We start from the raw sequence: 72089 nt of genomic DNA, 5'->3' as shown, positions 1-72089 counted from the left end.
TTAATAGCAATATTCACAAATGATATTAAATGCACTGTCACTTGTTTACATGAAAAATAGTAACAAACTCATACCTCAGAATATTGAATCATGTCCTCAAGAACCTTAGGCCTACCCAATTTCTACACTTTCATTTATTACAAGCTTTGCCACCATCTAGTCATTGTCATTGTATAGCAGAACAGATATGCTCAAAAGATATCATCTTTGGTGAAAGATCACAGTACCCACAAATTTCATTTTTAAAAACTGGAAGGAGGAAAAGGAGCCCCAAGGTTGGCCCAGTAAGAATCACTATTTTGTGTGTGTGAACAATCTTCAATTTGTTGGTTCTCTATGATTAGTCCAAAGACTAATCGAAAACTTTTGGGAAAATGTGATCAAGATTCTTAAAGATATGAATGGTGGATAGTTCACAACTTGCATTGTTAGAAGGATTTTCCAAATCACTGAGATCAAAGATCCATTTGAGAATATGGTAATATGTCAGACTGGTAGCATGTGGGGGATCATGGTCTATATAACCAGAAATATTGTAATCATTAGGTGGGAAGGTTAGAAGTTTTTGTATCTTTTTTCAGTGTTAGGATTCTATGGTTATAATCAATTGGGTACATGGGGTACCTAGAGAAAATATAGTTGATAATACTTGAACAAATATAGTCAAGATGGAGTTACTTAAGACTCAACTAACCTAAACATTTAGTTATTTACTATTTTTCCTGCCTGCCACACTTTTGCATTCTAGTGTTAGGGTCAGAAGTCTATAAAAGAAGCAGGCATCAGGGATTTTACACACACACACACACACACACACACAGTACTTGAAAAAATCTTTAAAAAATCACTATTGGAGAAAAGCAGATTAAAGCAGCTCTGATCTTTCAGTCTTCTAGTGGGCATAATTGGCCAGTAGTTAGAGATGGTGGACACAAAAAAGGTTAAGAACATTTGCTACATAACATACTGCCACCCGCTAGTTTTCAGTCTCTTTGTTATGAAATAGAGAGGCCCATCTAGAAGGGAGTGTGTGAGTGGCAGATGTAGGGACAATGGCTATGTAGAAAGTATGTAACTAGCATGTGATGGTTACTGGACTGAGCTGCTGTAGGTGAGTTAGGTTATATGTAAAAATGTCAAGCTGTATCAGTTAATTGATTTATATTCAATAAATTTCTAGCAAGAAGCACATACTGATGGAGTATACAGATTATGTTTCATGGATACTTTTTTCAAGTGGTTACTTCAATTTTGTATTTCTTCTTTTGATAATTGCATGTTTTTATTTAATCACTTATCTTTTGGAGAAGAATTTTTAATCTTATGAATTTGCATCACTCTATTCTAGATTTTGGACATTAAATTTTGCTTCAATTTTGCCAGAGGCATCAGACCAATATATGTCTCTCAAAAACAAACAAACAAACAAACAAAGATAACCAGAACAAAACAAAACAACAACCCTACAATTCTATTGACCCTGTTGGCTAGAGCACTGGGATGGCATTTACCTGACATGACCTTCATTCCCATCTTGTTTTGCCATTAATTTCCTGGGAGAGATTTGCCATATCTTAGTCTTCTGGGCTTTGAAAAGGAAAAAAAAAATGGTGATAGTTCCAGATCTCTAATCTTACTGTGAGAAAGTACACAACAAGTTCCTCAAAATTCTTGACACTAATGTACTTTTTCTTCAGGGAAAAAGTATGATAAAGATCTTTAAAAAAATACCTGGTATTTGTTATTATTCATTATTTGTTTAGTGTAGACCTTGGCAAAACAATGGTATGTTTGACTTATACCACAGGATAGTATATAATCTTAATACATGCCTTAACATCATTACAATAAATCTATTTTAAAAACTCCTCCAGGAAGTGGTTATAAGCCCAGAGACTATCTATGGAAAAAGGAATCATTGTTGCCAGAGTGACCCTTATACTTTTAATGCATAATTTGTAGTGACATTGATCACTGTTTCATTATTTGCTTGGACATGCATTCTTCACTCTCCTACTTCTGGGCCTTTGGTCAAATCATCCCAATGCTCTGGAAATCATTCCTGTCAAATTCCTATCTACTCTTTAAAGCCCAACTCAAATACCACCTTGTCTGTGAAGCCTCTCTGCAGCCCCCTCACCCTCTGTGTCATGGTATTTTTTTCACTTTTTTGGAGCACTTATAATCTGTTAGGTCTCTTTTGGTTTGACTGCTAGCTGCCAGGAAACCCCAAGATTATAAGGATTATGTCTGATTTAAACTTTATATGTGCTCTTGTTTTTATTATACATTTATAGGTTGCACTGAATTAGCTGACATTACTGGCTCACAGTCTATGTTGCTTTAAGTATTGCATAGCAATTTCCTCACTGAAATCATGTGATGTTTATAGTGTAAAATTATTCCCATTTTATAGTGAGAAAGTGAAAATTATGTTAAATTGCCAGTAAGTGTTGGACCCAGGAGTCATGTTCAAGCACTTTCACTCTCAGCCCAACATTCTTTCCCTAAGACCACACTTCCTTGAACTAAACTATCTTTGTATATCACAAACTTTATTGACAGTGAGCAATGTTTTCTTAATTGTCAACTCCAATAATCCTTTTTCATTCCTCATACTTCTTGACTTCTCTTCAGCTTTCAACATTGTTGATGGCTGTTCTCCTTGATTGTCACTCCTCTCTAGTTTGTTATGACACTGATCTCTCCTGGTTCTAGTTCAACCTATCTTACCATTCCTTTTCAGTCTTCTTTGCTGAATCTTTATCCAGATCATGCCCTCTAACCTTGGGGCATCCCCCAAGGCTCTTCCCCCCCCTTTTAAAAATACTTCTTCAATTGGTGATCTCATCTTCTGAGGACTCAATTATCGTTTCCATGCAGATGATTCTCAGATCTATTTATACTGCTCCAACCTTTCTCCTGACCTCCAGTTCTATATTTGAAACTCCCTATTGGATATCTCAAAATGCATGTTCCATAAGCATCTGAAAACACATGTCCAAAACTGAACTCATTATTTTTTCTTTCTTTTTAAAAATTAATTTATTTTAAATTTAAATACTAAAACTTAAATATACAATAAGAAAAGAAAAAGAAACATAAACTTAAATAGTAATATGTAAATAAAAATAAGAATTTTTTTAAAAAAAAAAGTGCCATGTACACAGCACAATGTAAGAGAGGATTCAAAATATGCAACAATAAATGTTCATTTCAAGAAAGCCTATATAATAAATACTACACATTGTGTTCAGAGCTTTCCATCTTTCCTTTGCTTCCTTATTAGTTTTCTTTTGTTCTCTGCTGTGTACTTTTTATTTCTTTATTTCCCCTTCTTCCCCCAGTCCTCCAAGAAGGCTCTTTTTTTTTAATCATGACTTTCAGGTAGTGCAATAATTCTTAAATTATCTCTCCTGGATTTTTTTCCAGGCTTTTATCCCATTCTCATTAATCTAAACAACCTTCTCTATCCCACCTTATCCTATTCCTTCCTCTTCTCCCTCCATCCCCTCAGCCTTTTATTTATTTCTGAATTTAGAAGACTTTTATATCCTTCTAGATATATATGTATTGTTATCTTAACCCATTCTTGATGAGAGTAGGGTTCCAGAACTATCAGCCTTCCTCCTCCATCTAATTCCTCAGTGCTAGTTCTTCCTCTCACACTTTATTTGTATAAGATAATTACTCTTTTTTTTTTTTACCTTTTCCTAAGTGGTTATACTTTTTAGAATCATGTTATACTCAGGTCTACCCCAATCTTTCTTTCCAACTACCCAATTACTAATAACAATCTTAGACAGATTTTTCATTCCCTCATATAAAAAGTAAACACTGTCTTTATTGAGTCCCTTGTAATTAATTAGTCTTTGATTTGTACCTTATATTTCTCTTGGGGTCTTATATGTCAAATCTTCTATTAAGTTCAGGTTTTTTTTTAAACAAAAGCCTAAAAGTCTGACAACTCTATGAATGTCCTTTTTTCTCCATTCAGGATTATGTTTAACTTTGCTGGGTATGATATCTTCTGCTGCAAACCCAATCCTTTTGCTTTTTGATATATAGTGTTCCAAGGCCTGTGGTCTTTTAGTGTCATCCACTGCTAGGTCTTATATGATTCTAATTGTGACACTGTCATATTTAAATTGTTTTTTTTTTCTTTTTGCTTGTAATATTTTCTCCTTGAGCTAGAGGTTTCAGAATTTGACATTGATATTTCTGTAGATTTTCCTCATAGGATATCTTTCAGGTGGTGATTGGTGGATACTTTCTCTTTCTACTTTCCCCTCTTGTTCTAATGCTTCAGGGCATTTTTCTTTAATTATGTCTTGTATCTTTGTATGAATATTCTTTTTTTATCATAGCTTTCAGGTAGTCTGATTATTCTTATCTTCTTGATCAGTTCTCCAGATCAGTTATTTTTCTTATGAGATGTTTCACATTCTCTATTTTTTTTCATTCTTTACATTTTGTTTTATTATTTCTTGGCCCCTTACAACTTCATTGGCTTCCCCTTGACCAATTCTTATTTCCAAGGAGTCAGTTTCTTCAAGATTTTCAATCACTTTTTTTAATTGGTCGGCTTTATTTTTGTAATCTTGTTTTCTTAGATTGTTCTTATTTTAAAAATTTTCCTCAATCTCTCTCATTTGATTTTGAAAGTCTTTTTAAAGTTCTTTTATGAATTCATTTTGGGCAGGTGATTATGTGACATTACTTGTTGAAGAGGGAGAGCCTTTTTTTTTTTTTTTGCTTCAGTATCCTCCTCTGAAGACAAACCCTGTTCTTCTCTATTGCCATAGTAACTTTCTATAACTGTATTCTTTCTCCTTTGCCTGTGCATTTATTTTCATTTGTCACAGCTTACTTTTTGTAAGCACCTCTAGTCTGGGGGAATGAGATGGTGCCTCTCACCTCAGATCCTCCTTCAGTTCTCCCCTCTAGCCTGGAACTGGGATCAAGCCAGCCTCCTGTAAGTGCCCACAGCCAGTGATGTCCTGCCCCACTTCTGGAAGTGTTTACTCCTCATGGGGACCAAACCTTGTACTGGAATTTTTCTTTAGATATTTTCCCTATTGTTCCAAGAGAACCACTATTCTGCCGCAACTCTTGTTTATTTTTATCATTTTATGTTGGCACTACTTTATTTTGTTTGTGGAGAAATTCTTGGAACAGAATGCTTGGAATTTTCTGACCTACTCTACCATCTTCCCTGAAACCTCTCACTCATTATCTTTCCTTCTAAATTTTCCCCTCTTTTGCATTACCATATTACTATTTAGGGCACCACCATCCTCCCAGCCACTAAGGCTCAAAACCAAAGTGTCATCCTAAACTCTTCACTTTCTGTCACTCCCATTATTCAACTGTTACCAAGTCCTGTTGATTCTACCTGGGCAGCATCTATTGTATCTACCCCCTTCTCTCCTGGGACACTGCCACTGCCCTTGTATGGCCTTAATGACCTTGTACATGGATTATTAATAACCTCCCTGGCTAAAAATGTGTTTTGCATCATAATTATAATATTTATGATTAAATTGTTGTTGCAGGTCTTCAATATGAACTTTAAATAATTTATCAATAAGCATTTATTACAATTTACTATATTCCAGTCACTAGAAGATAATCCTCAATTTTCTTGTTTACAAAATCTCTGAAATGAAGTATTGAGATAAATGAAGTCCTAACAGTACTGTTTTCACCAAACTATTGGTTCTTTTTTTGAAATCTTAACATGTCTGTATTGTTTTGTTTTGCTGAACTACTTCTTTTCCTTCTTTTTAATTCTTTGTTATAAAGGGTGATTCTTTGGGAGAGAAAATGGAATGATGGAGTACTGGGAAATGGATGATATAAAAAATAAGCAATAAATGTTTCAAAAGAAATGTCAAACTCTGAAGAATTACTGATACAGTAACTGTTGACTCCAACTATGGGCTTTCAGAAATCTCTCTGGCTCATTTTGAATGAAGTTGAAATGGAGAGGAATCTTATTATAGAATAATGTGGGTACAGAATATGTAGACATATTCCCTGCAATTTCTGGTCAGGGATATGTATGACTTAGAATTGGGTCCCATCAAAGGATGAATTCCCTAACTGTTTCTGGCCACATGGGGAGCCAGGGTTGAAAGGACTTGGCATTTTAGTATGATGTGGCAAACCCTAAGTAGTCCCCTGGTCCTTTCCCATTACTGGAACAGTGGCAATAGGGTGAGGTGTTATGCCAGTGAAAAGAGGAGACACCTTCTGATGTGCTCTCTTTGCTTCTACTCTCTGGTGTAGCAAGTTATACACTGACTCTAGACTCCTAGTGAGAGGTATGAAGAGAGAGACTATGCTCCTCCCACTCTGCCATCAATCCCATGTGTCAATCCCACAGCATAGACCCACCTAAGTGAGTTTGTGCCCGGGCCTCTGGCTGGTTTTTCTGCTTTTTGTTTCCTTTCCTGAGAAAGTGATGGAACATTATCTCTGAGGGAGCCATGCCAGGGATTGGAGGTAATCCCGTAAGTTCAAAGGTCCAGAGGTTCTGAGTACAATGATTCAAGCTGGTATTTGTCTCAGAAAGCTTCTTCCCCAAAGAGGATTGCTACTGATAAAAGGTTTGTCCCAAGGCTGCCTGTTTTACCAGTCAATGATCTTGGAGTTATTGGAGAGTGTAAAGCCAAATTGAAATGCAAAAAGCCTAAGAATGTATCCTTTATTCCTGCTAGCATATTTTAATAGACATTGTAAATTAAGATACTAAATCTCATTTTAAGTTGTTCTGTTAATGCTGACTGTGAATGTTTTATGTTCAGCATTTTTCTTTTGTATAGGAATAAGAGAATTGATTCTATGCCTATGAGTAAACATAATGTATTTGGTTAAGCCTGTTTGTCTGCCTGTCTGGCAGAAGATACTATGGAATGGTCATATGATAAGAGATTGGCAAAATACAACAGATTTAGGGAAGAGCCAGGGGTTTCTATTAGGTTGAAAGCTAGAAGTGACTTAATTAGGTAAAGTTATACTACTCATATAACTTAGACTTCAACATGGCCATCTAGAGAGGAGTCAAGTTGATGATGGAGCATCTCTCACTCTCTGAGAATTATTGAGAACTTCCTTGTAGGGAGCTCTCTCTTTCTGGTATTGGGTAGAATGCATAATTGCCAGAGTTTATGTGGGACTTAATAGTGACAAGGTCCTTCTAGTGACTAGGCTCACATCAATGGCATTCAGTTTCACTTGGTGGTTAATCAAAGTTATGATATGCACATTAGGAAGGAAATAGAACCATGTTTCATGACATCAAGGAGAAATGATTCTGAAATGATGCTAGGGATGCCTCAGTCTGGTCCTTAAGGCTAGTCCTGCACAGACAAAATTAGGAAGGATTGGAAAAGAGTGGGTAACAGGGTCTCATTTCTGCTTCCCTGGAATGTAAAAAGAGAATTAGGCATATGGATTAGTTCTCTATAGGTAGTTAATCATCCACCACACACACACACACACACACACACCCACACACACACACACACACACACACACAGAGTATTATTCACAGAACTACTTCAGACACAGTTCAAGACTCTTCTTTATAACTATGTCTAAGTAACGTTTGCTTCCTTTGCCTTAGGGATTACCTTAAGATCCACTATAGTAACCAAAGAAAAAGAGTAACAGAAGACAAATAGCTATTATGTAAACCACCTTGCAGATACATAGTCTCATCACTTTATGAGTAAAATGGATTTCTGTCTAGTACTGAAACACCAGAATTCACAGAGGTAAAAAGAGACTGTTAAGGATTCAAAGAGGAGATATTGTAGTCGTGCTAGTTGGGCTCCATCTGGGGTTGGGAGGGGGATATAACCCAAAGGAATTTAAAGACATTCAAAGGAAAACATGAAGTCCCCCTCTACCCACCAAGAAAAAGATTCAAGTCAAAATGAAAGGCTATATGAAGTTGCATCTATGTAATCAATTTTGGCCCCTTTTTATGTCTCCCACTGGCACCCCAGTGTAGGCCATTTTCCACTGGCATAGACTATTATAAATAATATCTTAACAGGCCATAACATAAGGTCACGTTAATTACCAGTAAGTATTGGAGCCAGGAATCATGTTTTCACTCTCAGCCCAAAATTCTTTCCACAAAATCACACTTTCTTGAACTCAACTATCTATCTATATCACATTTTCCATAAGCAAGCAGTGTTTTCTGAATTGCCAACTTCAATAGCCTTTTCCCATTCTTCATCCTTCTTGACCTCTCTTCACCCTTCAACAGTCATCCTGTGTTTCAATGTTCTATTATATCTTCATATTTTTCCCGGACACCCTCATTATGAACTATATTATCATATCCTTCAGCACCCTTTCCTGGCCTTTATTGCTCTGCAAAGTAAAATTCCAAGAGCTGAATCTGACATTCAAGGTCCTCCACATCCTAGTACCTCTTTTTTCTAACCTTTCCGTTCTTATGTTAGTATCCTTCACGTACCCATATTCTAGAGAAGCTGATCTGCTTTCTGCTTCTACCCCTGTGGAAGACCGTGTTGCTATCACCAGACCTAGACTGCCTTTTCCCTTTCTTATCTCCCACACCCAATTCTGCCAATTTAAATTTGATTTAAAAAAAATCATCCTAGAAACATAGGCTTAAGAAATGTTATACCCCTTGAACTTACATAAGTTAAATTGCTTATACATACAAGTATTAAGAATACAAATGTATTTATTTGGCATGCCCAACAACCCCTCCTTTCACTACCATCTTCTGTGGACAAGGTGCAGATGTTCCTTGTCCTCAATCCTCATTGCCCCAGGCCTTTGTTCCTTTATTGATACAAGTTCACAACTTCCTAATTGCATGAAAACATGAGCTGGCTGTTGGGCTATAAGAGGAGATGGGCTGACTCATAGACATGGCTAACTCACATGAAATGATATTTATTGACAGCAAAGGCATGAGTGACAGGCCACATACAGACCTAAGGAATAGCTTGCTCATTGAAGAAATACCAACAGGAAACCAAACATACAGAAGGGCTAGCACTAAATAGAGATGTAGAAAGAGAGACAATATATATATATATATCAAACAAAAAGAGAAAATATATTTGGAACCTCTACAAGAGGAAGTGGAAGAGAAAATATAGAGAACCCAACTATCTTGAACTGGACAAGAAACCTGTGGGCCTCATCAGTGGCTCATCACCAAAAAGGAAGGAAGATCAGTATAAAAAGGGACCACATGCACTAAGGAATGACTTAGACCTAGCCATTCACTGGTATCATGTTTCATATGAACTTTGTAGTTTCAGAGAAAAAGGTGGGAACCACTTGAAGAGATCATTACTTGATGCCCTCCAAAAAGCAGAATTTTCTTGTTTATAAGGGAGGTCAAGTATGAAATGATTCTGCATTTCTTTTATTGATTTAAATAAAACTTGTTCTATTTCAAATTACTTGTCGGTCACATTGATTTCATGGGATGTGAGGCCACACAGGTTGAGATAAAACAAATTATCACTCTTTTCAATCAATCCTCCCCAGAGCCACTAACATTCATTCTTCTGCTCAAAAAGCTTCACTGACTAGGTGATAGTAATTTCCTGGTGGTACAGCTGATAGCACTGTACGTGAAGTTAGGAAGAACTGATCAAGTCCAGCCTCCCACACTTACTAGGTGTGTGACTAGGCAAGTCACTTAACCTCTGTCTCAATTTTTCATCTGTAAAATAGGGATAAAAACAGCACATGCCTCTCAGAGTTATTGTGAGGATCAAATGAGACAAGTTTTACAAATTTATTTTACAAATAAAATATTTGTATTTTGCCGACCTTAAAGTGAAATAGAAATGCTAACTCTAATTATTAGAGAATAAAATAAAACTATACTTCATAGCTGTAATGCCCACCATAACTTGATTTCAAACAATCTTTCACAGCTTGTTTGATATTATACCCTCTCATGCACTCAATTTTCCAACTTATTTTCAATGTATTTTTATTTGTTTATTTATTTATATTATTTACAACTTATTTTCCAATAGCTTAGTTAGCTATATCCTATTTCTGTCTCACAATATTTTCTCCTTTCTTTGTGTCTTTGTACAGGCTAGCTGTTTGCAGACCTTAGAATTCTGTCTCTCTTTACTTCCATCTCTTGGAATAATGGACTCCTTTAAATGTTCAGCTCCTGCACAAAGCCCTTCCTGATTTCCGACTTAGTAGTTGCCTTCACTAACATCCTAGCTAGAGGAGCCATTCTTGAAGTCACAACAATCTGGGCTCAAGTCCTACAGTTGACATCTCCTGGCTGTGTGATACTGGGCAATTCATCTACCTTCTTAGTGTTCCCATGCAACTCTATAGGACTAAATGTTGGGAAGTAGTTCCAAATCTATACCGGTAGAAGGGATTTTCTCACTGGGGCTACCACATAATTATAACATCACAGCACCTCCTCAAAACTCTATTTCTTTATCTGTTTACATTATGTAGGACATTAGCTCCTTGAAAAAAGGGACCATTATTATTTTTGTCTTTCTATTCCTAAGGACTAGTGCAATGCCTAAAATATAACAGAGTCAATATACATATACATATACATATACATATACATATACATATACATATACATATATATAATTTTTCCAGAATAAAATTGTCATCAAAATAATATGAGCAATAGAGATTATTATTGAAAGACATTGTATCACAAGTCAGGGCCCAGCTGATACTGGGTTTGGTTACCTTTTCATTTCATAAGACTGTACAGTATACCTGACATATGCCTGAATTTCATCAGCACACTAATCTTATTCTTACTTGTTTTAATTCTTAAGTATTTATCTATCCCTGAACAGAGAATATTGTGAAAATCTTTTCCAAAGATCATAAAACATCAAATGGTTTAACTAGTAATTAAAGCTTAGATCTGTGACATCTATCAAAATAGGTGACTGTCACAGACAACATATGATCCTGACAATTAAAGGATGTGCAGAGACAAAAGCATAGCAGTCAAATGTATACAAAACTGTGTATGAATGGCAAGGGGTCAAATTCTTCAGTAATGAAAGCTTAATATTCCAAATAACTTCTCATCCATTTTTCCATATTCAAGTTCCATTTTCTTAAGACTGACTCACAATGGGCTCATTTGAAATGCAGGAAGTTTCAGGCACTTTACTTACTTAAAGTACTGTTATGTAGGTCAGAGAAGTAGGAATCTTATCCTAGGGTTCTGAAATCCCTGTCATGGAGTTTGACCAACTGCACATCAAAAGACTGAGCTCCATAACCAGAGCTTGTCTGCTCAATGATATGTTCAGCGACCTTATCTACTCGGAAATGTTTAACTGGTGTTCTTAATGATTCCATCAGAATTAATTATAACTTGAAATCGTATCAATGGTTCATTTCAAATAATCGAGAACTTATTTTGAAAGAATGAAGATAAAACTTACTTAGAAAGAGTGAAGATAAAATCAAAAGATGAAGGGTCAGCCATAGGAAGAAAATGAATATGTAATCTTTCTTTGCCTGGATCTTCTCTTCAAAGAAATATCAAAGATCAACTAAAAAAACTTTTTGGTTTAGAGTCAGAGAAGAGAAGAAATGACAAATAAATATCACTTCTGTTTCCTTTGCCCTGTTTTTTAATTCTGTGAAATTCATATCCACAGTGTTATTCAGAATTAATTCCTATGTGTAAAAGAACCTCTAAAATAAAATTATCACCCCTAACATATGTGTTTTTATAGACACATATTTGCACACACCAATTATGAAAAATTTCCTCACTCTCTTAATCAATAACTCCTAAAAGCTACCTAGGAAATATGAGACAAGGTACATATGGTACTCCCCAGTATACAGAGACTGAATCCCCATTTCTCTAGCTCACAATATTACTGAATTAAGTTTTGTTAAAAAAGAGGAAAACAGAAGTCCTTGAGTGAGCAACAATTAGTCTTACAGATGTATGGAAACCCCCAGAGTCAATTTTTGTGATCTTTCCTGCAAAGCAGATCCTGGTTTACTATTTCCTTACAATTCCTTTTTCTTGAAGTGGGATTGAGAGGGAAGGTGTCTTTAGGTCTTTTTCCCCTTCTCTCTTTTCTCCACTGTTTCTAATTGAGCACTGTTTTTATTGTTAACTATAAAGCTACCAAACAACATGAACATTTCACATACAAAGAAAGTTAGAAAATTAGAACATTATATAAAATCATAACTTAATATCAATTATAATTTATTATATATAAATATATATATATATACATATATACAATTAACTTTAACATAGCAGTACTAATATTGTTCTACTTGTCTCTGTCCCCTTCTGAACTTTCTTATGTGTATTTTGAAATGTTTTCATCACTATCACTACTTGCTCAGCCTACCCTTCCATTCTTTCCAAATAAGAACTCTACCTGGCAACTAAGAAGTATAGTTGAGCAAAAGAATTTGCATTGCAACAGTGGTGTTTGAAAATGTATCTCTCACCCACACCCCACACCTTCGCAGAGATAGGAGATTAGGGTAGTATACTGCATATATCTTCAGACTTTTTTTTTGACATTATGCTGATTTTTTCCTCTTCTCTTTTTCTGTTTTTAAACAAATGTTATTATATGCAATAGTTCTCTAGTAGTAGAGGGAAGAAAACTGGGGAAATTATACCAATAAAATTTTACTTTCAATGTATGTATTCTTCTATACCTACACTCTATCACCTCTCCAACAGGAGGTTAGAGGCACATCTCATTATTAGTCATCTGCATTGCTCAGCCTACTAATCAGAGTTCTGAAGTCTTTCAGAGTTGTGTTCCTTTACAATATTGTTGTCATTGTATAAATATTTTCTCGAGGGTCTGCTCACTTTGCTTCAAATTGGTTCATATAATCTTTCCAGGTTTCTTTTAATCTATATATTTTATAATTTTTATAGTGTAATAATATTATATTATATTCTTACCATATAATTTGTTCAGCTATTCCCAAATTGATGGGTGCCCACTATATTTCTATTTTTTTTAAAACAACAAATATTTTGCTGTGATTATTTTTATACATATGAGTTCCTCAACTTTTTCTTTGATCTCATGGGGGAATAAACGTAGTACTAGTATCTCTGGATCAAAGGCTTGGCACAGTTTAACATATTTTGAGTATAGTTCCATATAGCTTCACAGCATCATTAGACAACTTTATAGCTCTGCCAGTCATGCATTTGTGTGCTTATGGCTCCTCCAACAACAGTGATTTTCCCTTTTTTTGTTATCTTTGCCATATGGTATTGTGACATAACATGTCAATAGGTTCTTAGGCACTCATTCTCTGTGAAATACTACTGTCTTTCAACATTCTCTATTCATTGTTAGAATAGAACTAAAAGAACCCCTCTGGAGTCCTCATCTTCTCCCCTAGCTGCCAATGTTCTACTTCTTCAGACCTATCTTCCACTTTTTCTTTTTCAGTTTCTTTTCAGTTACAAGCTATGTCTCTAATATGTATATTACTTAAAGCAGAAATGTTATTTTTCTCAGTTACTCAAGAGGAAAAGTCAAGAGGTAGAATAAAACATCCCCATACATACACTTTCCCAGGTCAAAAAAGGTAAAATTTTCTGTAAATTACTCCAGATACTTTCTGAGCTTTTTTCCTTTTATTATGTTTCATTATTCCTTCCTGTAAAATAGGGATAATAATACTTTTTGTGTCTATTTCACAAGGGATGTTGGGAGGAGTAAGTGAAATAATAATGTTGTGAGGAGTAAGTGAGGAGTTTGTAAAATGCTTTACAAACCTTAAAAATGCTCTATACATATGAACTATGATCATCACAAGCTATCTCTCAGGCTTGGAATCTGGGCCCAAAGACTTTTAAGGACTATTACTCTGCTCCTGAGTGGGGAATAGCACATAGGGTCTCTTTGGGGGGAGATCTTTTATTGGGGTGTAGCAGGCACAAATTGAATGATTTAAGGTATAGCTTCTCAAATAGGAAGAGATTTACCTCCACCATTCTCCAGTATGCCAAAACAGATATCATTGGGTAACCAATGTTCTCTTAGAAGTATCATAATGAATCCAGTCATATCATTCCTGCTAACATTGTAAACATGTACCAAAAATGTCATATACTGATTTAACTGAGCCTTCTTCTCTGACCTGAACATTCTCAGCATATTCAACACTATAGGATTAAAACACTCTAGCAAGGCATTTCTTTGAAATTGGTAAGGTACAGTTTTCTTGTTTCTTAAAGGAAAAAGTCCTTTCAGTAGCCTACACTCAAGATCTCATCCCTGAGGAAAATGGAACCTCATAAGGAAGTCTTATACTGAGAAATACTTCTTCCAAAATATTTATGCCTTCTGATTCTGACTTGAGTGGGCTGGTACATATGAAGTAACATGGCCAGTCACTACTAAGCAGTTGCCACTGCTAAAAAGAACTCCCCATAGACCATACATTTGCACTCAACATTTTCAAAGGTTTTATGCTTCTTATGCTTTCCTGTGTAAGTTGGACTTGGTAGTACTTTCCATTCAACACACTTGACACAGCCTTCAAATATTTAATACATATCTGATCCTATTCAGTGCCAATAATGAGTGATTCTATCTGATTAGAGTATGTATGCATTCTTTGAAGAGAAATTATATAGCTCACATATTTGAGAGGTTGTTAGAAAAACTGACAACTGTAAATGGATAGATTTAGGCCACCAATCACTAATCTATCTAAGTGCTCTATCCACTGCGCCACCTAGCTGCACCTGTCCCTTCCTGAAACACAATGAGAACAGACAAGTAGTTGCTAAAACCCATCACTTTCTCCATAATCGACTAAAAAACATTCAAATGTGTGAAACCCAACTGGGCAAAAGAAGGCAGTTTCCTCTTTATTATTACTACAGAAAACTCTGTAGAAAGAAAACTACCCCTAAGAATACAAGTTAGGATTTTCTCTGGACGTCTTAGTGTCAGTGCCTTGAGAACTGAGAGGTTAAATAGTTACACAGTCAGCTTATGTCAAAAGCAGAACTTGAACCTGGGGTTCCCTGGCTCAGAGGTCAGTTCTCTATCCATTTTGCTACACTGCTTCTGAGGACCAAGACCATGGGATTCAATAAATTGCTACTGACAGCAGTTCTTTCAGGAAGTTCTTTAGATCCCCTATCTCAGAAAGAGCAATTTTTCAATACTGTCTTTGGAATGGAATGTCATAAAGGTAACAAGTAGGTGATGGCTCTCCATGCCTAGTTCTTAGTCTCTTCCTCAGACAATCTTTACATCCTTCAGGAACTGGGGAGTCTTAAATATCAAACCTGTCAGGATCCATCAGTGACTTCTGGCTCAGAGAGTACAATCACATTTTGGGGCTGCAGAGAATCTCTGTATGTCCCTACCAATACTGTTTTCCATCTTCTTATAAAGGTCTGCATGAGAGACAAGGATGGTGAGAAAATTTAGGCATTGGACTCCTGCTTTCTGCCTACAGTACTCTGCAATAATTCTAAAGAGACTAGAATTTATTTTAATTACTACTGTAATACTAGGAATACCTCTTGGGTCTTGTCAACCTCAAGTATCTCTATTCACCTCCTTGTTGATACCCCTGAGATTGACTAGGAATTCCAGATGTTTTGATATACCCCTGATACGGGTAGTCTTTTTGATTGAGTCTATAGAGGCCTGGTACTTCTAGAAGCTCAAAATATATGCCTCAAGTTTTATTCATAAAATGACTCTAATATAAACATAAAGGTTAAGTGTCAGTTGCTATTAAATACAACAAAACCCTCAATTCCCCCAGTCTTCCTGGTGACTTCAGTCTGTGGTCTCATGAATTCTGGGGTAATGGATCCATGAAGAATTGTAGGCCGGTAGCTGTGACATCATCCTGCTCCTGATACCTCTGACCTTCATCTGTTCTTTACAACCTTGAATTGTAGTTCCTAATATGTACCAAGACTTGATTCTCAGGACATGGTGTCTATCTAGCGTAAAAGATTAATAAACTTTACCCTTACCCCTAGCATGTTTCTTTATTACAATTCCAGTGGCTGGCCTTCTTGATAACTGACCTTGAAAAAAAGCTCTGCATCATAGCCTTCAAGGCCTGAATTTACTGAATCAAATTTTGAGTTCCAAATTCTCTTCCTCCCTCCCCTCTCCTACATTGAGAAGGCAAACAATTTGACATAGGTTATACAAGTGTAGTCATGCAAAACACATTTCCATGTAAGTCATTCTGTGAAAAAAAAAAGACAAAAAAGAAGCCTAAGAAAAATAAACTAAAGAAAAAGTAACTTTGATCTACATTCAGGCTCTACTAGTTCTTTCTCTGGAGATGGATAGCATTTTTCATCATAAGTCCCACAGAATTGTCTTGGATCATTGTATTGCTGAGAATAGCTAAGTTATTCATAGTAGATCATTACATAATGCTGCTGTTACTGTGTACAATGTTCTCCTGGTTATGCTCATTTCACTTTGCATCAGTTCATGTGAGTCTTTCCATGTTTTTCTGAGAGCATTCCGCTCATCATTTCTTAAGGCACAACAGTATTCCATTAAAATCATATGCAACAATTTGTTCAGGCATTCCAAGATTGATAGATAGCCCCTTAATTTCCAATTCCTTGCCATCACTAAAAGAACTGGTACAAATATTTTTGTACACATAGGTCCTTTTCCTTTTTGTTTTTTATCTTTTTGGGATACAGACCTAGTATTGGTATTTCTAGGTCAAAGGATATACATGGTTTTATAGCCCTTTGAACATAGTTCCAAATTGGTTTCCAGAATTGTTCCATCAGTATACAACTTCCCCAATAGTGCATTAATGATTTAATTTTCCCACATTTCCTCCAAGATTTGTCATTTTCCTTTTCTATTATCTTAGCCAATCTGACAGGTGTGAGGTGATAGCTCAGAGTTATGTTAATTTGCATTTCTCTCATTAATATTGATTTAGAATATTTTTTTCATATGATTATTTCATCCGAAAACTGCCTATTCTTATTCTTTGTTCATTTGTCAATTGGGAAATGACTCTCATTTCGATAAATTTGACTCAGGTTTCTATATGTTTGAAAAATGAAGTCTTTATCAGAGAAACTCACTGTAAATTTTTTTCTCAGTAATTATTACCAACTCTATATTTCCCTTCATTCTATTTCCCCTATCTATCCTGCTGTCTCCTTTTACCCTGTCCATTCTCAAAAGTTTTTGCTTCTGACTTTTACCTCTCCCAAACTGCCCTCTCTTCTATCACCTCCCTGCCCTTCTCTTAACCCCTTCCCTTCCTAATTTCCTGCATGGTAAGTTAGATTTCTACACCCAATTGAGGGTGTTTATTATTCTCTCTTTGAGCCAATTCCAGTGAAAGTAAGCCTCATGTGCTCCCCTCCCCACTTCCCCCATTTTCCCCTCCACTGTAAAATCTCTTTCAGGCTTCTTTTATGACATATGATTTATTCCATTTCCTCTCTCCCTTTCCCCTTCTCCCAGTGAATTCTTCTTTCTCATCTTTTAATTTTATTTTTTTAAGATAATCATAGCATCACAGTCAACTCACACCTCTGCTTTCTGTCTGTGTGTACTCCTTCTAACTTCCCTAATAATGAGACAGTTTTTAGGAGTTACAAATATCATTTCCCCATGTAGGAATATAAACAGTTTAGCCTTTTTGAATTCTTCATGGTTTCTCTTTCCTGCTTACCTTTTTATGCTTCTTTTGCATTTTGTATTTGAAAGTCAAATCTTCTATTCAGCTCTGGTCTTTTCATCAGGAATGCTTGAAAGTCCTTAAATTCCATCTAATGTATATTTTGCTCCTGAAGGATTATACTTAATTTTTTCTGGGTAAATGATTCTTGGTTGTAATGCTAGCTCTTTTGCCCTCCAGAAAATCATATCCCAAGCCCTTTGATCCTTTAATATGGAAGCTGCTAAATCTTTTGTTATCCTGACTGTGGCTCCATGGTATTTGAATTGTTTCTTTTTAGTTCCTTGTAACATTTTCTGCTTGATCTGGGAGGTCTGGAATTTGACTATAACATTCCTGGGATTTTTTGTTTTGGGATCTCTTTCAGAAGGTGATTGGTGGATTCTTTTAATTTTTACTTTACCCTCTGTTTCTAGAATATCAGGGCAGTTTTCCTTGATAATTTCTTGAAAGATGCTTTCTAGGCTCTTTTTTTTTTGATCATGGCCTTCAGGCAGTCCAATAATTCTTAAATCATCTCTCCTGGATCTATTTTCCAGGTCAGTTGTTTTTTCTAATGAGATTTCACATTTTCTATTTTCCCACCTTTTGATTTTGTTTGATTGTTTCTTCATGTCTCATAAAGTCATTAGCTTCCACTTGCCCAATTCTAACTTTTAAGGAATTATTTTCTTCAGTGAGCTATTGTACCTCCTTTTCCATTTGGCCAGTTCTACTTTTTAAGCAGTTCTTCTTTTCAGTGAATTTTTGTATATCTTTTTCCATTTGGCCAATTCTGTTTTTCAAGACATATTTCTCTTCATTGGATTTTTGTGCCTCTTTTACCATTTGGCCCATTCTGTTTTTTAAAGTGTTATTTTCTTCAGTATTTTTGTGTCTTTACCAAAGTATTGTCTCTTTTTTACATGATTGTTTTTCATCACTCTCATTTCTCTTCCCAATTTTTCCATTACCTTTCTTACTTGATTTTTAAAATCTTTTTTGAGCTCTTCCATGGCCTGAGATCAATTCATATTTTTCTTGGAGGTTTTGGATGCAGGCATTTTTCTTTGCTGTCTTCTTCTGAGTGCTTGTTTTGATCTTCCTTGTCTCCATAGGGACTTTCTATGATCAGAATATTTTTATGCTGTATGCTCATTTTCCAGCCTATTTCTTGATTTTTAACTCTATGCTAAAGTGAGGCTCTGCTTCACAAGTAGAGGGGACACTGTCCCAAGCTTCAGATATTTTGTGCAGCTGTTTTCAGAGGTAATTCTGGGGATCAGTAAGTTTTTGGCTCTTCCCAGGTAGTATGATCTAGGGACAGCTGTGTTTACTCTCCTGAAATGTGCACTGGTTTGTGAGCAACCACAAGCAATCTTTTCAATCCTGGAATTGTGACTAAGGTCCTTGCTCCCCTGTTTCACAAGCTCTGGTGTGCTAGTGCTCCTCATTGCACTTGGACCAGGACTCGAGACTGTGACCTGGATCTAAGTATAGTCAATGCAACAGAGTTCTGCCCCTGGTGCCAGCAAAAGGACACTTGTAAATCTCCTTCTGACCCATTGTCTAATCCCCTTACTGTGTGTCAGCTAATTCTTCTGGAAACTACCACTCCTACTACTGACTCAGTCTCCTGAAAGCCTGTTCCTAGTTTTCTGGGGCCCAATATGCTCTGGCATTACCTGCACTGGACTATACTTCTCTCCCACCATGGTGCAATGTACCCTTCCCACCAATCTTCTAAGTTGTCTTGGGCTGGAAAATTGTTTCACTCCATCTTTTTGGGGATTCTACCATTGTAGAATTTGTTTAGAGTTATTATTTAAAGGTATTTGGAGGGGTTTGGGGGAGAAATCAGGTGAGTCCCTGCCTTTACTCTGCCATCTTGGCTCCAACTCTCTTCCGATCGTTTTTTGTTTTTTTTGTTTTGTTTTTTTTATTTTTTTGGTGAGGCAATTGGGGTTAAGTGACTTGCCCAGGATCACACAGCTAGTTAATTGTTAAGTATCTGAGGCTGGATTTGAACTCAGGTCCTCCTAACTCCAAGTTTAGAGCTCTGTTCACTGTGCCACCTAGCTGCCCCCCCAATCAGTTTTTTATCAATTATCTGGAACTGGGAGACTGGTCCTGCTTTTCAGATGGCAATAGCTGCTACATTAATAGTCCATCTAAGGTCTCTTGAACCTTTGCATAAGCCTAACATAATTTAGGCACTTAGATGTTAGAAACTTTTAATGATCACTTTCAGAGGAACTTTTTCTGGCTTCTCTATATACCTGGAAACTTTTTCTATAAACTATACTTAGTACACACACACACACACACACACACACACACCCGTGTGTGTGTGTGTGTGTGTGTGTGTGTATACTACACTTAGTAGTAGTTAGTACCTTAAAGTGCAAGTTCTCAACATTCCCCATTCCCCTAAGGTTACTATTGAGTGCCCTAAACAATTCACCTACTGTGATTGATATTTTCAATTTTTTTGAGCCATGCAACTCTTCAAATGCAGGTCTCCTGAGGCTTTTGAGCATGTGTGTTTACTTTTCCTTGTCTGACATCTACTATAGAGTCTTAGTAGCATGGAGGGCTCAAATTTCTCTTCCCCTAGATCAACATCTCCTAAGAATAATGGAAACTTTCTGTAGTGGATCCATTCATAGATGTCTCAGTGCTTGACTAAGGAATTGTACTCATTTGGGTAAAACTGATATCTTTGAAGCTAGAGAGATACTGCCCATTCTAATATTGTTTTCAGTATCTAATGTTATGTTATTAAGAATTATTCTTCCCTCTATCTAAGAAGGAGACCAATCTCTTCCAAACAATTTGAGGGAGGGGGTCCTAAATTACTTCTGATACCATCTGTCTGAATGACACTGAACAAGATACTTCCCAGTTCCCTGATCAACTCTCTAAGACTATCAGATATAGAAATGGCACTAATCTCCTTTGGTAGAAAGGGTGAGGAAAGACTTAGAGTTGGGACATTTCAGGCATGGAGGTCATCTAGTTAGAAGGCAAGGAAATAGATCAGTAAGTTGTATATGAGGAACAGTAAGAAAACCAGTAAGTTTGGTTTACAGTTTACATGGATGGCATTCCTGTACAATAATGCTAGAAACATAGGTTGGTGCCAGCTTATGAAGGACATTCAATGCCAACCATAGGACTTTTTATTTGATTCCATAGGTAATAGGAAGCCATTGCAGTTTGTTGAACAGGAGAGTGACATAGTCATACCTTCACTCAAGGAAAACCCTTTTGGCAGCTATGTGGAAGGCTTGGTCAGGGAAGAGGTGTGATGCAGAGAAACCATTTATGAAATTACTGTAATAGTCTAGATGATGAAGGCCTTTAATAGGGTGATGGCTATATGAGCAGAGAGCTGAAGACATATGTGAAAACATTATGGCTATACAAACATTGAGATGTGGCAAGAGATTAGATATGTGGAGTAAGAGAATGAGGAATGAGAGGACTATGCCAAGACTATAACCTCTATGAGGGCAGTATGTGTCTTTATTTTCATATATGTAACTCTAATGCTAGAACTTGTGTCTTGAAATTAGGGACAAGGACATGGAAAAGATCTTTCATTTTGGTGGTATAGGAAACTCTTAGAAAAGGAAAGACCTGCTAGTAAGGCAGGCTGACATTTTATTGTAACATTGTCTTAGAGAGTTGTCTAGATATAATTTTCCAAATTGGTTGCAAAGGCAAGACTTGAACTCAGTTCTTCCTTGCTCCAAGACTGAGTCTCTATTCACTAACCTATAGTAGGTGCTTAATAACATTTGCTGATGCCAGGATGGTGGAGTACAGAAAGCACTCAGTTGAGCTCTCCTAACAGTCCCCTCTGAACAAATTTAAAATAATGCCTTAAAATTGATTTCTGGAGCAGCAGAGCCAATAAAAGATCAGATTGAGACATTTTTCCAGTCCAAGACAATGTAGGAAATTGCAAAGAGAGATTTGCAATTCAGGAGTGCAGGCTGACCCAAAGCTGACCCAGTACCAGTGCAGGTACCAGGTGGTGGCAACGGAAGCAGCAGCAGACCTCCTCCTTTGGGAAGTCTCAAGCCAAAGATGGTATGGGGCCCTGACAACTGGTCAGAAAGAGATAACAGGGGACCCTTGGGCTAGTACTGAATGCAGGACCAGTTTGGCAACCTCATTGTCTATACCCACTTTGGGGCCATAGTTCAAGGATAGAAAGGAGGCATTACTTCAGTCAATGTGAGAATTTAGCTTAAAAGACCTTAGTTTAAAAAGTCAAGGTCTCCTACTGCATTGTGAGTCATCTCCAGTTGTCCTGACCTATATCTGGCTACTGGACCCAGATGGCTCTGGAGAAGAAAGTAAGGCTGATGACTTTGCACAGCTCTCTTTCATTTAAATCCAATTCATTTGTAAGTCACGGAATCATCATCCTAATGTCATGATCCTCTTCAAGAATGAAGGACAAGAGAATCCTAGAGAATCAAGTTAAAAAAATTACTTGAAATAATAAACAAATTTATCAAAGTTTCAGGATATAAAATAAACCCACATAAATCATAGGCCTTTCTATATATTACTAACAAAGCCCAGCAGCAAGAGAAATTCCATTTAAAATTACTGTAGACATTATGAAAATATGGGAGTCTACCTGTCAAAATAAACCCAGGAGCTATATGAACACAATTACAAAACACTTTTTAAACAAATAAAGTCAGATCTAAATAATTGGAAAAACATCAGTTGCTCATGGGTAGGCCTAGCTAATATAATAAAATGACAATTCTATCGAAACTAATTTACTTGTTCAATGCCATACCAATCAAACTACCAAAAAATTTTTTATAGAGCTGGGAAAAACAATGACAAAATTCATCTGGAAGAATAAAAAGTTCAGAATATCAAGGAAACTAGTGAAAAGAAATGCAGGGGAAGGTGGCTTAGCTGTATCAGATCTTAAATTGTATTATAAAGCAGCAATCATCAAAACTACTTGGTACTGGCTAAGAAATAGAGTGAAGGATCAGTGGAATAGGTTAGGTATGCAAGACACAACAGTCAATGACTATAATAATCTACTGTTTGATACATCCAAAAACTCCAGTTTCTGGAATAAGAAATCATTATTTCACAAAAACTGCTGGGAAAACTGGAAAAAATGTATGGCAGAAGACCAACATCTTACACGCTATACTAAGATAAAGTAAAAATGGGTACAAGATTTAGATTTAATGACTGATACTACAAGCAAACTAGAAGAGCAAGGAATAGTTTACCTTTCAGATGTATGGAAAAGAGAAGAATTTATAACCAAACAAGAGATAGAGAACATTATGAAATGCAAAATGGATAATTTTGATTACACTAATTTGAAAAGTTTTTAGACAAAAAAAGCCAATGCGCCCAAGATTAGGAGGGAAGTGGAAAATTGGGAAAATTTTTTTACAATCAGTGTCTCTGATAAAGGCCTCATTTCTAAAATATGTAGAGAATTGAGTCAAATTTATAAGAATAAAATTCATCCCCCAATGGATAAATGGTTAAATGATATGAACAGACAGTTTCCAGAGGAAGAAACTGAAGCTGTCTATAGTCATATCAAAAAAAAAAAATGTTCTAACTCACTATTGATTAGAGAAATGCAAATCAAAATGACTTTAAGGTACCACATCACACTTACCAGATTAGCTAACATGACAAAACAGGACAATGATAAACATTGGAGAAGATGTGGGAAAAATTGGAAGACTAATGCATTGTTGATGGAGTTGTGAAATTATCTAACCATTCTGGAGAGCATTTTGGAACTATGCCCAAAGGGTTATAAAAACATACATAACCTTTGACCCAGCAATACCACTTCTAGGTCTGTATCCCAAAGAGATCATAAAAATGGGGAAAGGATTTGCATGTACAAAAATATTTATAGCAGCTCTTTTTGTGGTCACAAAGAATTGGAAATTGAGGGGATGTCCATCAATTGGGAAATGGTTGAACAAGGTGTGGTATATGAATGTAATGGAATACTACTGTGCTATAAGAAATGATGAGCAGACAGACTTCAAAAAGCCCTGGAAAGATTCACAGGAACTGATTCAAAGTGAAATGAGCAGAACCAGGAGAACATTGTACATAGTAACAGCCACATTGTGTGATGACTGACTTAGATAGACTTGGGTCTTCTCAGCAATGCAAGAATCTAAGACAACTCCAAAAGACTCACAATGGAAATTGCTATCCATATCCAGAGAAAGAACTATGGAGTCTGAATGCAGATGGAAGCTTACTATTTACTCTCCTTTTCCTTTGTGGTTTTGTTTTATTGTTTCATTCTCATGGCTCCTCCCATTAGTTCTAATTGTTTTTTATATCAAGGCTAATGGGAAAATATGCTTAATATGAATGTATAAGTAGAGCTTATATCAGCTTGCATGCCACCATCTTGGGATGGAGAAGAATGGGAGGGTGATAAAATTTAAAACTCAAAATCTTACGTAAGTTAATGTTGAAAACTAAAAACAAACTATCCAAAAAAAAAAAAAAAGAATGAAGGACAAACCACAACCTGTGAGCAGCCTGAGCTAGCCACTGGGGACCCAAGTGGCCAGTTTCAGTTGGCCAACTTAGCTCCTCTCCTCTCCTCTCTTCTGCTCTTTCTCTATTTGAGGTATCATGTCCTTACCTGAGGGTGACCTGCCCAAAGGAAAGTAAATTTTGAAGGCTAAAACATACCTAGATACCTTGGGGTTTACTGGCTAGATTTCTTTCTTAAAGAACATGCCTTAAATCCAATTCACTCTGGTTCTCATGGATTGGCCAACAGTAGGTCCCTACCCAAGCACCACTTAATGGTTACTATTTGGGCCTCAATGGCTCAGAGTGAAAATAAATAGTAATTAGTTGTCTTTTGACCAGAAACCATGAGAGTCTTCCCCTCCCAGCTTGACTCTTCTTTATTAAGGGGGCCATCCCTCCAGTCACTTTTTAAACAGTCCTAATCACTGAATGGGCATTGCCTCAGTCAAAGTGAGTACTTAGCTTAAAAGTCCTTAGCTTAAAAAGGCCAAGGTCTCCCACTGCATTGTGGGTAATCTCCAGTTGTTCTGACCTATATCTGGCCACTGGACCCAGATGGCTCTGTAGGAGAAAGTGAGGCTGGTACCTTTGTACAGCCCTCCCTCACTTAAATCCAATTCACTTGTAAGTTATGGCATCATCTCTCTGATGTCATAGTCCTCTTCAAGAATGAAGGACAAACCACAACCACAACTTTCAACCAAGAAGGAATGGAAGCCCTGAAGGACAGTATCACTTTTGGTCTCAAGGGATCAGGGTCCCTGAGGAACAGGATCAGGAGTTCTGAAAAGCAGTATCAATTGCAATCCTAAGGTATTGGGGCTCTTCCTGGGTATGGAGTTCAGAGTGCAGATCAAGAGAGCAATAATGATACCTCTTCCCAGAACACACCTCTTTGGAAGCACCAAAATTTAAAACTTTCAGAACTAACTCTGAAAATGGTAGTGTGAAGAAGCATGAAGCTTGAGAAAGGGCCCCTCCCCTTGCCAGGAACAGAGACTAACTTTAACATAAAGTTCAAAATGAAGAAATAGGGTGTAAAAATGAACAAACAATGAAAAAGAACATGACCGCTAAAAGCTACTATGGTGACAGGGAAGATCAAGACACAAACTTGGGAGAAGACAATAAAGTCAAAACAGCTAGAAGCAAATCTTCACATTAAAAAATATGAATTGGACACAAGTCAAAAATTACTGGAAGCAAGAAAACTTATTTTTAAAATCAAATAAGAATGGTACAGGGAAAATGAGGTAAATAAATGAAAGCAAAAACATTATAAAAAGATAATTAACAGTTTGGTAAAAGATACAAAAAAAAAACATTGAAGAAAATAATACCTTAAAACCAGAATTGGTAAAATGGAAAAAGAGGCACAAAAACTCACTGGAGAAAATAACTCCTTAAAAAGCTAATGACACCATGAAACATCAAGAAACAATAAAACAGAACTACAAGAATAAAATGATTTGAATACAAATAAAGTCAGATTAAAATAACTGGAATAATATTTATTGTTCATGGGTAGGTAAAGTTGATATGTTAGAAAAGCAACAGTAATTTTGCCTAACTAATCCATTTATTCAATGCCATCCAAATAAATTACTAAAAATATTATTTTACTGGACTAGAAAAAATAATAACAAAGTTCATTTGGAAGAATAAAAGGTCAAGAATATCAAAGAAACTAGGGGAAAAGATATAAAGGAAGGCTATTCAGCAGTATAAGACATTAAAATCTATTATGAAAATGGATAATTTTGATTTCTTAAGTTAAAAATTTTTTATAAATAAAACCAATGTTTTATTTATTTAAAGGAAAAAGAATGGAAGAAATGTTGAAATTTGGGGGAAAATTCTCATAGACAATTTTTCAGGTTATTTTGGAATTCTGCTGTGGTATAGGAAATGATTACCTGGTTAATTTAGAAAAGCAACAAAAATACTTGGACCAATGAAGGAAATTGATACCAATCTACAAAGAAAGAGAAGACAAGTAGAAATATGTATAGTACAACCTTATATATATGTATATGAGTGTACATGTGTATATGTATACCTACATATGTATATGTGTGTCTGTATGTATCCATATTTAGTTGTAGCCTTTTCTAGGGCAGGTGGGGGGAAGGAGAAAAAATTAAGTAAAAGGGCACAGCAGAGAACAGAAGGAAGGAAATAGAAGGAAGCAAAGAAAAGCTGGGTAGCTTTGGAAACAATGTAAAGTATTTATTACATAGATTTTCTTGTAATGGAAATTTATTGTTTTATATTGAATCCTCTTTTATGTTCTGCTGTGTACACAAAAATGTTCTTTTTTCCTTGTTTTGTATTTAAATTTAAAATGAATAAAAACTTACCAAAGGAAAAAAATGAAATGGAAAAATAGAAATATGAAATGGAAAAAATATGAAATATCATACCAGAAAAAAATTGACCTAGAAAATTGATTGAAGAGAGATCATTTAAGAATTATTGGACTACCTAAAAGCCATGATCAAAGAAAAAGCCTACATATCATATTTAAAGAAATTATCAAGGAAAACTGCCCTGATATCCTAAAATGAGATGGCAAAATAGAAACTGAAAGTATCCACCAATCACCAAAATGAACATTACCAGGAATAGTTCAGGCAATAGTATAGTCAAATCCCAGGTCAAGGAGAAAATACTTTAAGTAATCAGAAAGCAACCATTCAAATATTGTGGCAACACAGTCAAGATCAAGGAAGCTCAATGGTGCAGTGAACAGAGTGCTGGGCCTGGAATCAGGAACAGCTCAGCTCAAATTTGACCTCAGACACTAACCAGATGTGTGACCCTGGGCAAGTCACTTAACTTTGTTTGCCTCAGTTTCTTTATCTATAAAATAAGCTGGGGAAGGCAATGGCAAACCAATCTAGTGTCTTTGACATTAAAACCCCAAACGGGGTCACAAAGAGTCAGAAAAACTGAAACAACTGAACAATAACACTCAGGATCACACAAGATTTAACACCACAGTAAAGGATTGGAAGGTTTGGAATATAATTCCATAATGTAAAAGAGCTTGTATGACTCAGCAAAACTTTGTATAATCCTTCAAGGGGAAAAAAGAGTATTTGATGAAATAGAGGACTTTCAAGCACTACTGATGAAAAGACCAGAAATGAATAGAAAATTTGACTTTCCAATACAAGACTCAAGAGAAGCAAAGAAATGTAAACATGAAAGAGAAATCATAAAGGATTAAGGTTAAAATGTTTATCTTTCTATATGGAAGATGATATATGTAACTTATGAGAACCTTATCATTATTAGCTCAGAAGGATTGTACATAGAAAGAGGGCACAGGAATAAGCTGATTATGTTGGGATGATGTACAAAAAAAAAATGGATAGGTGAGAAAGAGGTATGCACTGGGAGAAGGGGGAAGGGAGAAGAAGAATGGGAAAAACTGTCTCACATAAAAAAGGTGTGCAAGAAAGAGCTTTTACAATGGAGGAGAAAATAGTTGGGGGACAGAAATTTTTTTTTTAGGCAATTAGGGTTAAGTGACTTGCCCAGGATCACACAGCTAGAGAATGTTTTGTGTCTGAGGCTGGATTTGAACTCAGGTCCTACTGATTGCTGGACCAGTGCTCTACCCACTGTACCACTTAGCTGCCCCGTGGGACAGGAAACTCTTAAATCCCACTCATGTTTATGTTGGTTTAAAGAGGGAACACACACACACACACACACACACACTCACACACACTCACACACACACACACACACAAATTCAATTGGTAATAGAAATCTATTTTACCCACCTGGGAAGTAGAAAGGGAAGTGAAAAAGAGACCAAGGCAGGAGGTAATGGGGTAAAAGGGAGGGCAAATAAAATAAAGAAGTGGCCAAAAGCAAACCATATGTTTATAAGAAGGACAGGATCAAAAGAAAGAAGGTTCAACATAAGAACATAGGATGGAAGGAAATGCAGGCAGTAATCATAATTGTGAATAGGATGAACTAACTCATAAAATGGAAGCAAATAACAGAATGGATTAGAAACCAGAACCCTGTAATATGTTGTTTATAAGAAACACACTTCAGGTAGAAAGACATATACAGAGTTAAAATAAAAGGGTGGAGCAGAATCTATTATGTTTCAGGTGAAGAAAAAATGGGAGAGTTAGCAATCATGATCTCAAACAAAGCAAACACAAAAATAGATCTAATTTAAAAAGTGTAAGAAGGGAAAATACATGTTGTTTAAAGGAACCATAGACAAGGAGGCAATATCAACACTAAACATATATCCATCAAATGTCATAGCCTTCACATTCTTAAAGGAAAAGTTAATTGAAGTACAAAAGAAAATAGATAATAAAACTATAATACAGGGAGAACTCAACTTTTTTTCCATTCAGAGCCAGATAAAATAAATAAGGAAAAAGTTAAAGAGGTGAATCAAATGTTAGAAAAGTGAGATATGATGGACATCTGGAGAAAACTTAGTGGGAATAGAAAGTATTATACCTTTTTCTCAGCTGTGAATGGCACTTTTACAAAAAATTGACCATATATTACAGCATAAAAACCACACAACATGCAGAAAAGCAAAAATTTTAAATGTACCATTTTCATACTATAATGCAATAAGTCACTTTTAATAAAGTGCCAAAGAAGGATAGATTAAAAATTGAAAATTAAATAATCTAATCCTAAAGAATGAGTGGGTCAAAGAAACAATGATAGAAATAATCAATAATTTTAGTAAAGAGAATCATAACAATGAAACAGCATTCCAAAATTTGTGGGATGCAGCTAAAGCAACAGTTAGGTGAAAATTTATATCTCTTAATGCATAAATCAATAAAAGAGAGAAAAAGCACATCAATTAATTGGTCATTCAATAAAAAAAACACCATAAAAAGAACGTTTAAAATCCCCAACTAAACTCTAAAATGGAGACAGTGAAAATCAAAAGAGATATGAATAAAATTAAATACACCAGTGAACTAATAAAGAGTTTTATGTTGGTTTTATGAAAAAAACCCAACAAAATAAATAAACCATTAATTAGATTAAAAAAGAAACATGGAAAACAAAATACTAGTAGCCAACAAAGGGTCACATAAACATTTGCTACTACTCACAGTCAGTGACCAGGATCCAGGCTCCCAACACAAGAAACTTGGTTCAGTGCCCCCTGCTCCCCAGCAGGAGAGCTCAATTTTTTTTAAAGGCCAGGAAATAAGCAAACACCATGAGCAAAAAGAAATGTACCATAGATTCTTATTATGGGAACAGTGAAGATCAAGGCAGAAATTCTGGAGAGGACAGCATTGTCTACAAACCCACATCTGAAACCTCAAAAAGGAAAAACTGGTCTGAAGCCCAAAAAGCCTTCTTGGAAGAGCTAAAGAAGGATTTTAAAAGTCATGTAAGAGTGGTAGAAGAAAAATTGGGAAAAGAAATGAGAGGTATGCAGGACAGAGTCAACAACCTGGAAAAGGAAGAACACAAATTAAATATATGGGCAGTTAGGTGGCGCAGTGGATAGAGTACCAGCCCTGGATTCAGAAGGACCTGAGTTCAAATTCAGCCTCAGACACATAACACTTACTAGCTGTGTAACCCTGGGCAAGTCACTTATTCCAATTGCCTAGCCCAAAAAAATAAAATAAAATAAAATAAATTAATTTTAAAAATTAACTGTAGAAAACAAGTCCTTAAAAAATACAATTGGCCAACTGGAAAAAAGTACAATGAAGAAAATAACTCCTTAAAAAGCAGGATTGGCCAAATGGAAAAGGAGGCACAAAAATACACTGAGGAGAAGAACTCTGTGAAAAGTAAAATAGGCCAAATGGAGAAGGAAGTACAATATCTGATAGAAGAAAACAATTTAGTGGCAGTTAGGTGGTGCAGTAGATAGAGCACCAGCCCTGGATTCAGGAGGAACTGAGTTCAAATCTGATCTCAAACACACAACACTAACTGTGTCACTTAACCCCAAATTGCCTCACAAAAAAAAGAAAGAAAAGGAAGAAAACAATTTGGTAAAAATTAGAATTGGCCAAGTGGAAGCTAAGGACTCTGTGAGAGAGCGAGAATCAGTCAAACAGAAATGAAGGAATGAAAAAGTAGATGAAAACATAAAATATCTCATTGGTAAAACAACTGACCTGGAAAATAGATCCAACAGAGACAATTTAAAAATTATTGGTGTACCTGAAAACCATGAGGAAAAAAAGAGCCTGCTCAGCATCTTTCAGGAAATCATCAAGTCCTGGAAGCATTGAAGTCCTAGAACCAGAGAGTAAAATAGCCATAGAAAGAATCCAATGATCTCCTCCTGAAAGAGATCCCAAATTGAAAATGCCAAGGAATATAGTAGCCAAGTTCCAAAATTTTCAGGTCAAAGAGAAAATACTACAGGCAGCCCGAAAGAAACAATGTAAATATCATGGAACCACAGTCAGGATTACACTGGACCTTGCAGCTTCTACATTAGAAGATTATAGGATGTAGAGTACAATACTCCATAAGGCAAAGAAGCTTGGATTACAGCCAAGGATCAACTACCCAGCAAAAATGAGCATAATCTTTCAGGGGAGGAAATGGATGAAAATTTACAAAAATATAAATTGACCAGATTAACAGAAGAGGAAGTAAAATACTTAAATAACTCCATCTCAGAAAAAGAAATTGAACAAGCCATTGATGAACTCCCTAGGAAAAAATTTCCAGGGCCAGATGGATTTACAAGCAAATTCTATCAAACATTTAAAGAACAATTAATTCCAATATTATGTAGACTATTTGGGAAAATAGGTGAAGAAGGAGTCTTACCAAATTCTTTTTGTGATACAAATATGGTGCTGATACTTAAACCAAGAAGAGTCAAAACAGAGAAAAAAAATTGTAGACCAGTTTCTCTAATGAAGATAGATGCAAAAAATTCAAATAAAATATTAGCAAATAGATTACAGCAACTTATCACAAGAATAATACACTACGAGCAGGTAGGATTTGTACCAGGAATGCAGGGCTGTTTCAATATTAGGAAAACTATCAGCATAATTGATCATATCAACACTAAAACTAACAGAAACCACATGATCATTTCAATAAATGCAGAAAAAGCTTTTGACAAAATACAACACCCATTCCTATTAAAAACACTAAAGAGCATAGGAATAAATAGAGTTTTTCTTAAAATAATAAGTAACATCTACCTAAAACTTTCAGCAAGCATTATATGTAATGGGGATAAGCTAGAAGCATTTCCAATAAGATCTGGGATAAAACAAGGATGACTATTATCACCACTGTTGTTCGATATGGTACTGGAAACATTAGCTTTAGCAATAAGAGAAGAAAAAGAAATTGAAGGTATTATAATAGGCAAAGAAGAAATAAAGCTATCACTCTTTGCAGATGATATGATGATATACTTAGAGAATCCTAACCTCACATAAATCATTGGCATTTCTATATATTACTAACAAAGCCCAACAGCAAGAGTTAGAAAGAGAAATTCCAATTAAAGTTACAGTAGACATTATAAAATACTTAGGAGTCTATCTACCAAAACAAGCACAGGAACTATATGGACACAATCAAAAAACACTTTTCACACAAATAAAGTTGGATCTAAAGAACAGGAAAAATATCACTTGCTCATGAGTAGGCCGAGCTAATATAATAAAAATGACAATTCCACCTAAGCTAATTTAGTTATTCAGTGTCATACCAATCAAACTATCAAAAAATTATTTTATAGAGGTAGAAAAAATAATAATAAGATTTATTTGGAATAACAAATGGTACAGAATATCTAATTTAATATCTAATGGAACTAATGAAAATAAATGCAGGGGAAGGTAGCCTAGCTGTCCCAGATCTTAAATTGTATTATAAAGCAGCAATAAGCAAAACTACTTGGTACTGGCTAAGAAATAGAGTGATGAATCAGTGGAATACGTTAGATAAGCAAGACACAGTAGTCAATGACTATACTAATCTACTCTTTGATAAACACAAAGACCCCATCTTTTGGGATAAGAAAGAACTCACTATTTGACAAAAACTGCTGGGAAAACTGGAAAAGAGTATGGCAGAAACTAGGCATAGACCAGAATCTCACAACATATGCCAAAATAAAGTCAATGGGTTCATGATTTAAATATAAAGCCTGATAATATAAGCAAACTGGGAAAGTAAGGAATAGTTTATCTGTCAGATTTATGGAGAACAGAAGAATTTGTGACCAAAAAGGAGATAGAGAACATTATGAAATGCAAAATGGATCATTTTAATTGCATTAAATTGCAAAGTTTTTGCACAAAGCCAATGCAACTAAAATTAGGAGGGAAGCAGAAAACTGGGAAAGAATTTTTGCAACTAGTGTCTCTGACAAAGGCCTCATTTCTAAAATACATAGAGATCTAAGTCAAATTTATAAGAATACAAGTTATTCCTCAATTGATAAATGGTCAAAGGGTATGAACAGGCAGTTTTCAGATGAAGAAATTAAAGCTATCTACAGTCATATGAAAAAAAATGCTCCAAATCACTATTGATTAGAGAAATGCAAATCAAAACAACTCTGAGGTGCCATATCATACCTATCAGATTGGCCAACATGACAAAACAGGTAAATTATAAATGTTGAAGTAAATGTGGGAAAATTGGAATACTAATGCATTGTTGGTGGAGTTGTGGAATGATCCAATCATTTTTGAGAGCAATTTGGAACTATGCCCAAAGGGCTATAAAAATATGGTTACCCTTTGACCCAGCAATACCACTTCTAGGGTTGTATCCTAAAGAGATCATACAAATGGGAAAAGGACCCACATGTACAAAAATATTTATAGCAGCACTTTTTGTGGTGGCCAAGAACTGGTATCTGAGAGAATGCCCATCAATTGGGGAATGTCTGAATAAGTTGTGGTATATGAATGTAATGGAATACTACTGTGCTATAAGAAATAAAGAGCAGGCATACTTCAAAAAAAAACCCTCAAAAGACTTACATGAACTGATGCAGAGTGAAGTGAGCAGAACCAGGATATCATTGTACACAGTAACAGCCACATTGTGTGATAACTAATATTGACAGACTTAGCCCTTCTCAGTAATCGAAGGATCTAAGACATCTCCAAAAGTCTCATGATAGAAAATGCTATCCACATCCAAAGAAAGAACTATGGAGTTTGAATTCAGATCGAGGCATACTATTTGCCATTCTTTTTCTTCCATTTTTTGTTTATTTGTTTCTTCTTTCTTGTGGTTCCTCCTATTGGTTCTAATTCTTCCTTACAACATGACTAATGTGAAAATATGTTTAATAGGAATGTATGTGTAAAGCCTATATCAGATTGCGTACCGTCTTGAGGAGTGGGGGAGAGACGGGGACAAAAATTTTAAACTCAAAATTTATGGAAGTGGTTGTTGATAAATCAAAATAAATTAATATTTTTAAATGCTCTAAATCACTACTGATTAGAGAAATGCAAAATTAGATACCATCTCATACCTATCAGATTGGCCAACATGACAGAAAAGGAAGATGACAAATGGTGGAGGGGATGTGGAAAAATTGGGATACTAATGAGCTGTGGTAGAGTTGTGAATTACTCCAACCATTTCGAAGAACAATGTGGCCAATTTTGCTTTTTAGGACATTCTTCTCCTCATTGGCCTTTTGGACCTCTTTTGCCGTTTGGGTTAGGCTATTTTTTTTAAGGTGTTATTTTCTTCAGTATTTTTTTGGGTTTCCTTTAGCAAGCTGCTGGCTTGTTTTTCATGATTTTCTTGCATCACTCTCATTTCTCTTCCCAGTTTTTTCCTCTACTTTTCTTACTTGCTTCTCAAAATCCTTTTTGAGCCCTTCCATGGCCTGGGACTGATTCATATTTTTCTAAGAGGCTTTGACTTTGTTGTCTTCTGGTTATATGTTTTGATCTTCTTTGTTATCAAAAAAAAGATTCTATGGTCTGGCACTTCTTGCGAGGTTTGCTCATGATCCCAGATAATTACTTGAGTTGTAAACTCTTTATTAAGGTAGAGGTCTGCTTCCAATGTGGAGAATGTACTGTCCCAAGCATCCGGAGTTTGTCTAGCTGTTTTCAGAGATTCTTCTAGGGACCTGTAAATTTTCAGTTCTTCCAAGGTGGTATGATAAGGGGCGAAGTGTTTACTCCTTTCCTGGCCTGTGCTCTGATCTAGGAGTGACCACAAACACTCTTTTCTGTCTTGGAATTGTGAGGAGGATTTCCTCTCCACAGCCACTACAAGCTCCACCATGCCAGCGCTCTTCCTTGCCCCAGGATTGCTACCTAGAACTGTGACCCAGGTCCAAGCATGGGCAAAGCAAGAGATTCCTGCCTCAGCACTGGCAAAAAGATCCCTGCAATCCCCCTCTGATCACCCACCCTCAGTCTATGGGCTGGAAGCTCAGGAGGCAGCTGCTGCCCTGGGGCCACACTCCAGAACTGGTGCTGAGATCTAGCTTCTCTCTCACATCAGAAACAGACTTTTCCCATTGACCTTTTAAGTTGTCTTTGGCATTCGTGAGTTGAGAGGTCTGGAAATTGCCACAGCTGCCTGTGATTCAGTCCTCTGAAGCCTACTCCAGGTTCACTTCAGCCTGTGTGCCCATGTTGAACTGTGCTTCTCTCCCAGCATGGCGCATACCTTTCTGATCAACCATCCAGGTTGTCTTGGGTGGGAAATTTGTTTCACTCTGTCTTTTTGTGTATTCTGCTGCTTTAGAATTTGTTTAGAGCCATTTTTAATGAAGGGGTTTGGGGGAGAGTTCAAGCAAGTCACTGCTTTCACTCCACCATCTTGGCTCCACCCCCCCTGAAGAACAATATGAAACTATGCCCAAAGAGGTATAAAACTTTGCCCTAGCAATACCACTATTTCTGTGTCCCAAAGAGATCAAAGAAAAGGGACAATTTTGATTATATCAAACTCAGAAGTTTTTGCCCAGACAAAACAGATGCAACTAAAATTAGAAAGAAAACAAATACTCAGTGAGGGAGTAGAGGATATTTACAACAAGTATCTCTGATAAGAGTTTCATTTTTAAAATATACAGGGTTTTGCTAAAGTCTTAGGCAGTTGTAAGCTTGAGTCCTACTCAAGTATCAATCTTGAGTGCAGGAGTACTCAAGAATTGATCAATCAAGAATTGATGGGGCAGGTAGGAGCTACAGTGGATAGAGCACAGGACCTGGTGTCTGAAAGAACCAAATTCAAATTTGGCTTCAGACATGTACTAGTGTGACCCTGAGCAAGTCACTTAAATCTTGTTTGACGGTTTGCTCATGTGTAAAATGGAGATAATAATAGTACCTACCATCCCAGGGTTATTGTGAGGATCAATTGAGATAATAATTGTAAAGTGCTTAGCATGGTGCCTGGCACACCGTAAGAGTTACATGTTAGTTATCATCATCATCATCATCATCATTAAAATAATAAAAGTCATTTATCAATTGATAAATGGTCAAAGGCAGTTTGAACAGGCAGTTTTCTAAAAAAAAATGAGATATTTATAGCTATAAGAAAATATGGTCTAAATCACTAATAATTAGAGAAGTGTGAATTAATACTACTCTGAGTTTTTGTATCACACCCATCAGATTGGCAAAATTGACAAAAAAGGAAAATGACAAGTGATAGAGAGGCTGTGAGAAGACATGTACATTAAAGTATAGTTAAGAGACATTTAAATTGGTGCAATCATTTAGGAAAGTAATTTGAACCAAAGCCCCTAAAGTCACTAAAATGTATATTTGTTTCAACAATAATACAATTAGATAAATTCCAGAAAGCAATCAAAGCAAGAGAAAAAGGATCTATATGCACAAAAATATTTATAGCATAATTTTTTATGGGTCCAAAGAAATGGAAACAAAGATCATGCCTACCAATTGGAGAATGACTGAACAAAGGTGGCATATAATGTAACTGAATAATATTTTTTCATAAGAAATGATGAGAGGGACGATTTTAGGAGAAAAAAAGTAGGAAGACTTGAACAAACTTTTCCACAGTGAAGTGAGATGAACCAGAACAATTTATTCAAAAACAACGTTAAACCAAACAACTTTTGAAACAAAAATTCTGATGAATACAATGACCAACCACAATTGCAGAGGACCCATGGTGAAGCATGTTCCCGATTTCTTAAAAGAGAGGCAATTAACTCAACAGAGTTTTAAACATAAATATTTTTGAACATGGTTAATGAGGGAATTAATTTTGCTTGACTATGCATATTTATTACAAGCATTTTCTTTTTCTTTTTTCCCTTCAAGGGGAGTGGAGGTATGAAGGAGAGAAAATGGATATTTGTTCATTGAAAAAAAAGGAATTTTTAAAAAAATATGCAAGAAAAAACACTCTACTCACAAGGAGCTTATTTTCTACTGCAAAAGAAGAAAATTAAGTAGCATAAGTACAAGGTGAATAAATGCAAATATGTACAAAATAAAAAGGTAGCTTGTCAGAGAGAGCACTAGCAGTTAAGGGGATCAGAAGAGTCTTGATTTTTACTACTAGAATAAACTGAACTTTTCACTTCTTCTTTCAACATTGCTTGCTACCACATAGATACCACCTAACATATAGACTTGACACATGACTTATGGACAAAGATGGATGCTGTTTTGTTTTTGTTTTTGTTTTTTTTTTTAAGGTCCAAGATGCTGTTAAAAGAATCTAGCACATAATGAAATATGTGGCATTCTAATGATGGAAACTAATTGGCAGAGTTTCAAGATTACAGTAGGAATCTCACTGGGTTTTAGTCATATCAGCATTAGTTCATTCATGATATAATATTTGACTAGGCTAAGTTTTGGATTCTTAGATGTCAGGGTAAAAGTTGGAGCTAAAGTGAGTTACTTGGTGGGGAAAACAATTCTTCAAGATCCATCTTGACAATGTCTTTAAAGGATGTCTTTAAAAAAGAAATTTTATAATTCGTCTCAGGCATTAAAAGACTCAAAATTCTTTCCATCTCAGGAGAAATCTGTCTCTACGTCCTTGATGGGAAATCTCGTCATCCTGTCTGTCTATAAATTAGCTCTAAGTTTCCCTCATAGGCAACTGTATACATCTCTGTATATTTCAAAGTATCTTAAAGCAGTTGAAGGAATATCTCCAAACACATATTCAAAACTAACATTCTCATTCACCATGCAGTTTTCTTTACCCTAAAACCCAGAGAACCGTTTACAGAACCTTTTTGTAAATTTCCTGGGTAGAGATTTTTACGTATACTTGTAAGAATAATGCTGTTTCTTCCTATGTATAGAACACAAAGTTCTCAAAGACAGGTATTGTTTCATGCTTTTCTTTGCATCTCCTGCAATGTCTGGCATAGTGTAGGTCAATCAGTCAACAACCATTTATTAAGGGCTTGCTGTGTTTGAGGGACCACATTACCTAGTAAATGCCTGTGGACTGATTATAAGAAAATCACCAAAATCTTATAAAAACTATATCATTTAAAAACCTGTATCAAACTCATTTACCATGAGATAATTTTTACTTTTATTACTCTTAATTAACATGTGATTTTTTTAAAATAAATACAGACAATATTGAGATTTTGAAGTGCAAAGTACCTGGGAAAAGAGAGGGTAGGAGAAGAGAAAGGAATAAGCTCCTACTGCATGCCAGGCACTATGATAGTCTATTGTATCTTTACAATGCATAAAGCCTTTTGCCAGCTGTAGAGAATATTTTCTCTTACTGATTACAAATGTACAGTGCTTTCTGATTTAGGCATCTGCTTGTATGAAACCTTTCCATAATCTGTATAAGACTTTATTCTATACAATATTTATATATTCTATATATAATATTCTATATAATATAATAAGATTTTATTCTTAAACAGATCCCATCTCCCATCACTTCCTGTCTTCTGTCATACCCTGTTTTTACTTTCAAGATTTATGTGTTCAACAACCTGTAACATGTCTTTGTGATTCCTTTTCATCAGGTAACATGTTCTCTCCATAAAGAATATTTAATATTAAAATGACTAATGGAAGCAAAAATCAGTTCACTCCTTTCCCATTCATTTCTAAATAGTTTTGTCAAAATCCTAGACACACACACAAAAAAACCCCAAAACTATTCCATGAATTAACAGTCTAAAGTAGTGGTGTCAAACTCAAATAGAAACAGATTCCTGTCCTGGGCAGCATAGTGACTTAAAAAACAGAAATTAGCATTTTCCATGTTGTACTATATTTTCATTTAGTTGTTGAACATTTCTTATTTCCCAATGTTAAACATTCCCAGACATTTCCCAATTTTCCCCATCCAAGTTTGATACCTCTGGTCTAAATCATTAGCATCTAGTACAGTATCTGGCACATGATACATGACACAATAAATACTTTTTGAATGAATTAATCAAGTGTAGGATTTATTTAAAAATATCAACCACAATCATAACTGCCATTGGTTTTTACCAGCAATAACATGTTTGTCTCTGCTCTGAGGCCAATATATATCTTAAGATTATTAAGTATAAACTATAAGCATAGTGTTTGCTTTTTGTTTATCAATATATAAAGCATATGTCTTTCATTGATTGGAATTACTGCCTCTGATATTGATAGCTTATCTTTCCTTTCAGTTAAATTGTTCTGAACTGCTCAGGAGTTCCCTTTCTTACTGAAATCCTCAAACTGGTTAATTATTAAGTAATCACTGTCCCTAACAGGAGGCTCCAATTGCAACTAATTGGTGCTCATGTTGTCTATCACTTGGATATATTTCCCTGGCTTTTCAAGTCTGTTAGCATCTCACATATTTTCCCACAAGGGCTATGTTTATTATTCACCCAGGTTTGTCTGGGAGAATGGTTCAGAATATAATACCAAGCAGTTTCAGCCAGCCATACTCAAATTTGGAGACTGTAACCCAACCATTCTAAATTTATTGTAAAATCTTATTCCTTTAAAATAGACAGAAAGACCAGAATCCTCATCTGGAAGATAGTATGGTACAGTGGAAATGCACTGGTTCTGGAGACAGAGGACCTGGATTCAAATCCTGCCCCTGATACCTACTACCTGTGGGACCTTGATTAAGTCCCTTAACTTCCCTGGGTCTCAGTTTCTTTAAACTATAAAACTAGATGGCCTTCAAAGTTGCCTTCATTTCTAGATCTGTGGTCTGATACATGAGCAGAAGTGTTTGTCCTCACAGTAGGAGAAGGCTGGAAAAGTATAAGTTCTTAAAAGAATTTCATGCCAGAACATCTTACCCAAAGTTCAGATGTGATGTTTGTTTGTCTGTGTCAAATTCAAGACTTTGCTTAGATCCAATCATTGAATAAGAGTGAGTTAAATGTGTGTGTGTGTATGTGTGTGTGTGTGTGTGTGTGTATGTGTATGTGTGAAGAAAATAATAGAGACAGAGAGACAGATACACAGAAACACAAAGAAAATCTTTCAAGTACAAGTTTGCCAATTCATTTCAAGGTTTTGTATGGGTGCACTGACAAAAGAGAAAGGATTGATTTCTTACAACAGGGTTTTTTCTTACTTCACATAAGTATGTGCTTAAAACCATTTTCTGGATCATTTAACTTGTATATCACTTTTTGGACTGCCCTTATAGTTTTACATAACTTTTGAGGGTAACCAGCCATATCACTGTTTACATTTTAAATAAAATATTTTAAATAAAAGGCTAATATTACACTCATACTATATTGTGAGTACTAGTAATCTATAGTTTCCATGACTGCCAAAGATGAAGTTTGGAGAAAATCCTTCTTATGTAGGATTACTTAGCTTTCTTCCAAATGGCAGAGAAGTTAATAGAATAAAACAATGTAGGCATAGTTTAATAGGTTATTTCTTAAACATATTTCAGTTGAACTTGATATGAAACCAAGAAGGCCATACTCAAATCTGAAAAATCAAGGTCAATTGACTCTTCTTTTGAATATGCCAAACTGCCAAAAATGAATCATTAATTAGTCAAATTCAAGGAGAATCCTTTTCAAAAATAAAATTATATCTATATGTACATGCACATACATATACACACACATACACACACACACATATGGAGAAAGAGAGAGAAACATATACTTTAAATTTTAAAAAAGCAAGTCCATTTAGACACAGGCATTCCAGCTCAGTCTCAAAAATGCACAAGAGTTAAGTTAAATTTATGTATAGAAAAGTAAAAAAGCATGAAAATTCGCATCCAAAGAAAGGAAGCAAAAAGACAAATTTCACAGTACAAATGTAGAAACAAAGGCAAAAACAAAAAAAATAGTGAAAGCCTAGGAATTTGAAGAACGTTATTTAGATGTCAAATAAGGCATCAGTGACTATGTATTATGACAAAGTGCTTAATACTTAAGAATTTTAGAGAGTTTTTCTGTGACTTGAAGTCTTACAGGTTTTGAAATGCTTATTTTCATAATCACTATGAGATTCAGTTTTTAACCTTATAAAAATTTCCAAATCAAAGAAAATATATAGTTCTAACCCCCACAGCATTGTCCCCCAAGAAGAAAATCTGCTCACCGACTCTTACAGAACCCAGTTTCCCCAGATGTAACCTTTCAGTCCTGAGTTTTGAAAGACTGGCTCACAAGCAGACTTATTAAGCAAGCATCTGATTTCCAAAGCACAACAGCTGAGCGCTGAGAAAGTAGGTAGAGGGTCCTGGATGTCCATCTAGTTTCAAGGGTACCCTGCCATTTGAAAGCCATTGACATCCTGGGACGTCCAACACTTGTGACTCGTGCCTAAAGCAAGCTAAATATAGACCCCAGACACCTGACACCTGAACTGGACTAAATGAAAGTTAGCTTGATAATCTTTCTTATTTTGTGCCTCAGATGAGAGGAATAAAAAAGACATAATCCTTTTACTAAGGAAAAAAAATCATACTAATTCTTGCTGAAACTTGATGCCAAGGGGGTATTTACAGACAATGGCTGCAGTTGTGAAACCTAGGAAGTTGAAACAATCAATTCTTCAGATACGTATTATATTTTAATATGCATATCCAAATCACAGGTCTTCATCAGTATGAGAGTGAATAGGAATGCTCTCTCCAGGTGTGCAGTAGACTTAGCCCATGGTCTATACTTATCTATGTTCTCTTTATTTGTTCCTTTCCTGTCATATATAAACACCAGTACCAAAAAGCTTGCTTTTCTGCGTAGAAAATGAGGTAATGTGTGCTTGCGGAAGGCATTGGGAGTGCAATTTCCAGTTACCTTGAGTTTGTATTTCTCTATCAGAAAATTTACCCTCATTTGAATACATAGTATAAATAAAGCATCACACATAAAATAAAGCATAATCATTATAGCATAACTGGCTGTTTGGAATTTTCTTACTAGGTTTTCTCCAGTAACATTCCTTGGGTGGCATTTCTCTCTCTACCTTAGGAGTGGAGCAGCAAGGCAGGGGAGAGCTGCTTCCTAATGTATTGGGAAGTGGAGCAGTATCTAAGGTAGCGTGCACATGCTAGAAAGCTTGGGTTCTCATCAGGCTCTGGCAGAAGGCTTGTGTGCTACCTTTCTAGCAAAGCTTTCCACTAATAAACAATCCTCTCCTTTGTCCACCTGCTGAAGTGAACATTGAAGAGGTGGTGACTAGGACAATCTTCTCTACATGCTTCCAGGAGTAGATATTTCTCTCTTTTTATTATTTGTTTGCCCAAATCTGTGATTTCACAGTGTATGAAATTCCTAGTGTGGTAAAAACTTCCTCTGCTATGTAGGTCAGCAACTAATTGGTATATACACATATACATATAGTCATTTTGTATAAATATATACATTCTATAAATATATGTGTTGTAGTATTTATATATTATAAATACGTGTATATGCATACATATATTCATATACACACATATAAAGACACACACACACATACACACAGTCACAGAGAGAGAGAGAGTGTGTGTGTGGTCCTAAAGAGTTACCTTTGGCACTGAGAAATCATACTCTTAGTCACTAAGCTAGTGTGTGTCACAAATAGGACTTGAATGGATGCATTTCTGATTCTGTGCCATTGTGTCTCTCCTGTCTTTTTTCAAATAGAAAAAAAGAACCACCAGGCAAAGGATAATTAAATTTGAAAGGCTCTGCAGGTCTTCATAAAAACTATATTTAGTCAGTCACCAAATATTTATTGTATTTATTATGTTCCATGTTCTGTGCTAAGCACCAGGAAAATAGATTCAAATGGAAAGAAAATTCCTGCCCTCAAAGAGCTTACATTCTAATAATGGAAGACAGCACATGAAAAAAAAAGTGGGGAGGAGGGACACAACATGGTAGAAGTCTGTTGTGCATCTTGAAAACAAATGAGTCATTCCTTTTGTATTCTGTTCAAAATTGACTTGTTTTCTATAGAATCACAGATCTGCTTTCTACCTACTTATTTTTTTGCAAGTAATTTCACCTCTCTAGCTCTATTTCCTCATCTGTAAAATGAGATGTTGGACTAATAACTCTAACATCCCTTCTGGCTCTCAGCCTATATTCCTCTCATGATCTGCCTCAGCTTTGAAGCAGCTGTACCATATTCACCACCACCACCATATTTCTAATCTAAATTGCACCTTCCTTTCTCTGTGTTCCCCTCCACACACACATAACAACAGAAACTGTCTTTATCTATTCCAAATCATCTCCACTTGAAATGTATGTTCTTTTTTAAAACTTTGCTTCATTTCCTTCCTCAAACATCTTTTCTACTAATACCTTTTTTATAATCACTTTTTTAAAAATAGAACCCAGAATTCAAACCTGGGACACTTGGCAAGCAGCTGCTTAAGCATGGCTTCTAATTGGTGGAACGATGACTCTAAAGTGTGTGACTACATGAGAGGGAGAATTGGTAGCTTTGGAAAGGAGAAAGTACTTCATTGTTGCATCAAAAAAGAGAAAGACAGGTTTTGGAAGGCAGACAGATAGCGAAAAGCTGGCTCCTCAACATGGCCCTGATTTTTAACTAGTGTCCCTAGAGAATTTAGGGGATTTCACTTGATGTAGGATTGAATACCTCTCTTAGTTGAATTGAAGTAGCTCAGGCTTCTCTAAAAAAAGATTTTTCATTCTTGCATTTCCTCATGTATTTGAATCAGTGTAATTTCCCTACTTACTATTTGTTATTTGGACAAATGTGTATGGTTTTGTTTGTTTTGTTTTGGTGATGAATTTCTGAATAACTAGCATTTGGTGAGGAGTCATCTCTTCTTTAAGGGATAGTAATCAGGAAAGCCACTTGAAAGTAGAAATCATACCATACACCAGCAATATTTAGAGTATATACGATAATACATAATACATGGAATTTTGATAAAGCACCACACTCTCACATAGGAGAACACAGTAGCTAGCATCATAGCCCCTTCTCCTGTGGAGACACAAATCACGAGACTTCGCAACTGGATATTCCTGCAAGCAACCAATTCTTGCAGTTTGTTCTTGAGAGAGTAACTTGATGATCGTCTAAAGCATGGGCGAATACACAGGATGCTGACTGCTGATTTCATAGAAAAATATTTTTGCAAACAATATATTTGGCTTCATGAATTCATGAAAAACACTTAAGATGTAGGAAGAGATACTTGTACTAACCCTTGAATAAAACCATGAACTCTGGCAATCATTGTTCTATTTATGCAGAGGCATCAACCTTGGCAAACCCATTTCAACAGTTTACTTAATGCCACATAGCTCCTAAGAGCATCTTATATTCAAGGGCATGGATGCCATCTAGATAATAAGAATAAACCATCACAGTAAAGTAGAAAGAGGTGAGATTTGGAGAGAAGGGCCCTAGATTGAATCTCTGCTCTACTATTTACTAACTGAGTGAACTGGGGCAAAACATTTCAGCTGTCTGTGTCTCAAGTTCCTCAACTGTAAAAAGGAGTTAGAGCAGATGACTTTGAAATTCCCTTCTTTCTCTCTATCAATGAATCCACAACCACTAAGATAACTTTTACAAGAACTCACACTGAATATTAACTCTTGAAAGATCATGGTGTTTGTGTGTGTGTGTGTGGTGTGTGAACAAGCTTTGAGTGAAGTATAGAACAAAAGGGGGAGAGTAAGAGAAGAGTAAGAGACTCCATATAATCAAGGACTCACTAGGCAATTAAATATTACCTCACTCTCAGCAAATGGTTGAGGCAAATCAATGCTAGAATAATTGACATAATTTCATGTTGGCTTCTTTAGCTCCCACTGACCTTTCCTGATTTATTACACATTACTGCCTATCCATTCACACTGCAATCCAGTAAGCCAGCCTTCTTCTTGTTTCTCATATTGACACTCCATCTCTTGCCTGTGTGCCTTTACATAGGCTGCCTTCCATATTTGGAATTTATTCTCTCCCTGGTTTCCTTCTTGGCTGAATTTAAGGGCCACCTGACTTAGCTGATTCCAGCAGCTTCTAGTGCTTTCTCTTCAAATCATATTGCATCAATTGTGTAGAGCTGAACCATGCGGTATTTATTGTGTATATAGGTTTATTTTATATGTATGTTTATACATATATATGTATATATGTTTATACATATATATGCATGCATGTTTACACATATATAGTATGCATGTTTATACATATATGTTTATACACATATATATCCTATATACACACAAAATAGATACAGGATGACTTAGTGAGAAAGAACTAGCAGCTGGTAATATAAGAAAAGACACATAGTAGATGGTCCTTGAATTACATTTAGAAGAAAACCAAAGATTCTAAGGTGAAGATGGAGTGCATTCCAAAAAGGGAAAACAACCAGTGCAAAGGGAGGTTGGAGATGCAATATCAGGTATGAGAAGCAGTAAGAAGGACAGTTGTCTGGTTTATACTATGTGCACATGTTTTCTCCTCTGGCTAGACCATTTGCTTCTTGAGGGAAGGGAATGTTTCATTTCTGCCTTGGTGTCCACAGCACCTAGCACGATACCTGGGTTTCTCAATAAATGCTTGCCGATTAATTGACCATATAGTGGCAAATCTTACCAGATAGTAGTAGAGACAGTCCTAATCTAGAGCGATCATGGGACAATGTAATAGGCCATAAAGTTGCCAAGTAACTTAAAACGGGGAGGAGAAAAGTAAATATAAAGCATATAACTTTAAACATTTGAAATACTGAGTGACTTCTAGAAATTCTATCAGTTGCAATTCTTTTGTGTGTCTGGCTCTGTAAGCCATGTGCATGTTGTAATCTAATGGAAAATGTGGGTCCCTCTGGACTCAGAGCAAATAATATCCACAGGACATGAAGTCCTTCTCCCAGCCGTCAGAGTAGTTAAAATAACAAAATAACAGGATGGAAGCCAGTTACAATAGCAGCCAAGCCAGTGTCCCACTGGTTTTTAAATCAAGTGTACACCCAGATTTGGAACCCTGAGTATGTTTAATTCTTATTTTCATTTCTGCAGTACCTTGTAGCTACAAAATGTTTTGGCACCATAGGGTAATTATTAAAATATATGTGTGAATTTGTGGATTAACTTTTTTGTGAGCTCTTTTACAAATCATTCTCTGTAGTTAGTGTTATTGGGGGGAAAATAAAAAAATAAAAAAGCAAGACTGTTTTCTTCAAGGTCAAAACTCAAGAGATATCCATGGCAGAGAAGCCAGTAGCCTTTGAGCTCTCATAGAATAAACTGTCACCATCCACTATTAATGCATGCTTGCCAACTTCTTGTTTCTGAATAGTTTTAAATATAAAACGGATATTCATAAACGTCAATTGTTCACAGATGGTATACTCACATATTTGGAGTCATAATTTTTTGTTGGGGTGGGAAGGTGAAGGAAATGCTTAAAATGCAAATGAGTAAGCAGAGATATTAGTAAAGAGGGTCATTCACATTACCCCCGTATTCTAGATTAAGTCAACTCAGCATTGCTCCAAAACTCAGCAGTGAAGCATCCTGGAAAGAATGTTGAACTCAAAGTTAGGAGATGCCTAGATTTACATCCTGCCCCTAGCATTCATTCCCTGTGTATCTTGGACAAGGCATTTAATCTCTGAGATTCCATTTCCTTATTGACAAAGTGGGAATAATAGGACCTAGAGAGAGAGGCAGTTTTATGGGGTAGTAGATAGAGAGCTGGTCAGGGGCCAAGGAAGGCCTGGGTTCAAGTTGAGCCTGTGATACATAGTGTCTGTGTGATCTTGGCCAAATCACCTAACCTCTCAAGGCTTTAGGAAACTCTCCAAGATGAGAAATTTTCCAATTATGGTGCTATCAAGCATTGTAAGACAAAGTTCCTCCCTGGGAACTCCCTCCTTTAATAGGATCACATTAATAGGATCAATCCTTGACTCTTAATACCTCTAAGCCTTCTTCACAGGGTTTTTGTGAAGCTCAGATAAGATCAGGCATACTAATGTACTTGGTAAACCTGAAACATTGTATAAAGTGAGAGTTTTAAAATTCTTATTTGAGATCTAGACCTGTTATACCATGAGTATAGGAAGCTCCTCATGAAGAAAGCTTCTTTGTCAATGCAGGTTACCAGCTGCTCTACAAACTTAAATTATAGCCTTAGTTGCCGCTGGACTGAATGGTTAATGTGTTTCACACAGTCAACATACGGCAAATGCTCTACCTGAACCTAGACATTCCTGACTTAAGGGGCAGGCCCCTATCCACTACTGGTGCCTATTGTTATTAAGACCATTAGAATTTATCCTAGTCAAATTTTTTTTTTAAAAGGACATATATTCATATACAACCCAGGGAGTTGATAAGGCTTTGTTTAGAAAATACTGATATTTTTGTATATTCATCTTGGTTATCTCCAGGCAAATGTTAATAAAAAGGAAAACACATTGTGACTCACTGCCCTTATCAGGAAAGAAGGTTCACTTCCAATCCAGTCAGTTTACTTTTGTCTATGGATGTCCCCCCTCATCCCCACCCACATATCTAAGTAACTGTTGATTATTTGATTAATAAACTATGGTATTAGTATATAAATTGGACGATGAGGGACTGGAAAATGATTATGAAAGAGCTTAGAAATAATGGAATTTTTACAACCATGAAATAAAAGTCATGTTATCATTCACCAATCTTCTAGTTGGGGGGAGGAGAGATCCAAAGGGTCTTCTAGTGGAATATAAATTATTCACAGAAAGAAGTATGTGGACACTTCAATGAGATGTTTATTTATCTGATCAATTTCCAGTCATTTCCTGACTTTCCCTAAACTAATGACCTAAAAGTTGTATTAACAAGAAGTTTATTCTGCACCAGTCTTAGAAGAAAGTTAGTATGTGGGGCTTTCAGGTCATTCCCTTCTCATTCAGTGGTTAAATATGCACTGAGCTGAAAAGACCTCTAATATCCTGGCAAATCAGTAGAAAGTCCAGCCAGTAAAAAATGTGAGAAATGAGGGTGCTGCCAGGGTTATCAGAATTATACTGAATGTAAAAGGGATTGATTTTCTGAGCTTCAGGAAAGAACCTAATTTGCTAATCCTGTTTGTGGTCATGTGAGTGCTTTCTACAATATATTATCTCCTAAATATTAAGATGATAATAGCTAATATTTAGTATCTACTATGTGTCAGGCATTATGCTAAGTTCTTTATAATTATTATTTCATTTAATCACCACAAAAACCCTGGGAGGTAGGTGCTATGATTATCCCATTTTACATAAGAAAAAATTGAAGCAGATAGGTTAAAGTGACTTGCTCAGGGTCACAGAGGTAGTAAGGTCAAACTGGAACTCAGGGCTTCTTAACTCCAGGCCCAGAACCCTATGCACTGGCACCACCAGCTGCCTAAGAGGTAGCTAAAGTCAGCACATTCTTATATCCTTATGCATTCTGAAAGGATTACCTTTCTATTGAATGATAGATAGACCTCATTCTTCTTGTCTGAGTAGAACCCTTGTGATAAAGAGTTAAAAGCAATATATGAAAGACAGCACCTAAAGGCCTAGACTTGGGAGAGAAAGACACTATAGCTCAAGAAGGAGAGAATGAGAACCAATTGAGAAAAATCAAAGTAATGAAATAAATAAGTGGATAAGAACAATAAAATAATCAAAACAAAATGTTGAGAAGTTATAGTGACCCAGTTTTGTCCCAAAGAAGAAATAGGAGAAGGCAATTAACTCTATGCCACTTCTTAGAGGAAGGGATCTATGGATATAGAATACTGTATGTAATGTCAGATTTCTTTGATATGTTAGTTTTGTTGAACTGTTTCCTCCTGCTCTTTTTAAATCTTTGCTAGAAGACATAGCTCTTTGGGATGGAGAGAGAGAGAGATTGGGAAATGTAGGTGATATGAAAACAAAAGGTAGAAAAAATTTATATATCTGTATATGTATGTATGTACATATGCAAATGAACAAATAAAAATTCTTTTCATTACCATATCCATACCTATCAATATGCCTACAATTCTGCTCATTTATCTCTATGAAGCAAAATATCACTCTGTTGATGCATGATACTTTAATGTTTTGATATAACTGTGATCTTATTTTGACAGGCACTCAATGGTATATGTCATAGCTTATCCATCTCTCTCAATTTTTGAGAGAGAATTTTTAATTTAATTTAAATTTTTAATTGACTAATTTAAACTTTTTTTTTCAATCTCATTTCCCCCAGCTGTTTGGAAAAAGGAAAAAAAAAAAACAACCTTGTAAAGATATGCACAGTCAAGCAAAACCATCCCAGCCTTCTCAACCTGTGCAATCTCTTGTCCTTGACCTCCCATAACTCCAAGAGGGAGGAGACCATCTAATGTGCTCTCAAATGTTTCTCTATATCCTTTAACCTTAGGTAGTTATGAATGGATGCAGCATCTGTCTCCTTGACTCCACAACTGGCACTTTATCCACTAAGTCACCAGAATCAAGAAGACCTGAGCTCAAATCTAGAGTCAGGAAGACCTGAGTTCAAATCTGATCTCAGACACTTAGTAGCTGTTTAACCCTGGGCAAGTCACTTAACTCAAGTTTGCCTCAGTTTCCTCATGTGTAAAATGGAGATAATTATAGCATCTACCTCCCAAGATTGTTATGAGGATCAAATGAAATAATCATTGTAAAGTGCTTAGCAAAGTGCTTGGTACATAGTAAATGTTCTATAAATGTTAGCTGTTGTTACAGGTATTATGTTAGTAAGATACCATATAGCCTTTTTATATGTTCATACAGCTTAACCTAATCAACAGTTTGACTTCTTTGGAGATTGGGATATTCAATGATTCGCCACCATATAGCATTTCAAAAGATACCTTATGTTAAAAAGATGGATTTTTATTTCATGGAGAAGCTCAGGATACTGAGCAGTGTTCCATAATTCAACTCAGTCATCTTTTCCCCCCCTTTTTTTCTATTCTCAATGTGTCACAGGCTATTTTATATCTCCAAGAGCAGAGGTTCTTTGTGTGTGTGTGTGTGTGTGTGTGTGTGTGTGTGTGATGGGCTCCTTTGGCAGAATCATGAAGCCTATAAATTCTTTCTAAGAATTTTTTTTCAAATACATAAAACAAAATACATAAGGATTACAAAGAATATAAATTATACTGAAATATGATTATCAAAATATCAAACTGAAAAACCAAGTTCACAGACCCAAGATTAAGAACCTCTGTATCTAGAGTCATATGAATAGATCTCTTTCCAATGAAAGTCCATCTTTTGAATGACTGTCACAGTGGAATAGTGAGCCCCAAGAGGAAGCTCAATGTCATATCAGATATTTCCCCTCAGAGAATAAATTCTAAGAAGGGGAGTAACATGAGACAGGCCTGGTGTTGAAGATTTTCAACATGGCCACATCAGAGGTACTGTTTTCAGAAAAAAATGACTTAGCTGAGGCATGAGACTTCCCACACCAAACTGCCACTTCCCAATGCAGGATCTTTCTAACTTGGCCCATGAGTTACTTAAGCCCTACAACTTGGGTCCAGTTGCATGGGAATGATGGAAGGAATTTCCAGAGTATTAATATATAACAGGAGTTCTTTAGCAAGAAGGACTAGCAGTTCCTCCAATGTGATTAAAATGGTCCCATAGACTTCCTACACAGTACACTAAACTATGTCTTATGGATATACATTTTCATTAAGTGGACAGGAGAGATGTGGAAACATGTCCCTAAGAATTCATAGAAAGAGTTTGTCTAACTGTCATAGTCTTTGTTAGATTTACCCCTTTTCTTCAAACCCAAGTTGACTTGAGGGATGAGGAAAAAATATAGCAATCAGGAAATAGCAACATAAATCCATTTCAGTTTACTGTATAAGTCAAAGAAACAGATTGTTCAGCAGGACCAAGTCACCACCTTGAGTCTGTACTAGTTTCAGAAGATTTGGAAAAAGAATTAGGTAATAAATAGGCATGCACAATTGGGTCTTAACATCAGTTACTAAAGCTTTGTGGTGCTATTTAGGTAGTTAAACTCAATTCATTCTAGTGTACTGTTTTGTGAAAGACCTTGTGCCAATGGAGAAACAAACAGGATGAATTCTTCCTGGCCACAGAGGAGACATTCTTGGCTTCTTCCCTGGTATGACATATGAAACTGAGACCTCCAAGACCAAGACCTCAATATAAAATTTAGCAGGATTAAAACTAAAGTTCCAAAACTGAGCTCAAAAAATCAATTTTTACAAGCTAACGAAGTGTAGCTAGGGAACAATTTATTTGAAAAAAAAATGAGGGATTTACTTCAAACTAAATACAACTGAACAGTGTGACATGGCAGGCAAAAAAGCTACTTTGACCAAACAATGAACTAAGAAAGAGATAGTGTCTAGAAAGGAAATGAGCATTTATTATGATCCTATTATGTGCCAGGAACTGTGCTAAATACTTTACAAATATTATCTGATTTGATCATTACAAAAACTCTGAGAGCTAGGTTTTATTAGTATTGCCATTATAAAGTTGAGGAAACTGAGGCAGATAGAAATCAAGTAAATTTCCAGTGTTATAAAACTATTTGGTTTCTGAGGCTGGATTTAAACTCAGGTCTTCCTGACTCCAGTCCCAGAACTTTATCTACTGTACCACCTAGGTATCTGTGACTGGCAATAATCCAACCATAAATAACCTTGACAAGGCAACATTGAGAGGACTATTTTCAATTCTGGAGGGTATTTTCAAAGGGCATTGATAGACCAGAACATGTTCAAGGGAGACCTACCAGTATGAAATGGAAAATGATTAGCCTGGGAAAAAGAAGGCTTGAGAGGATAGTAAAGGAAGCTAAGTGGCACTGTGGATAGAGCACTGGACCTGGAGTCAGAAAGACTCAAGTTTAAAACACTTATTAGCTGGGCAAATTACTTAACCCTATTTGCTTCAGTTCCCTCATCTATAAAATGAGCTGGAGAAGGAAATGGCAGACCACTCCAGTATCTTTGCCAAGAAAAATCCAAATGGGGTCATGAAGAATCTTTTGGTATGAGGTAGATAAAATTTAATAATTATGATTATTACTATAAATGTATTGAATTTCCCTATCAAAAGCAAATATACATGTATATATATATGTATGTATATATATATATATATAAATGAAATAAAGATAATCCATCAGCATACTGCCTATAGAAAATATTTCTAATGCTACAAGACTTAAAGAGATTTAAGATGAAAGAGGGATAGGGGACTGGACCTGTCATTTAATTGAAAAAAGAATTCCTAGTCAAAAGAAGAAAATCCTTCTTAATCTCTTCAGGTCAGCACCTGCTCCACAACTTATAGCCTAACTATGTATTCTTGGGTGTGGGGCTAACATTATCTCTATTACCTACAAGGTTGTTGTGAATGTCATATGAAATAACATGAAAAGCATTGAAAACCTTAAAGCCCTATCTAAATGACACCTATTATATTGCAACATTGATACTGGCAGGAGACGTCACAGGTATGGTGGATAAAAAGCTGATTTCAGAATAAGGAATAGCTGGAGTCAAGTCAGACCTTTTCAACATAATTGCTAGGTGATGTTGGGCATGTCCCTTAGCTTCTCAGTGGCACAGCCAACTCTCTAAAGCCAAAAATTGCACAGCAAACATTCATTTACATTGGCATAGGGAATTTCAGGATTGGAAGTTCCCTATCTGAATGAAATCTCAGATCTGTTTGTCCCTCCAAAAAGAGCTAACTGTGATGATCTGTCATCCAGGCACCCAAGTGAGATGAGAACCAAGAACTTAATTTGCCAGCAGTCCAGGGGCCAGATTAGGAAGAGACTGATTGGTCCTCTATATAAGGCTGTACACATAGTATGCACTTAGTAAATGTTTACTGAAAGACTGATATTGGTTGAAGCTTGGAGACAGGGGAAATTGCAGGGGAATCAGCAAAAGGCAAAGCTTCCATTATTAGAGCCAGAAGGCCAAGTGTGGTTGGGCCATGCACACTACTATATACACTACTATAATATAACCCTTTTGAGGCCTTATATGTTAAAACTGTTTATCTAAAGACAGAGTCATTTCTAGGGCCAGGCAAACTGGGCTTTCTCCAGGACAGTGAAATTAGGAGGACATTCATAGTACTTGTACTTCATGATGGACTGGCTCAGCCCTAGTCTTTTCCCATAGGAAGCCTGATAATTCCTCAGGGTCTCAACCATAAAGCTCTGTATCTTGGCATCTATGTCTTTGCTCTCAATGTAATATTATACTTCGTGGTCTTTCACTCCATAGGGACCTGTGTTCTGAGGTCTGAGATCTTACCTCAAGATATCTCTCCCCAAAATTAATTTTTCTTAAAAAACAAACAAACTTTATTTGATGATGACTAGCCTTGGGCACATTTTGTGGTACTGACCCAAAGTACTACGATTGCTAACTACTGTATAATGGCAGTTGAATTTCCTATTAAGTGAGAATTTTGAGGGCTTGAAGACTCACCCAATGTTTAGGATTTCATAAAGGTGTGTTTTCCCCAAATTCTAGAGTTGCAGCATTAAAAAAAAAAAACCTAATCCAAGAAGAAATGTATATGAGGTACAGAATATCTTATACCAGTGTTCCATAATTAGTGGTCTATATCCTTTTTTTTATCAGTACATACCCCAAAAACTTCATACTTTTAAAAACATGTGTACATATATAAACATATACATACATACATACATATATATGTATACACACATACACACATAAATGTTGTTCAGTCATTTTTCAGTTGTGTCAGATTCTTTGTGACCCTATTTGGGGTTTTCTTTGCAAAGATACTGGAATGGTTTGTTATTTCCTTCTCTAGTTCATTTTACAGATGAGGAAACTAAGGCAAACAGGGTTAAGTGACTTGCCCAGGGTTACATAGCTAGTAAGTCTCTAAGGCCCAATTTGAATTCAGGTCTTTCTGACTCCAGGCCTCGTGCTTCATCCACTGCACCACAGTTATATGTGTGTGTATATGATATATATTTCTACTTATACATCTATATAATATATAGTATATGTACATATGCATATATGTATATATCATACATACATGAATGTATAAATCTGACTTATAGGAAGCAATGTAGTTCAGAGGTAAAAGATTTATTTTTGATTCAGAGAACTTGAGTTCAAATTCAATCTCTGGTGCTTACTATCTGTGTGACCTTGGGTAAGTCTCAGCTTCCTGGGCCTAAGTTTTCTTACCTCTAAAATGAGAGGACTAGACTGAATGGTCTCAGATCTCTAAAAACACTAGATCTATAACCCTTCCTATGGTGGTGCAGTGCATAGAGCTCTAGGCCCAGAGTCAGGAAGATATGCATTCAAATCTGATGCTTACTAGCTGTGACCCTGGGCATGTCATTTAATCTCTGCTTTTAGTTTCCTGAACTATAAAATGGGGGTAATAACAGCACCTATTTCAAAGGATTGTTGTGAGGGTTAAATGAGATATTTGTAAAGCACTTGGTACAGGGCTTAGTACATAGTAGGCTCCATAAAAATGTTTATTCCTTTCCTCCCTTCTTCCCAACTATTGATACCTGCCCTCTGAGTCATGCAGAAAGCAGAACAATATGGTAACAAATTCATATATTTTAAAGGACCATAGTATAGTTTAGGTGGAGAACTACTTTCTTAAATTGTAGACAAGTGTGGGCAGTCCTGCTACCCGATAAATTAGAAAATGGTTTTATCCAAAGGACAGCACCTTGGAATTAGTCAAAGTAATGCACATGTGCACTTGTTAAAAGATTTCATTGGGGAACCACTAGCTACCTTTCCTCAGGGTGGAGAGTGAGGAGTGGAGGAAGTTATTAGGGACTTGGGAGAACTGTGTGTGTGTAGAACTGCTTTGAAAGTGATGTTGCTGGCATTTGGAATGGAGGGCGTTATGTTCAGCTGGGGCACTTAAGAATGAGAACACATGTTTACATTTTTGAGTGTATTTTAAGACTGACGTCCAGTTGTGCTTGGTATGTAGCACAAGAGTCAAGGTCAGTGGGACTACAGGAGTCAGCCAGAATTACAGATTGCAGGGGCTGGCTGCAGGCACCGATCTGCTAAAGGACTCTGTCACACTTATTTGCCTAACCAGGGAGCCTGAATAATTCTCTGGCTCTTTGGAAGCCATTAATACCCTTTGATACTTTTACACCTTAATAGTCCTGGCTTTTTTTTTTTCGGATGAGTCTTGATTATCCTATTCATTAAGTTATATCAAGAACTAAGACCAAAGGTTTTTAATGTGGGATTTCAAGGGATCTGTGAACTTGGATGAGAAAAAAAAAAGCAACTTTATCATAGCATAATTGGTTTCCTTTGGAATCCTGTATATTTTACTTTATGAATTTTAATATATTATTTGAAGAAGGTGTCCTTCACTCACACACACACACACACACACACACACACACACACACACAAGATTAAGAACCTATAATTGACTGACTGTTGTATTCTTCAGGTATTTACTGGGTCTTATATTAGCACATTATTGTGTTTTCTCAGTGATCCTTCACAAAATAGGAGGCTGTGCATAATTAAATGACCTATACAGGAAATAGAGTTTGGTATTGGGAAGACTGGAAAGTCTTCATTTTTGCAGGTACCCTTTTATTCACTTTACAATCCAATTAACCTGGCTCTCTACCATCCCTCACATTGGACAAACCATCTCTCAGCTCCATGCTTTTGAACAGGCCTATAGAGGTGTCTCTTTCCTCATTCATGCCTCTGAAAATCTCTAACCTACCAGATTGTGGGTGTTCTTATGGCCTCGTGGAGCAGGATAGAAACCACCTATAGTTCAATTATAGCGAATATAGCAAAATATTAATAGCAATACTATCTTAGTAATAAAATCTAAAAACAAGAGGTGGCTCATTCCTCATCTAGACAATGAGGAGGTGTGACTAGGTGACTTCTGATATCTCTTCAAGCTCTAAATCTATGCTTCTAATTGAAGAATGATTATATAAATTGTAGCAATTGAATGTAGCAAACCATTTTCCATAATAAAAAATTTGAGATGAGAAATTAAAAGAAACATGAAAAACGTATAAATGAATGCAATAAAGAACTAGGAAAACAATATGTATCCAGATTTTTTTTTCTTATTTTCATTATTTCATTTATGGAAAGAAATTCCTAATGTATCAATCACCATCATTTGTAACTTAATTTTGTTGTTCAGGCATTTCAGTTGTATCTGATTCTTCTTGACCCCATTCAGGATTTCTTGGAGTGGTTTGCCATTTCCTTCTCTAGCTTATTTTACAGATGAAGAAACTGAGGCAAACAGGGTTAAGTGACTTGCCCCAGGTCATATAGCTGGCTAAGGCCAGATTTAAACTCAGGAAGATGAGTCTTCCTGACTTCAGGAGCAGCACTCAATATCTACCACACCACCTTGTAACTTATAATCTTAGAGAATATCCTGGAGAAGCAAGAAGGTCAGTGGCTTACCCATGGTTAAGTGGATTATATGGCTAATATGTGTCAAAAGTGGAACTAAAAGCTAGGTCTTCCCGGCTTAATGGCTACCTATTGTATCACATTTTCTTTGTATAATTGCTATGATTATAGCATTCAAAAGATTAATTCAAATTAAAAGTGATGATTAACATCAGTTCCAGAAGATAGATGATAAAAAAAATTTCCCTTCTCCCAGAAGAATAGGAAGAGAGGAACAATGGATGTGAAATGTTGCCCATACTGACACATATAGTCATTTTGTCAGTTGGGTTGTTACAAGAGAAGATTCTGTGAGGAAAATGAAAGGATCATTTAGGAAATGACTGGTAAAAAAAAGAGAGAAAGAAAGAAAAGAAAGAAAGAAAGAAAGAAAGAAAAAAAGAAAGAAAGAAAGAAAGAAAGAAAGAAAGAGAGAAAGAAAGAGAGAAAGAAAGAGAGAAAGAAAGAGAGAAAGAAAGAAAGAAAGAAAGAAAGAAAGAAAGAAAGAAAGAAAGAAAGAAAGAAAGAAAGGAAGAAAGAAAGGAAGAAAGAAAGAAAGAAAGAAAGAGAGATAGAGAGAGAAAGAACAAAAGAGAAAGAAAGAAAGAAGCACAAGTTAAAAGGAAATCAATGGAACTGCACACACTCATGCTGTTATCAGTCTCATCTCTTCTGATAAGTGGATTCATTGAAAGAGCATGCTAAATATGAACTGACTTACCATTAAAAGGTATGAGCAGGCAGGTAATTGTGCTACATAACCTGTTCACATTTCTATGACTTTCCTCTTATCTTTCTGAACCTCTTGCACCCTTACAAATCGACAGTTCTTCTGGTAGTTTGAACTCAGCTTACTGGTATGTGTGTGTGTGTGTGTGTGTGTGTGTGTGTGTGTGTGTGTGTGTGTATGTGTGTATAACTGCACACACATACACATGCACACACACACAATAATATATCCACTCTGATTATACACGCAAACCTTCAAAGTGAGTTCTATCATTCTAATTTTTGCTTAATAGTTGTTCTTCCAGATTAGGCTTTGACAAAGTTACTCTCAGTTTCAGTTTTTGCTTAGTGTTATTATAATCTCTGTTGTATCTCCTTTTCTAGTTTTGAGGTTCTTGCTTTCCCTCTCATACTGATAATAGCTGTCAATGAGCAGAGAGAATAGTTCTGATTTAGCCCCTCCCTTCACCTCCTCAGGACTCATTTTTGGTAAATGGACATGAAACTTCCTTCCAACTAGGCAACTACATCTACATGTGTCTATCAGGCATGTTTTTTTTTTTAATGTCACATATGTACTTCATACTCACCATGTGTAAAACCAAAAACCATGCTTATTTGGATCATCCAACAACTTGCACCTTCTTCTGAATTCACAATTTTCTTCAGTTTCACCCAGACTTCCATTCTCAAGACTTGTGGCTACTTGGTAATTCTCTCTCCCATGTAGGTCTTAGGCAATGAGTTACCAAATGCTGGCCTCTTTCTTCTGCTTTCTCCTTCCTATTTGAACAACTATTGCTCTAATTCAGACCCCCATTACCACCTCACTAAACAATAGCTTCCTATAGCCAGCATTCTCTGACCTTTTGGGACCATTCTTTCTACAGTTAAATGATTATGAATAGATCTGATAATGTCATTCCTCTACTAAAAATTCTTCCGTGTCTCTCTATTACCTGTCAAGAAAAGTACAAAATCTTTTAACTGGCATTAAAGTTCTTCAACTCCACCATTAAACCTGTGCTATATTCAACATGGACTATTCACCCTTCCACATATTCCCATAGTTTCTTGTTGGTATGTTTTTGTTCCAACAACTTCAGATACCTGAGATATCTTCTCCTGGCTCCATGCCTATTGAATCCTGACCTAGCCTTTAAATACCAATTTAAATGCTACACTCTCATAGACTGCTCCAGTTGGTATTGGACTTTCTTCCTTGTCCCTCACTCAGACCTTTGCTTGTATCTTTAAGATGAACTCCTCATGTATTATTTAGTATTGTAGCTATTTATCTATGTGTCCTAGGTTCCTATTGGAATATAATAAAAATGTTTTTTTTTCTGATCTAATTTTATAGATCCTCAGAAATCCCAGGTTAAAAACTCCTGGTCTTAAGTGCTTGACAAAAATGGTTTGAAAAGGGTCATCAAGGTTCATCTTAAATATAAGTTCTACAAAGGTAGTATAATGTCTTATTTTAATTTTATGCATCATCCAGAACCTGGGAAACAGTGTGAAACAATGGATAGAAAGCCAGCCTTGGAGCTAGAAAGAACAGGGTTCAATTCCTCTCTCTGATACATTTTTGCCATGTGACCTTGAACAAACTACATTAACTTTAGGTAATGCTTTAAAATTATAAGTTGTGTTGAATGTTCTGACTAGTGTTAGTACATGGAACTTTATCATTCAGGAATTCTTTATGCAAATAAAATCATGGATCCCGTCTGCTTTTCTACCAAAAGCTGCTACAGGCACTCAATAAATGTTGAATTTCAGTAATTGGTAGGGTATAACAATTGGTCTTCTCATGAATGGGAGTGAATTTACTTAGTGAATATAGTAGACTACTTAGTAAACGTAGTAGACTATGAACATGTAGACAATGGACAAGATCTCATCTGTGCTTCCTGCAGCTTATACGCAGGTTAAAAAAAAAAAGACTGGCTAAAATTAATGCTCCCTCTTTGACGAGGCTCTTTACAGAAGTGGTACATATTGATGTAGTTTTATAATTTGATATGTTGTTTTTATTGTATTTTAATATTTTCCAATGATATTTTATGGGTCGTATATGGCCATAAGACATACTTGACACTCTACATTATAGGATGGTACATTTTTATGAAAAGACCTGTCCTTCTAAAATTTGAATCTACATTTTACTTAGAGATACATTTTCTTTTCTTTTCTTTATTTTTTCTTTTTCTTTTTCTTTTTTTTTTTGCTTAGGCAGTTGGGGTTAAATGACTTGGCACACAGCTAAGTGTTAAGTGTTTGGTCTGAGGCCAGATTTGAACTCAGGTTCTCCTGACTTCAGGGTCGGTGCTCTATCCACTGCACCAACTAGCTGCCCCTAGAGATACATTTTCTTAAGGAGTCATTTTCTTCAGCGAGGTTTTGTACCTCTTTTGCCATTAGGCCGATTCTGATTTTTAAGGAGTTATTTTTTTTCATTATTTTTGGTGCCTCTTTTACCAAGCAGTTAATTCTCTTTCCATAATTTTCTTGCATGACTCTCACTTCTCTTACTGTTTTTAACTCTGCCATGCATTTTAACAATAATTTTTGGACAGTCCCTTACTATCAAACACTGTATATATTTTTCAGATTTTTTTTTAATGAATTAGTATTACTGATTGTTTTCTCTCTTCTTACTCTTTTCATTTTATTCTTTAAAAGGAAATGTATTTACTATGCCACATTACATCCTAGCTTTCAATGTATTAGAATTTGCATATATACAATGCATATACATTTACGTATATATGCACACATATACACATAGAGTGAAACAAGGCTGTGTGCCTGCTCCCATGCTTTTTAGCATGATGTTTTCAGCCATATTGTCAATGCCTTCAATGAGGATGAATATGGCATCAAGGTCAGCTACTACACTGATGGTAAATTCTTCAACTTGAAAAGGCTTTAAGCCAAGACTAAAGTTGAGTGAGTGATGATTTTTTTTTGTTTGCAGATGGTTGTACATTCAATGCAGCCTCTGAAGCTGAGATGCAACAAAGTATGAATTAAATCTCTGCTACTTGTGCTAATTTTGACCTGACAATTAACACCAATGAAACACAGGTGCTTCATCATCCAGCATCACACCAGTCATATGTGGAACCATCAGTTATAGCAAATGGAGAAGTTGTGAATACTGTAGATAAGTTCATTTACCTTGGTAGTGTACTTTCCAAGAATGTACACATTGATAATGAGGTTGACATGTGCATTGCCAGAGCTAGCTCAGTGTTTGGGAGATTCCAAAGGAAAAGGTGTGAGAAAAGAGGTATTACACTGATCACCAAACTGAGCCATTGTGCTGACCTCATTGTTGTATGCTTGCGAAACCTGGACACCAGCAACATGCCAGTAAACTAAATCACTTCCATTTGAATTGTCTTAGTAAGATTCTGAAGATCACCTGGCAGGATAAGATACCAGACACTGAGATCCTTTCTCAAACTAAACTGCCGAGCATTCAAACTCTGCTGCAGAGAGCACAACTCCGATGGGCCAGCCATGTTGTTTGAATGCCAAATGTATACTTGTCAAAAATATTATTTTATGTAGAACTCACACAGGGCAAGCACTCATATGGTGGTCAGAAAAAAAACAATATGAGGACACTCTCAAGGTCTCTCTTAAGAATTTTGGAATTAATTTCATGACATGCGAGACACTGACTAAGGACTGCCCAGCATGGTGTACTCTCATCAGATAAGGTGCTGTGTGCTGTGAGCAAAGTAGAACTGAAGTAGCTCAAAATAAATGCAATGTGCACAAATGTTCACATAGACTATTTGTATCCTACCTGTGGTAGAGCATTGCCAGCTCTTATTGGCCTGATCAGCCATAGTTGGACACACTAACTTGACTCTAGCATAGTAATGTCATTCTGGTCCTCTTTGATAATGAAAGACAACAATTAACTAATGTGCATATATGCACTATATACTTATACCCAGTTGTGTGTGTGTGTGTGTGTGTGCATGCATATGCACACATACATATTTAAAACAAAAGGTTTGAAGTAGAATGACATTGAGGTTCCTTATAGCTTTAAAATTCTATGTTTTCTGCCCCTTTTACTTGGACTCCACTTCTCTGGCACCTAACAATGACTTTCTGTGAGCAACCTAGCATTGGAAATGCACAGGTTTTAATGAAGATTCTGAAGTAGTTTTTTTTTTTCTTTTTTTTTCCTCAGGAGGAGGGTTTGGAGTAGCAAAATGGTTCAGGATCAGGAACAGCTTGTTTGTGAAATTGGCAAGGCAAGTGACTCATCAGAATAGAGTTTATTATTAGAACCAGTACTAGGGTGGACAGTAATCAACTCCATGTGTAACCTTGACTCAGCATATAAGAAGAAAATAGTAATAAACAATAAACACATGCAAAAGAGATTTTGTACCTGTTGGAAATAAAAAAAGAGTATCTGCCATGGAAGTACAAGATCAGCAATAAGATTATATCAATACATAATCATTTTTTGGCATTTAGCTCAAAGTTCGAAGTACTCTAAAAACATCATATAACCAGTTATCATTGTATCATTCAACTGAAAGGAAATCAGAAAAAGCATGTGTAACAATCTGATTAAACCTCACTGAATGATGACCCAATCCAGAATCTCCTGAAAAATCTTCTACCCTTCAGACTTACTTTCTTTTCTGGGAGTCAATTCTTTAGTGAACCTCATGCCTTTGGGGTATTAAAAAAAAAAAAAGACTGCTTTCAGTTCTCTATTTCTCATGAACATTTTTGGCTTTCAGTATTTGGGTTTGCCAGGTGGGACAGTCCATGATTTTCATTTCCTTCAAGGTTATCATACTAAGTCTTCTAAGTAAGTATCATTCCATAGCCTTCTACACATTTTCTTATTTGTGCATTTCAACAGTTCATGTTTGTACCCACACAGAAATTTTATAGATGAATATCTCAAAGATTCTTAACTGGTTAACTTGAAAATGTTTTCCAAAGAATATGTAGCAATGTCTTTGTGTCGATTCTTTGATTGAATTGTTTGATTCTTTGTTGAATCCGCTAACATCAATAAGAAAATAGGATGTACAAAAAAGTAAACTGAGTACATGATAATATTGCCAGTGATAAATGATTGGAATCAGAATGGAATAGATAAGGTGCTATTAACTGAAATTTATGACTAAAGAAGTAATCCTAGGAACAACTTGTGGAAAGATTTAGTATTTAACAAAGAGAACAAGCCAATGGTTTGGTTATAATGAGGCTAAACCAAAACTGAAATGGGCTGCCTAAGAGGGTAGTCAGATTCCCCTCACTAGAGGTTGTTAAGTAAAGGCTGGGTGACTAAGACTTGCATGAACAGATCCTTATTTAGATGTAGGTTGGACTAGATGATCTTTGAGATTGCTATATTTTGAGGTTCTGAGATTATGTTATGTAAGTCATGTGGGATGTCATCAAATTTTTTCATATTTCTCTGTACAAAAGTCTGTGTATGGTATACGCTTATCACAATATGGGAAGTAACAATGAAAGTAAACTATTAACTGCCAACTATATGTAAGGTACTGGGTATGTAATATAGATATGAAGCACTCCTTGTCTTGGGGAGCTTACATTCTACTTGGCATATAAAATACCTATACAGATGAGTAAAAACAAAGTTAATCAGGAAGAAAAAGGACACAAATGATGGATGGGATCAAAGAAACCTTCCCATTCAGATGATACCTCAGTAGAACCTAAAAAAAGTCTAATATGAGGTGGCACATTCCAATTTTGGTGTCCAGCCTCTGGAATAGCATAGAGAATTGCAGCTCCATTCAGGGAATAGCTAGTAGGGCAGTTTGGCTTTAATGCAGTATTTGAAGGAATATAATGTGAAACAAGACAGGAAAGGGAGGTGGGAGAAATATTACAGAGGCTTTTAAATACCAGAGGAAGATTTTCTGTTTTATTATAGAATCAATAGGAAGCTACTTAAAGAATCAGTGGCAGTAGGGTGACATGGAAAGATTATTATTTTTTTTTTTTTACTTTAGGGATATCAATTTGGTAGCTTGAGAAAGAAGAATTAGAGAGGGGAAAGAGTATAAGCAAGAAAATCAGTAGAAAATTCATTGTAGACAGTTGCTGGGTCAGATAAGCAATAAGAGGGATGATAAGACATTTTCTCTGTTCCCTATGGCCTCAAAAACCTCTCCAAATCAGAAATTATTCACAAGGCATAAAAGAACTTAAACTGTCTCCATGATATAGGACACCTAGAATCCAAAAGAAGGTACAAACAAATATGTGAATTGATGCTCACTGACCCTGAGCACCTTATGCCCCACCCTCCTCCCATGTTTCCAGTAATGAGGCTGCACTAGGAGAGACAAGGATCTACCACAGGAGTCTGTACTTGTAAAAATGAAATAAAAAAAAAGAATTTCACACCCCACCCCCTTCCTCTTTCCAGTGCTGTGAAGAACCCAGATCTTGTCTACAGAAGTTTGATGAGGCAACAATTACAGGTAACAGCTCTTTAGGAGCAAAAGTCTGATGGAAGTCACACCCCATACAGCAGGAGTGATACAGATCTATGAAAGAAGCAGGACCAAACATCAGGACAGTACACCATGGTGGGAGGGAAAAGGGGGAAATTATTACTCCACTAAGTCTGAGGGGAAAAGCATAGCTTTCTGACCACCCAAAAGTAATTGGAACAGAGACCTAGGCTGGTGAACTATGAAATGTCCAGCATGGGAGGAATTTGAGACACTTTGATCTATAGCCACCAAGGAAACCACAATCAGAAGGGAGAGAGTCAAAAGGTGAATAACAGGGAAAACAAGGAGAAGCAAAAAAAAAAAAAAAAGACTGGAATTATCAGAGATTTCAGGAAGAAAAAAACCTCAGAGACCTTGAACACACACAGATAGATCAACAAGGAAAATACTAACAACAAAAGAAAACATGGCCTCTAGATCTAGTAAACTAGTTTAGGGATTTTTAAATTTTAGAGATTTTTTTTGGCACAGCTAGTAAGGGTTAATGTGTCTGAGGCCAGATTTGAACTCAGGTCCTCCTGAATCCAGGGCTGGTGCTCTATCCACAATTTTAGAGATTTTTGAATAAATAATGTAAAACAAAGGAAAGTTTGTTAGTTAGAAAGTGGAGTTACTTTCCTTTGTAACTCCACACACAGACATAGAGAACCAGAGAGAGACGCATGTAGAATGTGAGAGGAACGTGGATCCACAACACATAATAAAAGAGAACTGTCTAGAGCTCCTGAACATCAAAATGAAATACCAATTGGAAGAATTCATAAATCACCTCCAGGAGAAGACCTTCAAATACAAAAGAAAGGAAATTCAAAGAATGTATCACTATTCTGTGCCCACCAAAAATATAAGAGAGAATGAATAATGTGTTCTGAAGAGCAATAGAGCTCAGGATATGGCCCAGGGTGACCTACCCTACAAACCTGAGCTTTACTATATGTGAAAAAAAATGAATGTTCAATTATAAAGAGATATTTTAAACATTATTAGAAAGAAGACCAAAACTAAAGAGATTATTTGTTTCTTGAATACCTCAAATAACAGAAATACATGCATGAATGAATAAATGCATCAGTCAAGGACAACAAAAACAACAAAGTGACAGCAGAGAGAGATTAATAGGAAAATTCTTTCTAAATATACACAATGAGACATGGGTGATGGCAGAAGTCCTATGGAGGTAATAGTAAAGAGATGGGTCTGGGTCATTAGGGACAGAACCTGGAGACACCCGGCCAACAAGTAAATCAATTTTTTTTGTAGGACTATGTTACAACATGAATGGTGTGCCAAAGTCAAATCTAGGAATAGAAATGAGGGAAAGATGAACTCTGTGGTCTTAAAAAGAGAAGAACCTATAGCGAGTGGGTGAAAAAGGAGGCAGGGAGAAATTTATAAAGGAACAGAAAGCCTCTATGAGGCTTTGCTTTAGTGGTAGGAGGTGTTTCCACTAATGAATGCTTCTATGAGTGAAAAGAGTTGGTCTGTGAAGGTGGGTATGGCCTGGGGCATTTAAGGTTTGAAAAATCTACTTGTCTTAACATTAGAGGTAGTGGAGCTTGGAATTCCTGGGGATTGGCACCTGGAGGAGTGGAAAAACATGCACCTATAGAGGAGATTGTGAGGCAAAAGAGGAAAAATAGGTAACCAAGGGAGGGCATAGATCAATGGTGGACTGCATAAACAGAGCATTGGCACAGATATTACAAACAAATGTAAAAAGGTAGAAAAAGTTCTTATTTCCTTTATAGACCATAAAGCAATAAAATAGTAATTGATTCAAGGACCATGAACAAATAAATGGTATAGGTCCAAATGGAGACTTAACAATGAAATCCTAAATAATGAGTCAAAGAAAATCATAGAGACAAATAATAATTATGTCAAAAATTATGCTTGATGCTTAAAAGTCTACTTGTTCTACCTTTGTGGGGAGGGAGAAATTGGAATTCCTGGGGTCAAAGAGCACTTAATGGAGTAGGAAAGCATGGATCTAGGGAGAAGATTTTGACACAAAGGGGAAAAAGTTAACCAGGGAAGGGTTAGTAATGGGCTAGAAGATTAGTAATGGGCTGAAAAATCAGAGACTTGATGGGGGAAGGTATCTCCAATGGGGCAGTGTCCTCTCTGACACCTGTAATAATTGGCATAGTTTCAGTGAAGCAGAGTGAAAAGGGAACTCCACAAGGCAAGCTCAATACTATGATTAAACAACATACCAAAATTTCTGGGATACAACTAAAATAGTCCTCAGGGGAAAAAAATCATACTTGTAAATATACATTAACAAAATGAAAAAAGAAAGGATTAATGAACTGAATACACATTTAAAAATTAGAAAGCCAACAAATAAAATAAACACAAAAGAAGAAGTATTACAAATTAGAAAGGAAAATATATCTAATATATAATTCATATATCTCATATATGTTAGAAACAAACAAAACCATACAAATGATAATTAAAACTAAAAGCTGGTTCTTTGAAAAGACCAATAGCTTAGCTAATTTGATTAAGAAGAGAACAGAATATCAAATCAATATAATAGTAAATGAACAAAGTAAAATCACTGCAAAATCAGAAAAATGAAAAGAATTTTTAGAATACATCACGCGCAGCTATATGCTAACAAAACTGAGAACATAAAAGAAATAGAGGAATGCATTCAAAAATCCCCAAACTTTCAGAAGACCACTTAGAAATCTTAAATAATCAAATCTAAAAAAAAAAGAAAATAGATTTAAAAATATTTCTGTACCTGAAGGATTCACAGGACAATTCTACCAATCTTTTAGAAAACAATTAATACCCATTCATCACAAAATATTCTCAAAAATTAAGAAAAAAGCACTTTTTATAAGGCAAATATTATCCAGATACCTAAACCAGGGAAAGATAAAACATAGTAAAACAGCTATAGGCCAATATTATTAATGAACATTACCTCAAAATTTGTAAGCAAAATCCTGTCAAAAAGAAAACAATGAAATACTCAAGAATCATTCATTATAACCAATATGAATTTATACCAGGGATGCAAGGATGGTGCAAAATAAGGGGAAAAAATCAACAATGCTATTAAAAACCAAAACATATAAAATCACCTGATTATCTCAATAAATACAGAGAAAGCCTTTGACAAAGTACAATACATTTCCATAATTAAAAACTCAACAAAGTAGAGGTATAGAGAGAGACCATTTTTTGACATTTTAAAAATCTCTTAAACCAAAACCAAGCACTATATGCAATGGGGATATTCTAGAACCCTTTCCAAGAAATATGGGAGTGAAGCAAGGATACTTCTTCTCCCCACTATTATCTGATACCATTTTGGAAATGCTAGCAATAACAATAAGACAAGAGAATAGAATTAAAGGAATGAAGAAAGGTAAAAAGGAGATAAAACTATCCATTTTTCTTTGGCTGATGATATGACAGTACACTTTAAAAAACCTAGGGAAATAGCAAATATATTAATTCAGACAATGGTTTCAGCAAAATTGCAGGCTACAAAATAAACCCTCAAAAATTAACAGCATTTCTGTATTATAATAATAACAAGGAGTAAGGGAAAGGAAAATCCTCTTAGCTTACTCTTTCAAGCTTAATGGGAAGGAGATATTTGATACTTTAGCAAAGTAGACTGAATAACCAATATGATATAGACCTAGGATGATAGAACTAGTAAAAATCAGAGGCAAGAGGTGAACCCAGGCCTTCATATTTCCTTGGCTAACTCTTTATTCACTATACCACACTGCCTCTTATCAGGGCTGATATTAGGTTTTATCGTATTACCATCACTATCTAGCAATTCTCTGCACACAGTATAGGTGCATAATAAATGTTAATGTTATGGACTGAGGAATATCATCTTAATTCAATAGAAAATTAGAGACTATTTACCTAAACAAAAGCTTAACTTTGGTTAAAGCTTAGGATATCAGAGTTGATGATGAAGATGATGATGATGATGATGATGATAGCATTTAAATAGTGCTTTAGGGTTTGCAAAGGGCTTCAGATGTATTCTCAAAATTATATTCTTACTTACTAAAATCACATATACATGGTGGGGTGCACGCAGGAACAAAAGTCTGGAAAATGAGCTATCGGTTTATACCTATTTACTCTTTTTTAAATAGCTCTTATCTAAATTGTCTGTTACTAAAAGGAAGATGTCATCTGACTGAAGATTGTTCTAAATGTAACACACTTTCTACTTTTGATCAAAACAAAATCTATATATAGTATTTTTGTTCAGAAATATTCTGGCTTTATAATCAATCCAACATGTAGAGATCTGGATAAAGCTTCCTATTTATGGGCTACAAATTACTGCAGCAACAACCTATAATGTGTTTTAGATATATTTATAAAATATAAACCAACAATTCATCATTTGTCTGTTATAAATCTGTCATAAATCAGTTCGCTTACAACTCTATTCTCTTTCCTTTATTTCCAATAATTTTCTTTTCCCCATCAAAGGACATGACAAACACAGGAATAAGACTTTTTAATTTATTTTGTTCCAGATCTGTGTAGGGAATTACCCCTAAGGAAACTCCCTTTACCCATGCAGATTAGCAACTAGTCTTATAGTATTTATAGCAGTTTATAGTATTTATAGGGATTTTCCTGAGATATTGAGAGGCTCAGTAAGTTGCTCACAGTTACAAAATAAGTACATGTAAGATGCATGAATGAACCTAGATCTTCTTGCCTTCTAGCTACTACATCTCTGCCTCTTAGCATTTTAATTATATACCGAGTCATTCTATCAAGACACCAATAGAACTTTAAAAAAAGATAAGTTTATTTAGCCTTAAGATAACATGAATAAAAAAATTAATTTTATGTCTTCTATGTAAATGATTGAGAGAGGCAGTATAGAGTGATGAGTAGAGAGTTGACCTCCTAGTCAGGAAGAGCTAGGTTCTGTTTCTGCCTCTTATACAAAGTCAATATATGACTATAAGGAAGTCCCTTGCCTTCTCAGTGCTCTAAGCAATCAAGATTATAAAGTAGAAGAGAAGGTGCCAACCTATATTGATAACAGGTGTTTTCTCATCCATGAGTTCCCTATGTCAATGAAATTGCACATCTAGGTTTTATCCCTAAATAGTAGAGTTTTTAAAAGTTACATTTTTCTAAATTCAATTCATTCCTAATACACAATTGTGGAGGGTGGTGGTTTGTTGTCTCATATGGTAAGTCCATTTGTCTTTTTAGATTTTTCCTCTAAAAGCTTCCTTCCTCAGTGCTTGTCACTGAGATAATGTTCCTGCAGCCCAGCTCAAGGACTAAGCACTACAATGTTCCCCAGTCAATTACACCATGGAGAATGGTAAAGATATACATAGATTGTTAGAGATGAGAAGGGAAGTCAGTAAGAGTGGGTAACCTAGTAAAAAGGAAACATCTGGCAGTTAGCATTAGTGACATGCTCAAAACAACCCCCATGGAATTTGATTTTAAGATCTTAACAGAGAACATGAAGTAGGGATGGGTGGACTTAGCTGTTGCTTAATTATCTGGGTCTGGCAATTGTGCAAGTTTAAATAACATAGCCCTTTCTTGAGCATTTAGTATAGGAAACAAATTGATTATTTATATATATTGTAATTATCGATCTCCTTAACTCCTCTGTCCTATTTCTTCATCTTTCATTTTCCGCACACTTTCATATGAGCAGTGAGCTGGTAAATATTTAACAACCAGCACTATTGGGGGAGAGATAGGGAATGTACTCATGACACACTTTTAAATTGAATCTACATTATCAACATTTTCTCAATCATATTCTTATGTATGGAATATCAACAAAACAATAAATCAAGTCCTAATTTGTAGCATCTGCCAATTTCTGAGGTGCAAATACTCACACTAAGCAATTTAACAATTTGCTCTTGAGAGTCAGTTTGAGTTAGTTCCAACACAACATTGGTTGTATTGCACTAAAAGTTCACCATCTCTTGGAAATGCGTGCATTCTAACATTATATACTTTAAAAGGTACAGTAGAAGGAGGACTGACTTTGGAGACAGTGGATGTGCATTCAGATTCTGTGTCTTTTACATCTTTTACCTGTGTGACCATGGACAAGGCACTTAATCTCTAGGTTATATATAAAATGGTAGTTTTGTAGGAGAATCTTTCCAAGGACAACTTTACTGCCTGATCACAGCATCCTTTTCTTCCATATCTTTTATCTTTCATTCTTATTAAGCCTATTCCCATCCCTTAATCATGACATCCAGTCCTTGACCTATTCCAGTCTTCTCAGTCCATATTCCTTGCCCATCTGTGACCCCCATGATTTACCAGTAATTTTCCGCTAGTATTGTGTTTTGGGCTCTTTACCTGTGACTTTAAGAGTGTGAGATTTTCCACTGCAGAAATCCCCTCCATTAACTCAGATCAGAAACTTTTCTGCAATTTACACTATGAGCTGGGGCACTGAGATATTAAATAACTAGATCATCGTCACATAGGTGGTATGTCAGAAATAGGATTTAAACATAGGTCTTCCTAAGTTAGTCAATAAACATCTATCAAGCACCTACTACATGCCAGACACTGTGCTAAGAGCTGGAATAAAAAAAACAAAAAAAATACAAAAAAAACCCCAAACAAACAAAAAAAAAACAGTCCCTCCTCTCAAGAGTCAAAATCTAATGGAGTAGACAGTAAGCAAACAAATATGTATAAACAAGCTAAATACAGGATAAATAGGAAATAATTAACTGAGGAAAAGCACTAGAATTAAGAGGAGATAGGAAAGGCTTACTATTTTAAAAAATGGAATTTTAATGGAGATGAGGAGAGAAAGCATTCCAGGCATGGATGACAACTGAAGAAACTGCCTGGAGCCAAGAGATGGAGTGTATCATTCATGGAAAGAGTAAGGAGGTCAGTGTCACTGGATGAATGAGTATGTAATGAGGAAGACTGAAAAGGTAGGAGAGAGCTAGGTTATGCAGGGCTTTGAATGGCAAATAGAGGATTTTGTATTTGATACTGAAGATGATAGGAAACCAGTGAAATTTATTGACTAGGTGAATGACATGGTCAGAGTATACTTCAGGAAAATCATTCTGGTAGCTGAATGGAGGATGGTTAGGATGAGAAGAGAGGAAATAGGTAGACCTAACAATAGGATACTACAATAGTCCAAGTGTGAGGTGATATGAAGTTGGCCTGCCATCAGTGTGGAGGAAATATCAGAATTGAGAAGGGGAAATATTTGATAAGTGTTGCAAAGGTCTTGTTATATGGGAGGTGAGAGACAGTAAGGAGTTGAGGATGACACTGAGGTTACAAGACTGAGGGACTGGGAGGGTGGCAGTGAGCTTGAAGGTAATATGGTAGTTTAGAGATGGGAGAGAGCTTGGGGGAAAGTTTAGTCTTGTTCATGTTGAGTTTAAGATTTCTACTAGACATACAGTTTGAGATTTCTGAAAGGCAGCTGGAGACACAAGACTGGAAGTCAGCTCATTCACTGGAATCCTCATTATCAGTATCACAGATATTGATCACATAGTCACATAATCACCAAATCCAAAATTGGAGAGACACTGCATGTTAAAAGGCAGAAAGGAAAGAGTCAATGGAGAGCGATGAATTGAAAATGTTTTAAAGATGGAATAATGCCCTAGCAAGGGCAAGGTGGAAGAGAATGGGATCAAGGGAGCAGGTGAGTGGTAGGAATACCTCTTCTGTGGAGAGAAGGAAAATTGAGTGCCGAATGATATGAGAAATTTTGAAGAATGGAGAAGGTGAATTATTGAAGCTCTAGTTAGATGATTTTAAAATCAGTGGAATCAGAGCTAATATGATGAAAATGTGTATCATAGGGGTATGGGTAGGGACTTAAGTAAAGATATAGTTTTTAGATAGACACCATGGGTAACGAAAAAGGGAGCAGAGCAGAAGACATGCCAAGCAGAAAGAAATGCCTAGCTATGATAGTATGTCATGCTCAAGGATATAAAAAATGTTTTCAAAACAGAATTCATTATCTTTGCCCCCAAATTTTTGCTATTTATGTCAAACACTCCACCATTCTGCCAGATTCCCAGGTTTGAGACTTTATTTTCATTGGTTTCCAGTATTTGATACTCTTATCTCCCTTCCCTTCAGAAACATTATACTTTCCTGATTCACCTCCTACCATTGTGACTATTTTTTCTCTGTCTACTCTCCTGACCCAATTTTCTTTTTCTTTTCTTTTTCTTTCTTTTTTTTTGTGATGCATACAGATGGGTTTACCCATAGGTATTGTCTTTGGCCTTCTTTTCTTCTTTCTTTATGCTATTTCTCTTGGCAATCTCATTCACTCTCATCACTTCCACTATTACCTCTCTAGGCAATTTGCAAATCATTATCTCCAATCTTGACCTTATCTCTGTGTTTCAGAGCCAAATCTTCAAATGCCAATAGGAAATCTCCACATCAATGGCCACTTAGTGCCCTAGATTTAGAATATCCAAAACCCAAGCATTCCTCCAAATCTACCCAACTTTCCTAATTCACTTTCTCTGTCAGTGGCATGACTCAGTATTTTATC

This window comes from Vombatus ursinus, unplaced genomic scaffold, assembly GCF_900497805.2.
Source record: "Vombatus ursinus unplaced genomic scaffold, bare-nosed wombat genome assembly UNPS02014830.1, whole genome shotgun sequence".
Classification (NCBI taxonomy): Eukaryota; Metazoa; Chordata; class Mammalia; order Diprotodontia; family Vombatidae; genus Vombatus; species Vombatus ursinus.
This window is presented reverse-complemented; position numbering follows the sequence as displayed.